Consider the following 72,089-nt stretch of genomic DNA (forward strand, 5'->3'; position numbering starts at 1 on the left):
TATCACCGATAAGGGTTTAATCTCCAACATTTACAGGGAACTCATACAATTTAACAAAAGGAAGATAAACAACCCAATCAAAAAATGGGCAAAGGACCTAAATAGATACTTTTCAAAAGAGGACATAAAGAAGGCCAAAAGACATATGAAAACGTGCTCAAAGTCACTAATCATCCATAAGATACAAATCAAAATGACAATGAGGTACCATCTCACACCTGTCAGAATGGCTATCATCAACAAATCAACAAATGACAAGTGCTGGTGAGGATGCAGAGAAAAAGGAACCCTCTTGCACTGCTAGTGGGAATGCAGACTGGTGCAGCCACTGTGGAAAACAGTATGGAGTTAAAAAAACTAAAAATGGAACTCCCATTTGACCCAGTAATCCCACTTCTAGGAATATATCCCAATAAATTAGAAACACCCATCAAAAAGGATATATGCACCCCTATGTTCATAGCAGCACAATTCACCATAGCTAAGATTTGAAAACAACCTAAATGCCCATCAGTAGATGAGTGGATTAAAAAACTGTAGTACATCTACACAATGGAATACTATGCTGCTGTAAAAAAGGAATTCTTACATTTTGCAGCAGCATGGATGGAACTGGAGAGCATTATGCTAAGTGAAATAAGCCAGTCAGAGAAAGATAAATATCACATGATCTCACTCATTTATGGAATATAATGAACAACATAAACTGATGAATAAAAACAGATTCAGAGACGGAGAAGCATCGATCAGACCATCAAACTTCAGAGGGAAGGTAGGGGAGGGCAGGGGTAAGCGGGAGAGATCAACCAAAGGACTTGTATGCATGCATATAAGCCTAACCAAAGGACACAGACACCAGGGGGGTGAGGGCATGAGTGGGGGAAGGTGGGGGGCAATGGGGAGATAAGGACACATATGTAATACCTTAATCAATAAATAAAAAAGAAAGAAGAAAGAAAGAAAGAAAGAAAGAAAGAAAGAAAGAAAGAAAGAAAGAAAGAAAGAAAGAAAGAAAGAAAGAAAGAAAGAAAGAAAGAAAATAATGTGGGGAAGTTTAAGACCAAGGGCATTGATGAAAACAATTTGATTTTTCAAATAAGAGAAAATGTGTAGCTCCATAATACTTATAACAACAAACTAAAGGGTATATCAGCTAGAAATGTATCAAAGAGAACCAAGGAAAAATACCTCTAAGAAAATTCCTCCTTAAGTTCTATGGTAAATGAGGTATCTGTGGGTTTTCATAAATGACCTTTATCAGATTGAGGAATGTCCCTTCTATTCTTTGTTTGTTGAGTGTTTTTCTTATGAACAAGTATTGAATTTTGTCAGATGCAACTATCAACATGGCCATGTAAGTTTTCTTCTTTTATTCAATTCATATGCCATATTAGATTGATTTTTGCATGTTAAACAAACTTTGAATTCCTGGAATAAATCCCACTTGGTCATGATGTATAAGCTTTTTTATATGTTACTGGATTCAGTTTGCTAGTATTTTGTTGTGGATTTTTTATCTATATTCATAAAGAATATGGTCTGTAATTTTATTTTCTTACATTATCTTACTCTAGTTTTGATATCAAAGTAATATTGCCTTCAACCAATTACTTGGGAGTGTTTTCTCCTCTTCTATTTTTGAAAGAGTTTATAAAGGATAATATTCAAAATATACAGTATTCAAAAAATTACAAGGCAGAAAAAGGAAAAATACTATGGTCCATTCACAAGAGGAAAAAAGAAATTAAAAGAAGGATCCTCGACATGGAACTTTCTAGAAACAGATTTTAAATCAAATGTCTTAAATATGCCACTTCCTTTTTTTTCTGTGTTGTTGTTGTTTTATTTTTTTGTTTGTTTTTTTTTTTTTTTACTTAATCCCTTAACTTTTTTCACGCAACCACAATCACCCTTGCCTCTGACAGCTGTCAGTCTGTTCTCAGTATCTATGGATCTGTTTCTATTTTGTTTTTTAGTTTATTTTGTTCATTAGATTTCACTTTAAGTGAAATCATATGGTATTTGTCTTTCTCTAACATTTGGTTGTTTTAAAATTTCCACTCTTATGTCATGGCGTGTGCTGTGTCTTCCCAGGGATGACATTGGGAGTGGGCCTGCCATGTTGTGGAGCACATGAAATTTGAACATTATGTGGCAGGCTACACATTATGCACAACTTCAATTTTACTCTCCAAAATGTTCAAACCAGCATATCTTCCATCAATGGCATGTTCAATTATCATTTCTTCTCAGCCTTGCCAACATTTGGTGTTATGAATCTCAAATTTTTTCAATCTGATGTATGTGAAATGTTATCTCCTCATTGTTTCACTCTGCATCTTCTTGATTTCTAGCAGGTTTGAGAAGCTTTAATATTCCTAATGATCATTCAGGTTTTCACTTTTTGGACTGGCTTTTTAATATCCTTTTCTCTGAACCAATCAGAGGGCCTCTTTCAGGTGCCATGTCCTTAGGTGGAGTAATACAGTCAACCTGCTTTTAAACCCCTGAGCTCATTCTCTCCATGCCTCCCATTTTCCTGCCTCTATCTCCCTTAGCCAAACACAACTGGGAATCAGAGGGTGTCCATTAACTTGGACTATAGAGGTCAGGGTGCAAGGATATCCATTGGCACACCCATAAAGGTTGTTCATATTTCAAAACATGTTGGGTAGAGCCTGGCAGGTGTGGCTCAGTGGTTGAGCATTGACCTATGAATCAGGAGGCCATGGTTCAATTCCTAGTCAGAGCACGTGCCCCGGTTGACGGCGTGATCCCCAATAAGGAGCATGCAGTAAGCAGCTGATCCATGATTCTCTCTCATCATTAAAATTTCTCTCTCTCTCTCCCTCTCCATTCCTCTCTGAAATCAATAAAAATATATATTTTTAAAAATGTTCAGTACAGACAAAGTGTGTAGAACTGAAGAGACAAGTGGAGAAAATTCAGCCTAGGGGCAAGGGTGGATACAGCAAGATTAATATGAGTCTATTATGAGTGTATTGGAATAGATAAGATGAGAGATGATGGTGGTTAGCATGGTAAAGTTGCTCAGTTCTGGACATCTGTGAAAGGGTTGATCACAGTTTACTGAAGGATTTGCCATGAAGTGTGAGAGGAGGAAAGTCAAGGATGACTTTAAGGTTTGTGGGCAATTCACTCTCTTGGTTTTCTCTTATGCTCTCATTCTGTATATTATCCAAAACGATAACCTGACACATTCAGTTATCGTGCGAGATTCCTCACTGTCTCTGCTTTTGAATGGACTCTTTTTCTGTTTCATAGAGCTCCTAGAAGTTTGAGTTTATCTGTTTTGGTTATTTTTGGAGCTTTAGAAAAGAGTAAGTATGTAGGCACCTTGAAAAATAAATTTTAAATTTTTACATCATTTTAGTTATTGACCTGATTCATTTAATATAGGAAATTTGGAAATTTTCAAAAATATTAAGTAGCTTAAAACTATAAGTATCCTTATGTAAAGTTTACCACTTTCAAAATATTGTTTGCATCCTAGTTTTTGCTATATTTTATTTTATATTTTTATGCAGTTGGGAATCATACTGTATACTGTTCCATAATTTAGAATTTCACTTAACAATAGCTCTAAGGATTTCCAAAACTCTAAAATTATTAGAAAGCAATATATATCAAAACTGTTTGATTTTATTTAATTTTTTCACATATTATTCAGCTAATCCTTGAAAACTGATTAAGTTTTTTTTTAATATTTAGCAATTATGGACAGTGTTTTAGTGAATATTCTTTTTTATTTATATTTGTATGTATATTTGATTATTGTTTACTTATAGGCAAAGTTCCCACAAGTTGAATTACTCATCAATATTTTTCACCCTTAAAGACTGTTAATATACATTGCTAAAATGTATAATTTAAAATGTAAGTATGCCACTTTCAACAATGGATAAAACATTTAGAAGCAAAATCAAAAGGGAAATACCTTTTTTAATTATTTTTATTGATTTCAGAGAGGAAGGGAGAGGGATAGAGAGAGATAGAAACATCAATGATGAGAGAGAATCATTGATCAGCTGCCTCCTGCACGCCCCCTACTGGGGATCGAGCCTGCAACCCAGGCATGTGCCCTTGGCTGGAATCGAACCTGGGACCCTTCAGTCCACAGGCTGACGCTCTATCCACTGAGCCAAACTGGCTAGGGCAGAAAAAAAAGGAAATACCTTTAATAACATTAAAAACCAATTAGACCTAACAGATATCTATAGAACACTACACACATCAAGAACAGAATACACATTCTTCTCAAGTGCACATGGAACATTTTCTAGAATAAACCATATGTTAGTCCACAAAACAAGGCTCAGTAAATTTTTTAAGTTTTAAATGTTATAAAGTATCTCCTCTGATAATATTGAAATGACACTAGAAATAAATAACAGAAGTAAAACTAGAAAATTAACAAATATATGGAAATTAAATAACATACTCTTAATCAATTGCTCAAAGAAGAAATCAAAAGGGAAACTAGAAAATACTTTGAGATAAATGAATATGAAAACACACATACCAAACTATGGTTAATCAGAGGAAAATTCATAGCTTCAAATGACTACATTTTAAAAGAAGGAACAATTTTTAAAAAGGAACCAATGAGTTAACTTTTCACTTTAAGTAATTATAAAAAGTGAAAATTAAACAAAAGTTGGCAGAAGGAATGAAATAATAAATATTAAAGCAGAGATAAATGAAATACTGAATATTTTTTAAAATAGATAACCAACACAACTATCAGTTGGTTCCTCTAAAATATAAAAAAAATGATAAAACTTTAGCTAGACTGTATATTATTTTCTACTGACTAAGAAAAAAGAAAGAAGACTCTAATCCTATATAATAAAAGCTTAATGTGCAAATTGTCCCCTTTGGGCTGTAATGCGAAGAGTTCAACTGCTTGCTATGACATGTGCTGACCATCAGGGGGGCAGCGTGGAACATGGCGAGCATCAGCGACGCGGAATCCGGGTGGGGGGCTGCGACCTCTCGCTGGCTACCTGGGGGCGGGGTTGACAGGGACGGAGGTGCGGTGAGAATGTGGGGTGTCCACAGAGTTCACTCTCACTCCCCCTGCTACCCTCCCCCAGGACGTCAGGGCTCATGCGCCAGGGAAGCCCCAGCGCTCAGGTACTGGGTGCCCCATGAGGAGCCTGCCCTGTACCCATGCAGCCTCTTCTGGGTGAGCCAGGCCACAGCCGCTGGGACTGCAGGGGCCCGTAGGGCTCCCCGTGGGTTTGCATAGGAGCCGATCTGTGAGGCCAACCGGGAGAGAGCATGCTGCCCGCCTGGCTTCCATGTGGTGCCACTGTGTGGCCCAGAGGCCCATGCTGCGCCCTGACACACAGCGTCCAGCTGTGCTCACCGCATCTTCACATGGAGACTCGGGTGCCGTGACTCAGGCAGAGGGGGTCATGTGAGGGCCCGGGGGCCCAGGTGCTGCTCAGGGCCCAGAGGTCAGCTGGGACCTGCCCTTCCATGCTAGACACTCACACTTTGATCGCCAGCCAGGCCTAGGGACCACACCCATGCACGAATTTCATACACTGGGCCTCTAGTAATTATATAATCAGAAATGAAAGTGGGATATTACTAATTACATTACAGAAATGAAATATTATGAGAATATTATGAACAACTATAAACCAACAAATTAGATAACCTAGATTAAATAGAAAGATTTCTACAAATATACAAACTACCAAAAATGAATTAATAAGCATTAGAAATCTGAACAGACTTTTAAAAGGTAAAGAGATTGAGTCAATAATCAAATCTCCCCCACCCCCCAAAAAAGAAAACCCAAGACCAGGTAGTGTCATTGATGAATTCTACTAAACTTGTAAAGAATAATCAATACCAATCCTTATCAAACTTTTTCACAAAACAGAAGAGTAGGGCACACTTCCAAACTTATTATTTGAGGCTAGCATTAGCCTGTTATCAAACCCAAGCAAAGGCATCATGAGAAAATAAAGCTACACACCAATGCCCCTAATGACAAATGCAAAACTCTTCAACAAAATACTAGTAAATCAATTCAGCCTCATATTAAAATGATTATACACCATGCCAAGTGAGATTTATCTGTAATGCAAGGGTGGTTCAACATATGAAAAACAGTCAATGTAATACACATTATTAGAATGAAGGAAGAATAAAACATCACCTCAATTGATGCAGAAAGCTTTTGATAAAATCCATCACTGGTTCATCATAAAACACTCAGCAGATCCTACATCTTAGATTGGAATTCTATCTAATAAAAGAGTAATATGCAAATTGGACATCACTCCAACACACAAGATGGCTGTCTTCATGTGGACACAAGATGGCCACCACAAGATGGCCAGCAGGAGAGGGCAGTTGGGAGGGACCAGGCATACAAGGGAGGGCAGTTGGGGGTGATCAAGCCTGCAGGGGAGGGCAGTTAGGGGTGACCAGGCCAGCAGAGGAGGGCAGTTAGGGGTGACCAGGCCTACAGAGGAGGGCAGTTAGGGGTGACCAGGCCTGCAGGGGAGGGCAGTTAGGGGTGACCAGGCCTGCAGAGGAGGGCAGTTAGGGGCAAACAGGCTGGCAGGGGAGCAGTTAGGCATCAATCAGGCTGGTAGGGGAGTGGTTAGGGGGTGATCAGGCTGGCAGGCAGAAAAGGTTAGGGGCAATCAGGAAGGCAGGCAGGCGAGCAGTTGGGAGCCAGCAGTCCTGGATCAGGCCTAAATGGGCAGTCGGACATCCCTCGAGTGGTCCCAGATTGGAGAGGGTACAGGCTGGGCTGAGGGACACCCCCTCCCCCCATGCATGAATTTCATGCACCGGGCCTCTAGTGTATAAAATAACAAAAGACCATCATGTCCACCTTATGAATGAAAGTGAGCTAAATAATATACAAAAGTATGATGTTTTCCCATATCATCAGAAACTTAAAGTGCTGCAAAGTAACAAAAATGAACTATTTTCCAGAAAATGATCAGCCAATCCTGAGAGACCCATGGTCATTTTATGCATAGAAGAGTGCCATGGATGGGGGTAAGGAAAAAGCTGCTAAGCTTCTTAAAGAAGCAGTAAATATCCCATGTTGACTGGTGTGACATTTTAGATTCCCAAGGAGTCTCACATAATTAATTAATTTGTACCCACCATCCAAAGCCATTAAGTGCATGGGGTACTACACTAAAATCTGGTGACAAGGTAAAAGCTGACAGGGATATCTCACCCTAAATTGTGAGTGCAAAAGAAATGATAGAATCCATTATAAATCAGGTCTTCTATGAGTACAAGGGAGAGGCTGATGAAAGTTAAGTGTGGGTCAGGACTATTGGAATACATTTCTCCAGAATACTCTAAACATTTAACTAGTACAAGATAGCAGCCAAAGTAGTCCTCTAAAGACTAATGGCAGAGCATCAATGTAAAGTGACATATCCTGAAGCACAGAAAAAAAAAAAACAGAAGCAGGACTGGAGAGCTAAGAGAACTAATCAGAGAACCAAAAAGCTGACATCCAAGTTCTGAAGTGGAGAGAAATTTTACATACTTCTTGAAGTGATCAGCAGTCTGTAAAGTACAAAGAAATCTTCACATTCCTATTTGTGCTCAGAACCTAATCTCTGACACAGGGAAAACCTGCACACAAATGTTTATGGCAGCTTTTTTTCATAATTGCCAAAATTTATAAGCAACCAAGATGGCCTTCAATAGGAGAATGGATAAACAAACTGTGTTACATTCATACAGTGGAATGTTAAACCGTGATAAAAAGAAACAAGCTATCAAGTCATGAAAAGACATGAAAACTAAAATGTACATTGCTGAGTGAGAGAAGCCAATCTAAAAATGTTACACACCATATGATTTTAACTGTATGACATTCCAGAAGGCAAAACTATGGAGACAACAAAAAGCCCAGTAATTGACAAGAGTGCCAGGGGAGAGAGGAAGGGATAAATAAGTAGGATATTATAACAGGGGATTATTCTGTATGATACTGTAATGATGGATATATGTAATTAAACGTTTGTCAAAGTACATATAAAGTACAACACAAAAGCAAACCCTCAAAGAAACAATAACTTTATTTAATAATAGTATACCAGTATTGGCTCATCAATTATAAACCATGTACCAGAGTAAGGTGATAGATTAAATACAGGGAAAGTTGTAGAGGATAAAGAATATATGGATTTTCTGTACTTTTCACTCACTTTTTCCTATAAAGTTAAACTGATAAAAAATATAGTGCATCAAGTAAACTAAAACATATAAAATGCAGTGAAAGCAATACTTAAGAGGAAAATTGAGAGCTATAAAGTGCACAGTAAAAAGAAAAAAAGAATAAAAATCTAAAATGAACAACCTACCCTTCCATCTTGTGACACTGGATAAAGATGGGTGAAATAAATCCAAAGCAGATAGAAGGAAGGAATAAATAAGGATTTGAGCATAAATTAATTATAAATAGAGGTGATTACCAGAGCAAATGGGAGGTGAGGTTGCGGGAAGTAGAAGAGGGAAAAGAGGGATAAATGGTGACAGAAGGTGATTTGACTTTGGGTGATGAACACAAAATAAAATACACAGATCTTGTATTCTAGAATTGTACAACTGAAACCTATCTAATTTTATTTACCAATGTCACCCCAATAAATTCAATAAAAAATAAACTACAGTGGGAAATCACCTCACACCTGTAAGAATGCCTATCGTCAACAAATGACAAGTGTTGGCAAGGTTGCAGAGAAAAGGGAACCCTAGTACACGGCTGAGGGGAATGCTGACTGGTGCAGCCAATATGGAAAACAGTATGGAGTTTCCTCAAAAATTTAAAAATGGAACTCCCATTTGACCCAGTGATCCCACTTCTAGGAATATACCCTAAGAAACCTGAAACACCAATCAGAAAGAATCTATCCACCTCTATGTTTGCAGCAGCACAATTTATAATAGCTAAGATCTGGAAACAGCCCAAGTGCTCATCAGCAGATGAGTGGATAAAAAAGCTGTGGTACATTTACACAATGGAATACTATGCAGCAGTAAGAAAGAAAGAACTCTTACCATTTGCAACAGGATGGATGGACCTGGAGAGCATTATGCTAAGCGAAATAAGCCAATCAGATAAACACAAGTATCACATGATTTCATTCATATGTGGAATCTAATGAACCAAATAAATTGATGAACAAAAATAGACCCAGAGATATAGAAGCATGAACAGACTGTTGAACCTCAGAGGGAAGGCAAGGGAGAGTGGGTGGGAAGAGATCAACCAATGAACTTATACACATATATGCATAACCCGTGGACACAGACAATGGGATGGTGAGAGCCTGGGGGTGAGGGAAGCAGGCTGGAAGAGGTTAATGGGGGGAAAAGGAGGACCTATGTAATACTTTCAACAAAGAGATATTTTTAATGATAAAAAATAAAACATGGAGTAAAAACAAAAGAAAATGTTGGGTCTTCATACAGATAAAAGAAAATTAACAAACATTTAGCTAGAATGACCACAAAAAAAGTCGCAAATTACTAATGTAAATATCTACATGCATAACAATCAAATTAGACCCTTATCTCACACCAAAGACAAAAATAAACTAAAAATGGATTGAATACATAAATGTACGAGTTGATACTTGTACCAGAGTAAGGAGTAAATCATTAGGACTTTGCTGTCAACAAATCATTTCTTTAACATGAAACTAAATCACAAGTGACATAAGATAAAACATAAATTAGACTTCATCAAATTTAAGAACTTTTGTACTGTGAAGTATATCATCTGAGAACTGAAAAGACAACTCACAGGATGGGAGAAAATATTTTAAAATTATATTTCTGATAGACTTTTATCCAGCATTTATAAAGAATACTCATATCTCAATAATAAAGAGACAAATAAAATAATATAAAAATAGGCAGACTTTATTTTTTATTGAATTTATTGGGATAACATTGGTTCACAAAACCATACAGGCTTCAAGTGTACAACTCAACAAAAAATCATCTGCACACTGCATGGTGCACTCTTTGCTGAAAGCAGTCTCTTTCCATCCCTATTTATCTTCCTTTTGCTCACCTCCACGTATCCCCAATCCTCATTCCCTCTAGCTGTCACCACACTGTTGTCTGTGCTTAATCCTTTCATATTATTTCATCCAGCCCCCCAGCATTCTTCACCTCTGACAGCTATCAGTATGTTCCATGTTACCATGCTTCTGTTTCTGTTTTTTTTTTCCCACAGTTTCTTTTGTTCATTAGATTCCACATATACATGAGATCATATGGTACTTATCGTTCTCTCACTGGTTTATTTCACTTAGCATAATAATCTCCAAGTCCATCCATGCTGTCACAAAAGGTAAGATTTTCTTCCCTTTTATGGCTGTACTAGAGTCCCGGTGCACAAAATTTATGCACGGGGAGGGGGGTTTCCCTCAGCCCAGCCTGCACCTTCTCAAAATCCAGGACCCCTCAGGGGATGTCCGACTGCTGGTTTAGGCCCGATCCCACAGGGATCCGGATCGGGCCTAAACCAGCAGTCAGACATCCCTCTCACAATCCGAGACGCTGGCCCCTAACTGGTCGCCTGCCTGCCTGATTGCCCCTAACCACTCTGCCTGCCTGCCTGCCTGATCGCCCCTAACAGCCTCTGCCTGCCTGATGGCCCCTAACCATTCTGCATGCCTCCCTGGTCACCCCTAACTGCCTTTGCCTGCCTGATTGCCCCTAACTGCCTCTGCCTGCCTGATCACCCCTAACCACTCTGCATGCCTCCCTGATCACCCCTAACTGCTTGCCTGCCTGCCTGATTGCCCCTAACTGCTCGCTTGGGGGCTGCCAGCTGGGGTGAGGGGCCATGGTCATTCTGGTCTCTGGTGGCTCTGGTCGTTCTGCCATTTCAGTTGCTGGGCTTTTATTATATAGGATAGTATTCTACTGTGTAAATATACTAGAGCTTTTTTTAGCCATTCATGTACTGATGGTCACTTGAGCTGTTTCCAGATCTTAGCTATTATAAATAATGAATATAGAGGTGCATATATTCTTTCAAATCAGTGTTTCATTTTTATTTGGACATATTCCCAGAAGTGGGATCACTGGGTCATAAGGCAGTCTCATTTTTAATTTTTTGAGGAAACTCCATACTGTTTTCCACAGTGGCTGCAACAGTCTGCATTCCCACCACAGTGTATAGGAGTTCCCTTTTCTCCACATACTCACCACTTGTTTGTTGATTTATTGATGATAGCCATTCTGGCAGGTGTGAGGTGTTACCTCATTGTAATTTTAATTTGCATCACCCTGATGATTAGTAACATTGAGCATTTTTTCATATGTCTATTAGTCATTTAGAGAAGTGTCTAATCAGGACTTTTGCCCATTTTTTAATCAAATTGTTTGTCTTCCTGGTGTCAAGTTGGATAAGTTCTTTGTATATTTTGGAGATTAATAGCTAATCATATGTATCATTGGTGTATATCTTCTCTCATACAGTGGGTTCCCTTTTTATTCTGTTGGTGGTTTCTGCTGTGCAGAAGCTTTTTAGTTTGATATAGTCACATTTATTTTTTCTTTGTTTCTCTTGCTTCAAAGATGTATCAGTGAAAATACTGCTGTATGAGTTGTCTCAGATTATATTGCCTGTGTTTTCTCCTAGAATTTTTATTATTAATTAAAGTCACCCAAAAATTAATAAAGATAGATAGATAGATAGATAGATAGATGATAGATAGATAGATAATAGATAGATAGATAGATAGATAGATAGATAGATAGATAGATAGATAGATAGATAGATAGATAGATGATAGACTCACCTAGGATTTTATGGTTTCGTGATATACACTTAAGTATTTTATCCATTTTGAGCTTATTCTTGTTTATAGTATAAGTTGGTCTACTTTCATTTTTTTTTGCATGTACCTGTCCAGTTTTACCAATACCATTTATTGAAGAGACTATCCTTACTCCATTGTTTGCTCTTGCCTCCTCAGTCAAATATTAGTTGACCATATTGGAGTGGGTTGATTTCTGGGGTCCCTGCTATGTTCCATTGACTTATATGCCTGTTGCTGTACCAGTACCAGACTGTTTTGATTACAATGGATTTTTAGTATAGTTTGATATCTGGTATATTGATCCCTCAAACTTTGTTCTTCTTTCTAAAGATCTCTGTGGTTCTTTGGGATCTTTTTTGGTTCCACATAAATTTTTGGAATATTTGTTCTAGATCTGTGAAAGATGGGATTTCTATTTGAATAGGGATTGCATTGAATCTGTAGATTGCTTTGGGTAGTAAGGCCACTTTAATTATGTTAATTCTTCCAATCCATGAGCACAGTATACTGTATGCTTCCAATTGTTTGTATATTCATCTATTTCCTTTTACAATGTCCTACAGTTTTCTGAGTACAGGTCTATTACTTCCTTGGCTAAGTTTATTCCTAGGTATCTTATTTTGTTGTTGTTGTTGCAATGGTAAATTGAATTGTCTTCTTGGTTTAACTTTCTGAGAGTTCATTATTGGTGTATAAAAATGACATTGATTTCTGCATGTTAATTTTGTATCCTGCTACATTGTTGACTTGATTTATTCAATCTAGCAGGTTTTTTAAATATAATTTTTATTGATTTCAGAGAGGAAGGGAGAGGGAGAGAGAGAAACATCAATGATGAGAGGGAATCATTGATTGGCTGCCTCCTGCATGCCCCTTATAGAGGATCAAGCCTGCAACCCAGGCATGAGCCCTTGGCTGGAATCGAACCCAGGACCCTTCAGTCTGAAGGCTGACGCTCTATCCACTGAGCCAAACCGGCTAAGGCTAGCAGTTTTTTTTTTATTGAGTCTTTATGGTTTTCTATGTCATCTGTGAATAATGACAGTTTTATTTCCTCCTTTCCAATTTGGATACCTTTTATTTTTTCTTCTTGTCTGATCACTGTGGCTAGGACTTCCAGTGCTATCCTATATAATAAGAGAGGAATTTGCTAATTATCCATTATGCCGTGAGGCATAACAACCCACCGCATAATGACAGGATCACGGATCTGCAGGAGGGTGGGGCAGCAAACTACAAGCGGGGGGCGGAGAGCTACAGGAGGGAGCAAGGCATCAAGCTATGAGGGGGGAGGGGGAGGGGAAGGGGCGGGGGAGCTACAGGAGGGCGGAGCAGTGGGCAGAGAGCTACAGGAAGGCAGCAGCAAGCTACTGGCGCACGGATTCATGCGCAGGGCTACTAGCGTTGAATAAGAGTGGTGAAAGCAGACATTCCTGTCTTGTGACTGATCTTAAGGGAAATACTTTTAGTTTTTGCCCATTGAATATGATATTGGCTGCAGGTTTGTCATATATATTAGTAGTCTTTATTATGTTGAGTTATGATCCTTTTATTCCCACTATTTTTATCCAAAAAAAAGTTGCAGGATCTTGTTGAATGCTTTTTCTGTCTATTGATATGATAATGTGATTTTCATACTTCATTTTGTTTATGTGAAGTATCACGTTTATGGATTTTCAAATATTTTACCAGCCTTGCATCCCCAGAATAAATTCCACTTAGTCATGGTGAATGATATTTTTAATGTATTACTGAATCCAATGTACTAATATTGTGTTGAGGATTTTAGCATCTATGCTTATCAGGAATACTGGCCTGTAATTTTATTTTTTGTAGTGTCTTTATCTGGTTTTGGAATTAAGATAATGCTGGCTTCCTGAAAATACTCTTGTATTTTTTTAATAGTTTGAGAAGGATAGGTGTAAGTTCTTCCTTGAATGTTTGGCAGAAGTCTCCTATGAAGCAATTCGAACCAGGACTTTTGTTTGCTGGGAATGTTTTGATTACTGCTTCAATTTCATTAGATGTTATCCTCCTATTCAGGTTTTCTGATTATTCCTGATTGAGTTTTGGAAGATGTATGTTTCTAGGAATTTGTCAATTTCTGCTAGGTTGTCCATTTCATTGGCATATAGTTTGTTCATAATATTTTCTTACATTCCTTTGTATTTCCATGATGTCAGGTGTTACTTCGCCTCTTTTATTTCTGATTTTATTTAATGGGTCCTCTGTTTTTTGATAAGTGCTGATAAAGGTTAGTCAATCTGGTTTATCTTTTTAAAGAACAAGCTGTTAGTTTCATTGATCTTTTGTATTTTTTGTCTCTTTGCCATTTATTTCCCCTCTGATTTTTATTATTTTCTTCCTTCTATTTACTGTGGGATTTTCTTGTTGCTCTCTTTCTCTTTTTCTTTTAGTTGCAGGATTTGATTGTTTATTTGAGCATTTTCTTGTTTCCTGAGATAAGCCTGTATGCTATGAAGTTCCCTCTCAGCACTGTTTTCACTGTGTGCCATAGATTTGAGGTTGTTGTGTATTCATTTTCATTTGTTTTTAGGAAGTATTTTTATTTCTCTCTTGATCTCATTGGTAAGCCATTCATTGCTTAATAACATGCTATTTAGCTTTCATGTGTTTTGGTATTTTCCAGTTTTTTTATTGTAGTTGATTTCTACTTTCATGCCATTGTGATCTAAGAAGATGCTTGATATAATTTCAATCTTCTTGAACTTCTAGAGACTTATTTTGTGTCTTAAGATGTGGTCTGTCTTTGAGATTGTTCCATGTGCATTTGAGAAGAATATATATTCTGCCACTTTGGGATGAAATATTCTGTAAATGTTAATTAAATCCATTTGATCTAGTATGTCATTTAAGGGCACTGTTTCCTTGTTGATTTTTTGTCTGGAAGATTTACCCAGTGATGTCAGTGGAGTATTAAAGCCCCCTAATATGACATTATTACTGTCAATCTCTCCATTAAAATAAAAAAGATTTTTTATATACTTATATGCCCTTATATTGGGTGCATATATGTTTACAAGAGTTATATTTTTTGTTAGATCAATCCTATTTGTATTATGCCATGACATTATTTATCTCGTTATGGCCTTTGTTTCAAAGTCAATTTTGTTAGATATGGGTATTGATATCACAGCTTTTTTCTTTTCATTTTCATTTGCTTGGAATATTTTGTTCCATCCTTTCACTTTCAGTCTATGTGAAATTTTGTTCTGAGATGGGTCTCTTGTAGAGATCATATATATGGGTCATGTTTTCTTAGACCTTCAGCTACCCTTCGTCTTTTGATTTGAACTTTTAATCCACTTACATTTAAGGTTATTATTGATAGGTGTTTGTTTATTGACATTCTTTTCTTTTACCTATGTTCCTCTCTCTATCTCTATTTCTTCTCCTTCTGACAGCGTCCCTTTAACATTTCTTGCAATGATGGTTTGGTGGTAATGCAATCCTTTAACCATTTTTATTTCTGGGAACCTCTTTATTTTGCCTTCCATTTATTTTATTTTTTAATTACTTTATTGATTAAGGTATCACATATTTGTCATCAACGCCCCCTTCACACCCCAACCCCCCCACACACACATACGCATGCCTCCATCCCCTGTTGTCCGTGATCACTGGTTAGGCTCATATGCAAGCACACAAGTCCTTTGGTTGATCTATCTCCTTTGTCCCCACCCTCCCCTACCTTCCCTCTGAGGTCTGACAGTCTGATCAATGCTGTTCTTGTTCTTCAGTCTATGTTGTTCTTCTTTTCCCCTAGATGAGTGGGCTCATGTGATACTAGGAATACACTTATAGGAACCGAAAATGAGACAAGCAATAATGGTTATGCTGAGAGGCAAATGAATCAGTCTATAGTGAGTTTCTTTCTGGGCCAACAGTTCTTTTGAGTCCTGATTTCTATTTCCAACAGTTGTTTATGTGTACATAACAGCAATGATATTTCAGTTCTGGATGGTGGACAAATGGTGGTAATGCAGTCACATTTTAGTGCAAAAAAAGTAAAATTTAAAAGCTATCAAGATTACAGCATAAAATTTCCAAAAGCTTCCCAATATTTAAACCAAAAAAGGGGGATAGTAGAAGAATATCATGTAAGGAAAAAATATCCTGTAAATAAATTATATCTAGAAAATTTTTACTTTAGAAAATTAACTTTCATTTGTAATGCTAACAGCAAGACACCCAGGTAAAACATACATGGTGTCAAAACAAGCCAAAGGAAAATCGTTTGGGCAAAAAAATGAAAAAGGATCTCAAGTCAAATTTATAGAAAATATTCCTTTATTAACTTTTGGTCGAGAATATGTTTGTATATTTTCAGAAAACAACTCTGAAACCATGTGGATTCCTGCAACAGAGAGGAATTGACAGGAGTGCTCCAGCCATGAAGTCAGAAGAGAAACAGTCCAGAGATGGAAGACGCTGACCATGCCTTGCCATACTAGCAGTCAGCAGATGTGTATCACTGCAGATTGCCCAGGACCAAACCAGAGAGGGTTGGACCTGCATTACCACCATTTTGCCTTCCATTTAAAATGATAGCCTTGCTGGATAGAGTAGTCTTGGATTTAGGTCTTTGCTTTTCATTACTTTGAATCCTTCATGCCAATCCCTTCTGCACTGAAGTACTTCAGCTGAAAAATCAGCCAACAGTCTAATGGGAACTCCTTTGTAGTTAACTTTCTGTCTCTCTTTTGTTACTTTTAAGATTCTTTCTTTGTCTTTAGTATTTGTCATTTTAATTATGGAGAGTCTTGATTTGGGTCCCTTTGGGTTCATCTTGATTGAGACTCTCTGTGGGACTTTCTCTGCTTCCTGAACCTGTGGGACTTTTTCCTTCACCAGTTTAGGCAGTTTCTTCTTATTATTTCTTTAAACAAGTTATTTATTCTTTGTTTTCTTTCTTCTTCTGGTTCCCGTATGATGTGGATGTTGTTACATTTCATGTTCTCCCAAAATTCCCATAAAATATCCTACTGCTTTTTAATTCTTTTTTCTTTTTGCTCTTGTAATTGGGTGTTTTTTTATACCTTGTCTTCCAAATCACTTATTCAATCCTCTGCTTTGTTCAATGTACTTTCAGTTTTCTCCAGTGTATTCTTGATGTCAGATATGCTATTCTTAATTTCCAACTTGTTCTTATTCATGGTTTTTATTTATTTTTCATGCCATTTTAGTTCCCACTAAGTTCCTTGTAATTGTCACTAAGTTCCTAGAGCATCCTTATAAGCATTACATTAATAAAATGAAAGATAGAAATCATATGATCTTGACTATTGTATAGGGTGAATATATCATTTTGCATCAGTATTTTTTATTTCTCAGGATAAATAACCAGAAGTGGAATTGCTTAGTTGTATGATGGTTCTATTTTTAATTTTTTGAGAAATCTTGATATCATTTTCTAAGTAGCTGTACCAATTTATAATCCTACTAACATTCCTGCCAACATGTTGTTGACTTTCATCTTTTCATGTCTATTAGCTATTGGTATGTCTTCTTTGGAAAAATGTCTATTCAGGTCTTCTGCTCATATTTTTTAATCTTCACCCAAGAATGAGAGAGAGAGAGAGAGAGAGAGAGAGAGAGAGAGAGAGAGAGAGAGAAAGAGAGAGAGAGGTGTTGATATGAGATGTGAGAGAGAACTATTGATTGGTTGTCTTCAGTATGTGCCTCAACCGGGAATCAAATCTGCAACCCAGATATGTGCCCTGGCTTGGAATCAAACTGGCAACCCTTTGGTGTACAGGATGATGTTCAACCAACTGAGCCGCTCTGGCCAGTTATCTCGGCTAATTTTTTAATAGACTTTTTTATGTTAAGTTGTATGAGTACCTATATGGTTTGAAAATTAACCTCTTATCAGATATATTATTTGGAAATATTTTCTTCTATTTGGTAGGTTGCCTTTTCATTTTGCTAATTATTTCTGTTGTTGTATAGAAGCATTTTAGTTTGATATAATCCCACATGTTTACTTTTGCTGTCATATCCAAAAAAAGTTGTTGTCAAAACCAATGTTGAGGACCTTTTTCCCTATGTCTTCTTCTAGTAGTTTCATGGAATATGACTCAGCCATTTAAAAAGGATGAAATTGGGAAAACCAAGATGGCAGCATAGGTAAACACCTAAACTGCTGCCTCACACAAAAATTTCAAAACTACAACTAAAAGACAAAATGTCTATCACCCAGAACCATGGGAAAGCTGGCTGAGTGGAAGTTCTACGACTAGAAGGAAAGAGAAAAGAGCATTGAGACGTGCACAAGTGCTGAATAGCTGAGGTACGGAGGCGCGCGAATCGGGCTGGTGGCGGGCGACTTGGTACGCTGCTTTTTTCAACCTGAAAGGAGACAAGCTCCCAATTACTCTGAACTCCAGTTTCTGGGGATACACTGGGGACCCAAACTTCTACAGGGAGAAGCTAGACTGTCTGCCATCAAGTCGGAAAGTGAGGGTGACTTTCTTGTAGAGGTGTGTACAGCAATCATTGTTTACTGCGCTGGGGCGCGGGATACGGGAACTTGGAAACAAGGAGACACAGAGACAGCTGACTGGCAGCCATCGCTGTTTGCCACGCCCTAGCCTAGTGACTCTCTGAGACTCCGCCCTGCACAATCTACAAACTCACCAAAGCTCCACGCAGCAGCTTTTGCATATAAATGGTCTGCCCTATCACAGCTTAACCTAACAAACTGCAGCTCTGGTCAGACAGCTCCAAAACCTCCAAACCCCAAGCAAAGAGGAGAAAACTGTAGTTCTCACTGTAGCTCCTGCTGGGTGGCCTCAGACAGTAGCTGACCTGCACCCCATTGGAGATCCAGAAGCTAGTGTATCTAGTGGTCAGTGTGAGATGACACCAGATTTCAACTACTCACATCCATAAGTGACACATTCAAGAGGCAGACTCAGTGAGCACCAAAGCCCTACTGAAACAAGTCCTGCCCCATAAGCGTGTCTCCAGCACAGCAGTTCTTCCATTATAGACACAGTGGGTCCTCATAAACAATTGGCCTGGAGGTCAATTCCTCCCAGTGACACCAAAAACAATCAAGACTTAACTACAACAAGGCTGTACACACAGTCCACAAAGGGGTGAACCAAGAGTGTCCACTTCAGGTAACTGGGAGGCCGACCCACTGGGCCATATAGACATCTAGCACAAAAAGCCACCCTACCAACTTAGGGAAGCAGCGAAAATGTGGAGACAAAGAAACAGATCACAAACGAAAGAAATGGAGGAAAACAAATGACTAGATATAGAGTTCAAAACCATGGTTATAAGGTTTTTCAAGAATTTCCTAGAAAAGGCCAATAAATTTAATGAGACCCTCGAGGATATGAAAAAGGACCGACTAGAAATTAAATATACACTGACTGAAATAAAAAATATTATACAGAGACCCAACAGCAGACTAGAGGAACACAAGAATCAAGTCAAAGATTTGAAATACAAAGAAGCAAAAAACACTCAACTGGGAAAGCAAAAAGCAAAAAGAATCCAAAAATTTGAAGATAGTGTAAGAAGCCTCTGGGATAACTTCAAGCATACCAACATCAGAATTATGGGGGTGCCAGAAGAAGAGAGAGAGCAAGATACTGAAAATCTATTTGAGGAAATAATGACTGAAAACTTCCCCCACCTGGTGAAAGAAATAGACTTACAAGTTCAGGAAGCACACAGAACCCCAAACAAAAGGAATCCAAAGAGGACCACACCAAGACACATCATAATTACAATGCCAAGGGCAAAAGACAAAGAGAGAATATTAAAAGCAGCAAGAGAAAAACAGTTAATTACCTACAAGGGAGCACCCATACAATTGTCAGCTGATTTCTCAACAGAAACTATGCAGGCCAGATGGGAGTGGCAAGAAATATTCAAAGTGATGAACAGCAAGAACCTACAACCAAGATTACTCTACCCAGCAAAGTTATTATTCAGAATTGAAGGTCAGATAAAGAGAAAGAAAAAGCTAAAGGAGTTCATCAACACCAAACCAGTATTATATGAAATGCTGAAAGGTATTCTTTAAGAAGAGGAAGAAGAAGAAAAAAGTAAAGATAAAAATTATGAACAACAAATACATATCTATCAACAAGTGAATCTAAAAATCAAGTGAGTTAAAAATATGAGGAACAGAATAAACTGGTGAATATAATAGAATCAGGGGCATAGAAAGGGAGTGGATTGATAATTCTCAGGGGGAAAAGGGTGTGGGGGATGCGGGAAGAGACTGGTCAAAAATTGTACACCTATGGATGAGGACAGTTGGGGGGAGGTAAGGGCAGAGGGTGGGGTGGGAACAGGGTGGAGGGGAGCTATGGGGGGGGAAAAGGAGAAACAATTGTAATAATCTGAACAATAAAGATTTATTAAATTTAAAAAAACAAAAGGATGAAATCATGCTCTTGCAATGACATGGATGAACCGAGATAGTATTTTGCTCAGTGAAATAAGTCAGACAAATAAACATAAATGCCAGATGATTTCATTTATATGTGGAATCCCCCCAAAATAATAAACAAACAAGCATAACAGAAACAGACTCACAGATACATATAACATTTTGATGGTTGCCAAATGGTAGGGAGTTGGGGAATGGTGAAAAAGGTGAAGTGATTAAGAAGTACATAGTGGTAGTTGAAGTATGGTCATGGGGATATAAAGTACAGCATAGGGAATATAGCTAATAATCCTCTCTAATAAAATGGTAATATGCAAATTAACCATCACTCCGCTACATAAGCCACACCCACCAGCCAAGCCACGCCCACCAGCCAATCAGGGCAAGTATGCAAATTAACCCCAATCCAAGATGGCTACAGCCACAGTGAACAAGGTTTCCCAGGTAACAGAGCAAGCCAAGCTTTCCATAGCCGTTGCGGGCCTAAGCCTCCACTCAAGCTACAAAGTTTCAATTATAGAAGGTAAACAAATTCAAACAAAGGGCGGCAGAATGGAGCTTGAGAGAGCAGGCCAGGGTTGCCGGCAGCAACAGGGAAAGCAAAGCTTTCCGCACACCCTGGCTGGGCTCACCCGCTTAAGGCTACAAAGTTTCAATTGTAGAAGGTGAATTAACTGCCACAGAGATGGCTGCCGCCCCGGAGGGAGCAGCAGGCTTGGCTCCGCTCCAGGCTACAAAGTTTCAATTGTAGAAGGAAAATAAATTCCAGATACCAGGGCCTCCCGTTGGGTTGCCAGGGGGCATGGCCGGCCTACAAACCACCACAGGGCCCTCGCTCAGGCCGCTCCACGCCCCAAGGGAACCCCACCCTGATCCGGGACACCCTTCAGGGAAAACCAGCTGACCCCCACCCGTGCACCAGGCCTCTATCCTATCTAATAAAAGAGTAATATACAGATTGGTCATCACTGCAACACACAATATAGCTGCCCCCATGTGGTCAAAGATCCTGCCCCCATGTGGACACAAGATGGCCACTACAAGATGGCCAGCAGGAGAGGGCAGTTGGGAGGCACCCGGCCTGCAAGGGAGGGCAGTTGAGAGGGACCAGGCTTGCAAGGGAGGGCAGTTGGAGGTGATCAACCCTGCAGGAGAGGGCAGTTAGGGGTGACCAGGCTGGCAGAGGAGGGAAGTTGGGGGCAAACAGGCTGGCAGAGGGGCAGTTAGGCATCAATCAGGCTGGCAGCGGAGTGGTTAGGGGTGATCAGGCTGGCAGGCAGAAGCGGTTAGGGGCAATCAAGAAGGCAGGCAGGCAAGCAGTTGGGAGCCAGCAGTCCTGGATTGTGAGAGGGATGTCTGACTGCCTGTTTAGGCCCGATCCCGGTGTCGGGCCTAAACGGGCAGTCAGACATCCCTCCAGGAGTCCCAGATTGGAGAGGGTATAGGCTGGGCTGAGGGACAACCCCCCGCCGTGCACGAATTTCGTGCACCGGGCTTCTAGTATTGTAATAAAATCCATAGACTTTGTGACAGATATTTCCCTTTATGGAATAGAGTTCTCTCTTACAATTTGTAATTCTTGGAACTCTTCAGTAAGTCTTCTTACTGGAAAAATATATTGATATTTTATTACATAATAAAAATGTAGAGTTTCCAAAAAAAACATATAATTGTCAAATAAAGACAATTTTATTTCTTCTTTTCCTATCTCGGTGCCTTTTACTTCTTGATATTGTCTGATTACTCTAGCTAAGACTTCATCATTAGGTTGAATAAGAGTAGTGAGGGTGGGTATCCTAGTATTATTCCTGATCTTAGAGGAAAAGTTTTCAATCTTTCACTATTCAATATAATACTAGATGTAGGTTTTCCATATATGGCCTTTATTATGTTGAGGTATGTTCTTTCTATACCCATTGGTTGAGGGTTTTTATATAGAAGGGATGTTGAATTTTATCAAATGTTTTCTGCATTTATTCAGATGATCATATGAACTTTTCATTCTTTTTTTTCAAGTGTAGGTGGCATACAATATTATATTAGTTGCAGGTGTACAACATAGTGATTTGACATTTATATACCTTACAATATTATCACCACAATAAGTCTAGTGACCATCTGTCACTGTGCAAAGTTATTACAATAGGATTGACGTATTCCCTGTGCTGTACACTACATGCCCATGTCTTATTTATTTTATAACTGGAAGTTTTAACCTCTTATTCCCCTTCACATTTTCAACCATCCCTCTACCCCCATCCCCTCTGGAAATGATCAACTTGTTCTTTGTATCTATAAGTCTGTTTTTGTTTTGTTTGTTCATTTGTATTTTTTTAGATTCCACACATAAGTGAAATAATATTGTATTTGTCTTTTTCTTCTGACTTATTTCACTTAGTATAATGCCCTCAAGATCCATCCATCTTGACACAAATGGCAAAATTTCATTCTTTTTAATTGCTGAATAATATTCTATTGTATGCACTTATACCACAACTTGTTTGTCCATTCCTTTATCGATGGACACCTAGGGGGCTTCCATACCTACTGAATGGGAGAAAATATTTGCCCATTCAAGTGAAAGGAACTATTATTTGAGGAGAATTATGTAGAAATGAAATACAAATGGGAGGAGAATTAGAGAAGGAGATGAGTTGGGGCATGTGAAATGATTGCTGATTGGTCTGAGAGCCCAACTGAGGTTGGAAATTAGATGCACCATTATCTGCAGTGCTACTACTTTCTTTCACATTGGCTATTATAAGATTGAAGAAATCAGACATTTGGAGGAACCCAAAACTGAGATGAAATAAAGCAGATGTATTTGGAGATCACATGGATAAAGATGCAGTAAGTTCTAAATCAATTTGCCCTGAGATCCTGCCTGGATAAGGAACGGAGTGAAGAGAAAAAGGATGACTTGGAGGCACTGAACACCCCAATGAATTAAAAAAAATGACATGGGACCCAGCCATTGTTAGGAGATTTAGAGTTGGTATATTAGACAATGGGATATTAGAGTTGTCTTTTAGAAGTGAATTCAGCTCAGTGATGCCAGGTGACTGAGGGTGGTCAGAGTGTTAAGAAGTTAAAGGGCAGGAAAGTGAGGCCAGCATGCATGGGATGGGTTTTTCATGTGTATATTGTTGAAGGCACCTAAGATAAGAACAGGACTTGGAGTCTCATGCCTTTTGAGCTGGTCCTTAGAGTATGGATAACAGTGAAGATAATGCTCACATCTATTCATCACTCTCAATCCCAACCCCTTGGTTAGTAGTCAGCACTGGGAAGAATATAGGAGAATCAATAGGATCAGGAGGAAAGCTGGTTTCAGGTAAGGCCAGGAAGTCAAGGGAATATTTTTAAATGATCTAATTTTCTGTTTGTCATCTGGTTTATTTGTTGGCTTTTAAGCTGAGTGGGAAAAGCACAAAGACATATTTTACTATTTTGGCCCCATATAGTGCTGGAATGGGGATAAAAAGGCCTGCCTGGATCTTAATCCAGATCTCTGAACTTAGGTAAGATATTATTGGCACTAGCATGGCAATTCATATAACAAGAAAGTTGGAATGGATGAGTTCTACATTTTTCATTGGCTTTAGTATGTAGTGGTTATATATACAACTGCTAGGGTATGCCAGATATATAATATTCTCTTACAATTGGTCCTATCTAGAAAGAAAGGACCTACTAGTATTAGGAAGAAACCTATAGCTTACTTTGTAAAAGTTCAAATTCTATCCAAAAAATATTGATTGCAGATATCACAGTGCATCTTTGTGTCAATGAAGAATCCTAAAATTGGTGGGCTAGTATAATCTAGTGGTTAAAGTCTCCAGCTTTGGATATTAGCTGTTTTCCATTAACCACATTTGAAATTTAGTCAGGTTATTTGGCCTCTCTGCATCTACTTTTCCTCAAGAAAAAAAAATAATAAAGATGACAGTAGCATGTATTTGGTAGAATTGTAAATATTAAATAAAATTATGCATGTAAAGCTTTCAGCAGTGTCAGACACTTTTTAAACACTCAATATGTTAATTACCATTGTAATTATTACAGGAGAGACCAAATATTGTATTTTTGCTGTCTAAAGATCTATCCATAAGAAATATCCTAAAGAAAAGTTTGTAAAAATAAATAATACACATCATTCCCTTTTCTGGAGCCCTATCCCTAATGGGAAATTTCCAAGCATGTCATGATATCTCAAGCTTTCAAGAAAGGTTGGAGCTCCCATCAATCAAATAGCAGCATACTCTTCTCTTATCCTTGGAAATCATGTCTCCATATGTTTAGATTTTTATTTTTCACCAACCCAAGAGGATTTTCTCAATTGAGGATACCTAGTAATCTCTCCATCCCCCCTCCTTTCTCTTTAGAGGTCTTCTTCTTTATCTTTATTGTTTAAAGTATTAAAGATGTCCCCTTTCTTTCCCATTAACCCCTTCCACCCCACATCCACCCCTCCGAGGCCTTCACAAAACTATTTGTCTGTGTCCATGGGCCATGCATATATGCATAAAAATCCTGGGTTAATCTCACCCTAACCCTAACTTCTAAAGGCCTTCTTCTTAAGCTTTATTCCTTTTCCCTACTTCTCTTTCACCCTTCTTTAACCATTTATTCTACTTTAACCCTTCCATTTTCTTTATTCAACTACAGATTTTTGCCTTTCTTCCATTTTACCCTTTTATTCCACATCACCCCTCCTTTAAATTCCCCATCACCTCTCCCCTTTATTCTAAATCACCCCCTCCTCTTTAGTCCACATCACCTCCCTTTATTCAATATTTCTCCATCCCCTTGTTCAACATCACCCTCTCCTCTTTTTTTCCCAGGAAACATTAAGATCATATTTCTTTTAATATTTTGTAGATGAAAGGGGCCACATGCTGACCTGACAAGCTCAGGGAAGGCCTACATGGTGGCCTTGCAAACTCAGAGACCAAAAATAACCGCAAAGGATTGTCTGAAATTAAAACTTTTTAAACTAAAAGCAGTTTATAGTGGGTAGTCGTGTCCTAAGCTGGAATATCTGGGTAACTCCCCTTTTCCCAGACCCCACAGGGCACAACAGGGGACCAGGGCAGAGACCATAAACCCTCTCATGGTTTTATCATGTTAACTATTGGCCGTTAACCATCCTGTACCCATCTATGGAAAGGATGTGTCTGTCATTATACTTTTCATTCAGTCCCACAGGTTTCCCCGCTTTGCTTTCTCCCGCCTCCTAATCTATCACCAGTGGAGTTCATGTAACCCACTTATGTCTCCTCTCTTTAGTGAATGTGTAAAACAAGGTGCAAAACTGCCCTTCTCTGGAGTGTTATCTCAATCCATTGAGATTTTGCTTCCTGACAACTGTGGACACCCTCTCCTCTTTATTCCACTCACTCCATCCCTTAATACCATGTAACTTTTCTCCCTTATTCCACATCACCTTCTTCTCCTTTATTCCTCTTCCCCACCTCTCCTTCCACTTCAGCTCCAGCCAGAGCTTCCCAACAATGTTTTAAACTTTTTAAAAAAAAACACACAGTAAGCCATGAATATGCTGCTGTCACAATACAGATGTTTATTAATGATTAAATGCCAGAGAAGTTTTAACAATCACAAATCATCGAGTTCTGCAGTTGTTACCCAATATGTGATCAATTTCTATCCCTCAATACAATACATTCTTCATTCTATGAACCTTAGCAGTTGTTATCCCTCAATATCAGGTGTAATTTTGGATGTCATACGTAACCCATACCTGTGTGTTACCAAAGCATGTCCCCCAAATTTGTACTGTCCTGCTTAAAGGAACTACAGAGACGATAGATAAGAATATTTGTAATCAGGTGACTTTAACTAGTTGGAACTATGTGTCCATATCTAACCATTTTGCTGACAACAGGGTGTGAATGCCAGCTGTCTGTAAAACAAATCAAGGTAAAATCAAATTTTTCCTCTAACTTTTGACCAAAGAAAAGCTAGCTAGACTTATACTTGAGATTGCCCTGAGCAAAACCGCACATAATTTTGGGAGTGGCTGTTTGACGAGCCATTGGTCTAAATAATTTGGGGAAAAGAAATATCCTGAGGTGGTGGAGTTGCTGCGGGGACACGGCTATGAGTTGGTGTGACATGATTTAGCATTAATTGTCAGCTGTCAGTAGGCTGACCTAACGTCCTAGCATGCCTCTTGAGGGCCTTTCCAATTAAGCTCTTGGGAGTAGGGTAGGAAAGTCAGGAAAAACATGCAATCTCCTTTGGGAAAGGGAAAGCACCTCGAGATTTGTGAGCTTCTCTGAAACAGGTGTTTACCACAAATGTCACATCAATTAAAGAAAAAGCTGTAATGTGGGAAAGCCAGGATCAGGGGTAAAAGAGAAAGGCAAGGTAGCACCAGGGAGCCTGGGCATGACACAGAAACATCTCTGCTTTTACCAGTTGAAGGGACCAAGCATCCCCAGTGAAAGGGCTGGCAGTGTGTTTGGACTTCTCAACCTGACCCGAGCATCAGGTGGAACTCCTCACCCTCAGATCTTTACCTTCAAGACACACTCTTTAAGTGTTTCCTATGACATCTCCCACCCTTTTCCCCTGTCCGGCACCTTATTGAAGGAAAAACATCTAAGGAAAGAAATAGCCGATGCCAGTTTTGGCCTCCTCCCGGGGCACACGGAGCAATGGGCGGTCTTGCTCCAGAATGGGGGGGTTACCCGCTCCTTCCTCATCGTCATGGGAACGGGCAGTGCCGGGAGGCACAGCTGGCTCCTCAGAGGAACCTGGAAAATAGTAACAATGTTAACTTCTTACTTTCAACAGCACCCAAGGGACTAAGACCTAATTTAGAGCTTCAAATACAATATGAGGCAAGAAGTTAGGGCAGAAATGGTTATTCCCATTAGAATTGTAAGAAAACTGCAGCTTAAGAGCAGAATATAGATCTCTAAAACTATGCCCACTGTGGAAGCTGGGGGTGGGGGGAAAGAGCTTGGTTAGAGAACAGAAAGAGTTAGACAGATACCCCATGCTTAGAGCAAATAGACATTACCTCCTGGGAGGTGGGGAAGAATGCGGCCTCCAAACAACCACCACCACCACCACCCTACAAGCAGCCTAACTAATTTAACTAAGCAAATGAGTAATAAAGCTGGAGCCAGAAGCTTACAGCACTTCATGGAGGGGAGAAAGCAGGAGTCGATCTTCAATGACTCTGGGAAGGGCTTGTAGTTCATTACTTGACCAGTCTGAGACTTGTTTTTAAGCAGGGTGGTATCTACAGGAAATGTAACATTGGCATCTTCTTTATAGAACTGGATTGCTTTTGGATTCTGAACTTTAGAGTCAAAATAATTAGGCATTGGTACTGCTTCCATATTCATGATTTCTTCAAGATTGACAGCAGGGTCTGGCTGAGGGTCTGGAATTGTATTGAAAATGGAGACATCTTCAGCCTCTGGAATCACATTGGTAACTTCATCTTCTTCAAAAGTATTGTCTGGGTATTTTTGAGAATCTGAAATTTCATTGTGAATTTGAGCATCCCTGGGCTCTGGAACCACACCAAGAACTGAGTCTTCTTCAAAAATTGAATTTTCTTCTGAGTCTTGGATTCCACTGACATCAGAGGCTTCTTCATGTCCTGGGATTTCTTTAGCATCTGAAGCTTCTTCATTGTTTAGGACTCCACTCATATTTGAGGATTCTTCCTCATCTTGAGTATCATCAAAATCAGAGACATCTTCAGGGCTGGTTACCACATGGAGAGCTGGAACCTCTTCAGGGTTGGATTCTTCTTCAGAACCTGCAATCCCATTGACCTCTGGAGTTTCTTCGTGACCTGGAATTTCTTCAGTACCTGAGGTTTCTTCATCATTTGGGACTCCATCAAGAGCTGGAACTTCTTCAAGATTGGAATCTTCTTCAGAGTCTGAGAGTCCATTAACTTCTGGAGATTCTTCATGATTTGGAATTTCATGACCATTAGGGGCTTCTTCAGGGCTTGGGACCACATGAAGAGCTGGGACTTCTTCAAAATCAAGGTCTTCATAAGAGTCTGAAATCCCATTGACTTCTAAGGCTTCTTCATGGTCTGAAATATCTTCAGCATTTGAGGCTTCATCGTTTGGGATTTCATCAAGAGCTGGAATCTCTTCAAGATTGGGGTCTTCTTCTGAATCTGGGTTTTCATCATTATCTGAGGCATCTGCATGATCTGGGATTTCATCAGTATCTGAGGCTTCTTCATAATTTGGGATTACATGAAGATAGGGAACTTCTCCAAGGACAAGATTTTGGTAGTCTTCAAAATTTGGTCCTTCTTCAAGGTCATGGTTTGGGATTTCTCCAGGGTTTGGGATTTCTTGCACATCTGGGACTCCTTCAGGGTCTGGGACCATATCAAAATATGGTATTTCTTCAAAGTCTGGGATTTCAATGAGTTCTGGAATTTCATCATCAAGATCTAGAATATCCTCAAGAGGAGGAAGATCATCAAAATTCACAGTATCATCATCATCATCATCATCATCCTCATTGTCATAATCATCTTCTTCATCAAGCTCCGGTATGTCTTCAAGAATTGGACCTTGAATCTCAAAGTCATTTGGGATCTCAAGACCTTGGACTTCTCCAAAGACTACTCCTTGATTGAGATATTCAAATACTAGTTCTTCATTAACTGTCACATCTTCCTGCAAGGATTCATTTTCCTCAAGGGGCTCATCTTCAGCAAGTACCTGGCCTTCAGGAAGGGCCTGACCTTCACCAAGGGACTGACCTTCAGCAAGGGCCTGACCTTCAGCAAGGGTCTGATCTCCAGCAGGGAACTGACCTTCATCAAAGGGCTTGCTCTGAGCAAGGACAGCAGCCCGGGCTTCAGCAGAGTTTTCCACTGGATCAGAAAGTAAAGCATCCTCTTCCATCTTTATACGTGCACTCCTGAATGAGATTGAATTTGAAAAAGCAAATCAGTTTGTGTACTCGGATGGATTAACAAAAAGGTGATCTGGGAATGCAAACCCCCACAAAAGTTTCTCTTTTGGGTAAGCAAAAACAAACCAAGAAAACACTCACTGGATCCTCCTCAAATTCCTGCGTCGAATAAAATCAAGGGCTTCAGGACTGGATTTCCACACACGCTTCGCAACCTGCCTCTGAATATGTGGCGGCACCTGGGGATAAAATTAACAAATTAGTCTCATTATGCATCTTTTAAAATTTTATACTCATTTCTATCAGTTGCCCAGGATTGAAGGCACCACCTAATGTGGGAAGAACTTCATGAATGTGCATGGAGATTTTGAGGTACCTTTGGTCACCCTCAGGAACAAATGTACAACTTATCCCTGCCTTGTGAACAGGAGAGAGAGCTGTGAAATAAGTGTGTCCAAAATTTACAAATACCTGGAAGAGGACATCCCAGTTATCAATCATAGCACGGACCACATTGACAGAAGCAACATAGTGGTCAATCCCCAGACTTGTTTTCCTGGATTCCCTCTTGCCAAATCTCCCTTTCTTCAGGAGAGCAGATCCAAACACCAAGGCCAAATTGGTGGAAGTCATACGGTTGCCAAAAACCTAGGTAAAACAAAGCAGAAAGTGGTTGATTCTAAGGTAGTAATGAAAGTCATACAAATGAAAACATCTTTTTATTTTTGTTTCCCTCTCCCTCTGTTTCTCTGGCTCTGTCTTTCTCATATACTCCCATACATGTCCCCAACCACAGCCCTCATTACCCTTTCCCAGAGCTTTTTACCAACTGTCCATCAATGCCAATGGAGTCCTCGCAGTTCTCAGTGATTTTATGCAGGGCCTTCAGCAGACGCTCCAGGGTGTCACTGTGGCAGGGTGGCATCAGGTAAACCAGCAATTGCAGGGCAGAAAGCTGATCTTGTGGCTTCAGAGCTAGAGGAAGGAAAATAAGGGCTGGTTCAGGGGACTAGACTTGGCAGCAGCCTAAAACCAAGAGAAATGTGATTCTGCTTAAAAATCACTGAAGGCTGTGGAGAAAGTCCAGGAGGCATCTTTTCTTTGCTCACTGCCATAGATTTGATCCCAGAAGCCCCCAAAACAAGAAAGGTTCTCATCAAAATCAAATGCCTTCTGCAGAAAGTAGGTTCTTCTTCATCCTTAGAGGACAGACACAGCTTTAAGAAACTCTGGAGAAATTTCCAAAGGCAGGCTTATAATAGACTATTAAGATATACAAGGAAAGTAATCTGAAGAGGTGTTTTCATCTTTAGATATTTATTCTGTCTTAGTTCCTAGGGTCTTGCAGCCTGAGCTCTGTCCCTACACCCCCACACTTGTGTACTATTTCCTTTCCTTGCCAAACAAGGAAGAAGGGAGAGCAGAAGACTCACTTGCTGTCAGGAGGAAGGACATGTATAGATCATCTGGCAGCAGAGAGTCCTTCATGTCACGGAAAAACTCCTTGAGAAGTGCAGCAACATCATGCACATTCTGAGTGTCATCAAACACTACATCCAGACCTTGATCAAATTCTTCACGGAGCTATAAAAGGGAAGAGAATACCATGGACTGCCTGCCCTGCCCACCACAGGCTTCCTCCTGGTCATTTCTTCAATAAGTTTCAGGCTTCAGTGGAGGAAGTTGGCAATATTCTGTGCCTGCTACATGAAACTCCCCTCCAGGAATTTGGGGAGCCCCCACATCACCTGCTTTTTCTTACTCAAAAAACAATAGTGTAAACAAACCCAATTTACCTCACGAACTCTCTCCTCTGAGTATTCCAGGGTGAAAATCCCCACTGTGTTTAAGCCTGAAAGAAAAGAGCAGGTATGCTAAGAATCTCTGATCCCCTTCCCCAGGGCATTTCCCTTCTCCCAGCTGCATCCCGAACCCAACTGGTGGCAGGGGAATGTTCCAAGCCCTTCATCCTGCAATCTCTTTTCTCTTCCAATTTCTAGAACATCATTCTTGATCTTTAATTGCTTTCTACTTTAATTTAACCATCATTTTTTGCCCCTCTTACCATGTTTCTCAATGAAGCTGCAGCATGCCTCAACAACGTGGGGGATTTGCTTAGCAATCGGATTGAGGCTCATTTTCCTTTTGGATCCCAGAAGCCGACGGCCAATTGGAAAGGAAATTTTGGAAAGTTGCAGGGTCTGCAGCAGCAGGGCCCCATCCTCCAGTTCAGCCAGGCTATCCACAGATACTGCACCCTGTGAAGAACCCAGAGTATCTTAAAATGGGGAAGCAGGGAGGAGGCTTCAAACCTTCCTGAGTATTGCATCACATTCATAATAGGAGACATTCTTTCTTTGGCAAGCCAAGTACATCCCTACAGCATGTTTTGTTCAGCTCCTCCTCCCTCAGAGAACACAGGCCTTGACCCTCCTGCCGCACAACCCTGAACATCTCAGGAAGGGCCCCTGCCTGAAACCTGGAAGGTTTAACTCACTCTGCGTCCACGGCGAGTGAACTCTCGGGGCAAGGAGGGCTCCTCCCGTCTTCGGTTGAAAAAGCGCCTGATGCGGCCAAACATCCTTTGCACCACGTTTCCCCGACGACGGCGACGGCCTGCAGCCTGACTGGTAGATTCTTCAATCTGCATCGTGGCTCTTAATTCAAGTTGCTTGCTGCGGGTAAACTCATTCACCAGCACCTCTTCCAGACGAATGCCAAAAGTCTTGAGTGATACAGCTGAGGAGCCTAGGAGAGAAATGTAAATGCTCAGCAGCGCTTAAATCAGGAGGGACTGCAGGGGCTGTAACACTCCTCTAAGCAACCTTTCAAAGTCAAACCCCACGCCTCCAGACTCATAGCGTTCCCCCTCCCCTTTCTCCCCTCCCGCTTCCACCCCCGTGAGTGAGCCAAAAAGAGCCTGCAGTGGTTTGGCTTCACTCAACTACCCCATGGAGCTCAAGATCCCTGCCTTAAGTCCTGCCAGGGGATGACTACCTTGAAGCAATGAGGAAAATATCTTCAGGAAGATCAGCCTAGGGTGGATCTTAAGACGATAGGCTTAGGCAGATCTGATGGGACCGCCCCTCGCGCCCCTGCAGTTAGTGCTCCATTTCCTGAAATCTTCCCTTACCCGATTTCTGGGGGGATTGGGGGGAAGTGTCCCCAGGGGCAGTAAGCACCGCACAGTCTACAGTAGCCAGGGGCACAATACAGAAAGGATGCAGCATCCCATTTCTTTCCTAAGGAAAGTACAAGAGCTCCTCACCCCTCTGTTGTCCTCTTAGAATCAGAAACCTGTTCTCCAAGGCGTTTGGACTGTCAACGGGGAGAGCTATGGGAAGAAAAAAGAAAACACACACACACACACACACACACACACACACACACACACACACAAATGGGATCTTGTGACTAAAGCACCGCAATGCATTGATCCACAGGAATGGGGAGGGGGTGGTAAACAGCGCTATCCAGCCCGCGAAAAGTATTTTGCTTTCTCCCAGCCTTAGTTTCCCCATTTAACAGTGGTTTATTCCTATGTACCGCGTGGGAGACTCCAAGAATTTAACCAAACCAGACAATTTTAGGCGCCGTGTGATACGGCGCATGTTGTTATGCACCACTAGTACCTCAACACAACGCTTAAAACATAAATTCCAGGGCTCTGAGCATTGGGACAGTGCAACAGGCGAAGGGTAAGGGCTCTGCCTGTGGCGCCTCCGCTGTAGGAGTTGCCAAGTTACTGCGGACACTCTCACGCCTGTGATGCCTGGATGCCTTAGGCTCCAGGAGCTGCAGCGGGAGAAGCAGCAACGCAGCAACCCACGCTCCAACTCCCCCCCCCCCCCGCCCCCGCTCCACCAGCCACGGCTGCTTGCGGGGTCTCCTCGCCCTTTGCTTCGCTCCTTTCAGGCTGCGTCCCCTGTGCGCGCCTGCTGTCCCTACACTTTATATCACTACAGGAGCGCCTCTCGCCCGTGCGACCCCCTCCACCTCCCTTCAATCTGAGCCCCTACCTCCTGAGAGCCCAGGCACACTCGAACCCCGTCCACTGCTGGGTCGCACTCGCTCCTCGCCAGCTGAACTGGGCTGCTCTCTTAGCGCACCTCCCGCCTTTGCTCTCCGCAGAGATTGGTGCGTGTCTTTCTCTCACTGTCTCGCTGTCTCCTTACTCTCCGTCTCTCAACCGCGCGGTCTCAGTCTGTCCCAGTCCTCTCGCGGAGTGTTTCTCTGCGCCTCGCTCCCACTCTGACTCCTAGCACCGCATCTGGTGTGTCTGTCTCTTCACCTGTGCTCTATCAACTTGTCTGTCCCTGACATCTGCCAGTCTGACTTGCTGCCCCTCAAACTCCCAGCCTTTGACCCAACTCAATTAATCTTATCTCTTCTGCAATTCAACAAACACCTTTCAACTCCCTCTTCCTCAGTTCTCCGGGCGGGCACCAGGAGAACCGACCAGATCTGAGACCAGAATTGTGCCCCTCCTATCCTTCTAGACCCCCAACTCGCCCCGTCCTGCCCCGGGGGTCCACTCGCGGAAGAGCGAGGACGCCACACTCCGGGTACTGCTTACCTCGGTCAGGTTTGAATTCTGAGAGGAAATGTCTGGCCACAAGTTCCTGGTAAGCAGTCTCTTGCAGCTTCAGACGCTCCAGCTCTGAGAGATTGTGTATTGATATCATCTTCGTCCTGCGGTCCGGGTTGTGTCCTGGGGCTCCTCCCAGGACATTCACTAAAAAAATGAAGGCGGACATCAACAGCAAAGGGGGCATGATTCTGGGGCACCGTGTCCTGGCTGCCTTCAGAAAAGGAGTGCAGCCACCCATTCTGGAATCGGATGATTATCAAAGCTGCATCATCCAATTGTCACTGGACCTGGTGGAGGGAACTGTGGGGGAGAGGTTGGTAGAGGGGGAGGAAAAACTGGGAGGCGGCTTCACCCTGGAGCAGAGCTGCCTCTGGTTGCTTTTTCAAAAAAAAAAAAAAATCCAACTAAAAAAAATCAGCCCTGAACCAACAGTCCAGAAAAGAGAAAACCTAATTTGGAAAGAGAGAGAGGGAGGGAGAGAGAGAGAGACCTTACTCACAATTTTAAAATGCACATTGACACAAGAATAATGTAATATTTTTCCATTAATTCAAATGCTGATTCAATTTATTTTTTATTTTTTAATGGTAATACTCGAGGTTGTCCAGGTTGGGTAAAAAGGGCACTTTCATCTAGGTTAAGAAACCCTGTATGTTTGTACAGTTCTTCCAGAAAGCAAACTGGATACATGAGTCTTGAGCCAAAATATTATCCCCAGGCCCTTTGACCAGTAATTCCCCTTCTAGGAATCTATCCTAATGAAATCTTCCTACAGACAAGAAAAACCATATTTACATGAGCCATAAGAGTAAAAAAAAAAATAAGGGAAAAAAGTTCACCCAGCAATGAGAATAATTATATATATTAGGGAATGGTCACAGTATGGGAAATTATGCAATCATTAAAATTATGTTTTGTTTGTTTTTTATTGAATTTATTGGGGTGACATTAGTTAATAAAATTATATGTTTCAAGCTACAATTCTATAATACATCATCTGTATATTGTATTATGTGTTCACCACCCCAAGTCAAGTCTCCTTCCATCCTCATTTATCCCCTCTATACCCTCTTCTATTTCCCCTTCCTCCCTCTTTCCCTCTGTTAATCACCAGAAATGTTTACAAAGAGCTCTTAAACCACAAATACAAAATATAGAGTTGTATTAATTATGATTACAACTATATGAAGAAAAACACACATGAAAATAAGACCAAAAGAAATGTACTCAAATATTAACATACAGTATCTATATTCAGTGGTGGGAATTTGTTTGCCTTTTGCCTATTTACCAAAAATTGTGCAACTTGATTATATTATTTTTTATGAAAAAACATCCATTTGTACCAAAACAAACAAACATCATTTCCAGGAAAAGTCTAGTAAGGCTATCTATTCAGGATTTGTGATCAGAGTGAACTTTGTCTTAGTGTACTAGAAAACCTGTCCCTTTTTCATGGTGCCCACTCTCTTACACTGCACCCAGGCTGCTCAGGATCCCCCAGTGGGATCTGCCTGGACCCCACACAGCATCCTTTCTTGCACATCTTCACCTTTATAACTCCTTTTCTATTTTATTTATCCATAAAAATAAACCTGTATTAAATGCCCACTTTGTACCAGACACTGAAGATTCAAATATGAGCAAGATAATACTACTCTTTTCATAAAGGGTTTAACTGCAGTGAAAGAGATACACAAGTTAGCAACAATTTACAAAACCTTGTGATAAGTAATTGGCCAAGATATAAACAAAGTATTGTGAGAGCAGAAAGGAGGAAACATCTAAGTCTGCCTGGAGACACGGTGGGGGGGGGGCGGAGAGGCGGGGGGGGGGGGGGGACCCAGAAAGAGAGAACAGCGTGTGCAAAGGCAAGGAGATGGGAAAGAGGTTGTTACATTCTTAAAGCTGTATAAAGGAGATAAATCTAGATAGGCAGGGGTGAGCTCATGAATGACCCTGTTAGCCATGCGAAGGAGCTGGACTTCTCCTGAAGGTAATAGGGGACTACTGCAGGGTTTTAAGTGGGGAGTGACAGAGTCCGAGTTGCAGCGTGGAAAAATCACATACAGTAGTGAAAATCCTGGTTTGGGTAGAGAGCCTGAAGTAGGTACATCAGCCAAGAGGCAAGAGATGCTGACACAAGTCAAGTGTCACTAAAGCTGGAGCAGAGGATGGATTTTATGGGTAGAATTGACAGGACTTAGGGGAATTTTTTATTGTAATGAAAAGGAAAGGATTTAAGACAGCTCTGAAGTTTATGATTTGGGTGAGTGTGTGCATGCTGGTTCCTGACAGAAAAGATAATTTGGAACATGAGGAACTTTTTGACAAGAAGGAAAGTTGTCACATGCCATTTTTCTGAGATTATCTTTCCCATGGACTTTTATGATAATATTCTATATATTATTGGGGATGGGGCTTAGAGTCCAAAGACTAGGTAATGTTGCTTTGCCAGAGAAAAGGTAGGTAGGAGTTTATCATTCAACAATCTATATAAATGATCTCTACCCAAAAAAAAAAATTCCACCCTACTTTTGTTTCCAAAATTCTATTTGCCCATTTTTCTTAATGATCAAAGCCACACATGTTAGAAATATATGCTGGCTGGATAACTAAAGTGCAGTATGAGAAAGGATGAGAAGTCTTTCTATGGATTTTTAATTCTTACCCTAGGTTTTTTGAAAGGCCCTTCAACTTCAAAACATCATCCCCTCAACCCAAAGAGAATGCCTAAGCCCAATCAACAAACTGCATCCACAAAATGACCATTTTAACCCAAAGTACATGCACATAACCTAACCACAGACCCAGAGTAAGCCTCTAGCAATCCCCCATTCACAATAGCAGATGCAGAACCTGTTAGCCAAGGGTCTTATCCAGACACACACAACCCAGCCCTGGCTTCATTTTTCTAACATAGCCTCCCTCTCCCCTTGCCCCAATTCAGATATTGTTGTACCTGTTCTGTAGTTGCAGCTATTTCTTTTTTTTTTAATTTCTTTATTGATTAAGGTGTCACATATTTGTCCTCATCCCCCCATTCCCATCCCACACCCCTCCCCACGGATGCCCCAACCCCCTGTTGAACTTAACCATTGGTTAGGCTCATATGCATGCACACAAGACCTTTGGTTGATCTCTCCCCCCTCCCCCCACCCTCCCCTATCCTCCCTCTGAGGCCCGATAGTCCGATCGATGCCTCCTTGCTTCTGGTTCTGTTCTTGTTCATCAGTCTATGTTGTTCATCATTTCCCCTAGATGTGCGAGGTCATGTGTCACTAGAGATATGCTTATATGAACTGAATGTGAGATGAGCAATAATAGTTATGCTGACAGGCAAATGAATCAGTCTGTAGTGAGTTTCTTTCTGGACCAACAGTTCTTTTGAGACCCAAAATCAATGTCCACCAGTTCCTTATGTGTACATGTCGGCACTGACCCCTCAGCTCTGGATGGTGGACAAATGGTGGTAATGCAGGTTCGATTCCCTCTGGTTGGGTCTCGGCCGGACCCAGGGGCACGGCTTCATCCGGACCCATGGGCGCGTGGCCTCACCCGGATCCAGGGGCACATGGCCTCACCCGGACCCAGCTATTTCTTCTTGCCGAGGCTTGCCACATCTGGTATTCCAAAGAGTATAGCTGGTTCTTTCACCCGAAAAATCAAGATGAAAATCAATCCCTCTCCCCAACTCAAATAAGGTAAGAAAAAATAAGAAAACCCCAAAACAACACCAACCAAAAAGAGAGAGAGAAAAACCTTTGAGAGATGAGTCAGCCTAGATGCTTATAATTCTGATGGAAATCAAAGGCCTTGAATAAACCATTTGTCATTGCCTCCTGCTCAAAGATACAGAGCTAAACTTAAGAGCAATCATATGCTGCAGTTCTGCCAGCAAAATTGACACTGTCTTGCTTACCTTCAACTCTCTGAAGGCACTAGAAGAATACACACACGACAGAAGCAGAGTTAGGAAGGCCAATGTGCCCAAAAAAGAAGCAGATGGGTAGGGTTGGGAGGGAGATGAGTAAACAGACTTAACACTATGAGAGATTTGCTTAACAGGTTCTTGAGATCTGAATACTTGCCCTCAGGCCTGACTTGCTAACCTGAACACAAAAGGAGGTTCCTCACAGGGAATTAACTGCCAAGAGACCTCTCTTGCTCCAAAGTGTCTTCCCCTTCCCCCTATAACATGGTGCTGGCCTAAAGTGACCAGGACATCAAAAAGATACTCAAGAAGAGAGACCAAAGCAAGCCCTGTCTTACAAAAACAATATCCTTAGACAAATATCTGTAGTGACCACTGGAGTTGGAGCTAAATGGAACTGAGTTCAAAGCCAAGCTTTATGACTTCTTAGCTGTGTGACCTTAAGAAAGTTAGTTGAATTCTCTGAGTCTCAGTAGCTTCCTCTATAACATGAGGAAATAATGCAGTACCCATTTTAGCAGTTGTGTGAGAATTAAATGAATAATGTATGTATGATATTTAGCATGGGTTTTTAATAAACATGTTGATAATGAAGGGTTTTTTGCAGAGGGCATGACTTTATCAGAAAATATCAAGTTTCAAAAGTAAACATATAAAATTAGAATTTGTATAAATACATCCAAGGACTTACTCTCATCTATCTTTACTAAATCTGAGTTATATGAAAACAGGTAAAGGATCCTGAGAGATTGTTGGGAATAGATCTTTCTTCATCAATCTCCATTGGCATTAGGGTCAAGTATAAAAAAATAATCTTAAAACATTTAGAAAAAAATGGATAAGTCAGTTTTCAAACGCTATTATTCAGATTAGTAAAATGTTTATATGTCTCAAAATGTATTTCTTTCAAACCATCCAATTTTACATTGCCACTAAAAAAAGAATGTATAATTTCATTTGGATCGATAAAGGGACTAGGATATAAACAGATACAAGAGAGAGAATTTGAACAAAGAGCAGAGGCACAACCAGATCAAGTCTCCAGTAATTCAAAAAGGGGAAACACGTCCTCCCAAAATGCATGTCACAGATGGAGGAACAAATTAACGTCAGAAAGGTCACCTGCTTTGACACTGCCAGGACAGAAATGCTCTCAGCTAGGCATAAATCCACAGCCTTAACAATTTGGAGGACTAATTAACTCCATTGCCCCAATTCAATAGTTAGGGATGGCGCAGTGCTTACTAGTAAATCCCTGCGAGAATAAAAGGGGGGACTGTATTGATGCCATTGTTTGAATCTTTATAAATTAGTCATTTTATGCCATCATCAGAATTTTGCTCCAAGCCTGAGAGCTGCTCAGAGTTTGAGATATTGATAGTGGACAGGGCTGGGTGCCCAGAAGGCATTGTATCTATGTTATTCAAATGTCTATAGGCTGTGACAATAGATAAAGACATTCCCCATTAAATTATCACAATTTGAGAAAAAGATACAGGTTTCTAGATGAAAACATTTGGGCACCAATTTTTTCTGCTGTCACATCATCTCATTCATCCCTGAGCATTAATGAGTTAACCTTTAAGTTGTTATCCTATAACCTCCATTTCAGCAAGACAGCAGAATGAACGAAATGGCTCATTTTATCGTATGCAGTGATGATGCTACAAGATAATTAAATTTGGGGACAGTGTTCTTAAGTATGTGGAGTCAGTCCATCATGCCATAGCAGAAGCTCACTAACTAGAGGTATATTGTTGAAATATATTGAGAAAAACTCTGGCTTTAAAGAAAAGAATGTTTCATGAACTGCTTAGAATATTAGAATGGATTAGAGATAAAAGGGACCTTGACTATCACCTAGTCCAAAGCTTCCATTCTACAATTCAGAAACCTGAAGCTCAGACAGGAACAGGGGTTTGCACAAGGTCACATGGCAGTTTGACAACAGATTGTAGACAATAACCCAGATCTTCTCAATTCTGAGGCTATTTCCTCTGTCCTGTCCACCTTTGATCTTAATATCTGCAAAATATTGCATAGCTAGATAATTAAAATAAAAAGGGACACATAATCAAAACTTGATTCCATAAGCAGACAGCCACCACAAATTACAACTTGTTTGTAAAATAAGTACAGTATTCATTCTATAGAATGTGGGATGCCCTTTTAAAATTTTATTTACTAAAGAAACAGCTCAAATTCAGGATAGTGAAAGTCAGTCTTTATGTTATAAATATCCCAAAGGATAGTATAAACAAGGTGAATGTGACATCAACTACAAGATTTAGATATTCTCACTAATATCTGCAGTATGTGTCAGAGTACATGATAGTGCTGACATCATAAGCTGTGACACTATTTAATCTTTTTTTTTTCCTTTTGGCTGCTGCTTCTATTATGTTGTGGCAGAAAAAGGAAAAAGTAAGATGTTCCACCAATAAGAGGTAAAAAATTTTAAATGCCCTGTGCTTTTCATGTTCTCAAAAGCTTTCCATATGTCCATGATCTCTATACCCTAACACATAGTAGGTGTTCAACAAGATTTTGTTGGGTGAATCACATGATTATAAACTCTGAGGGTTTTGAGAGAATATAACCGTCTTATATTTAAAACAGCTATTCATGATTCATGAATAAATGAATCATGCCACTTTATTCTCACACCAACTCCTGAAAAGGACGTAGGTTGGGTGTTATGTTTCCCCATTTTACACATAATAACAAACTAGGGCTCTGGAAAGGCTATGACTTACCTTAAGTTGCACAAAAATGCCATGGAGGTATATGATCAAGGAACCAGCTGTCCCTACATATACTCAGGCTTGGCCTTGCCCCTCCCACCAAACTATTATTTCTTGGTATGCATCACCAACATCTGCTGTCTGGAACTGGGACAGTCTGAATCAAGATTACCTTCTTTCCCAAGAAAGTGACTGGATTTTTGAGGTCTTGTTTATACATACTATTCTTGGGAAATAGAAATAAAGGAGGATGATTGATAAATTAGATAAAATGATAAGGTATATAAATTAGATAGGTAATGATGATTATGTTAGAGAGGTAGATATACTGACACATAAATATAAAGATACAGATATATGGTTTTGAAAAAGACTATTATGAAAGATATAGGAGAGGAATAGATAGAGGAGAAAGGTACCAAAGTCCTATATATTCCTCCCACAGCATCTCTCACTCCAAGCTGACAGACAGCATGACATCCTGTTAAAGATCCTGAGGTATGGACTAGAACTTGGGTTCAAATCCCAGCTTCACCACATGTAAGTTCACACTCACCAACCAAGTGACTTAGAGAAATTAATTATCTCACTTTTCTGAGTCTCATTTCCACTACCTTACAAAATAAGAATCATGATACCTATTAGGTATGGCTGTGATAAAGACTAAATAAAAGATAGAGTTGAATTAAAGAATCCTCCAAAGTGTAGCAAGGTGAGGAATTGCTCTCCAAAATACCTGAGAGTCAAATTTGAGAGGAAGACTGAGGAAAAGTGCTATTATCTCGAATGAGGCAGATAGTGCCTCCATTGAAAAACGCCCTTGCACCATCTTTCGAATGCAAGAATGGGTACTTATATCCTATCATCAGGATGACTTGAACTGTTTCATAATCAGATATGCAAGTCACCTAACTGTGGGGGTAGGGGAATTAGTATAGACTGTGGAATTTAGAAAAAAGTTAACAGGCTCACAAAAGAGATTTAGTCCCTACCTTTGGCTTCCTCAGCACAGTGTGCAAGCCATCCATGCAAGCATGGTGGAGGAAAGGGGGAGCCATCTGGAGTGGAAAGCCCCAGTTCCTGCCCTTGGGATTTTACAACCTACTTGAAGGTCTCATAAATATCAATAGTCTGAAAGACTGTCGAGAATGGCCCATGGGCATAACATCATCATTCCTTGAACTAATTTAAATACATTTTCTCTCCTTTGTTCCTTTAAGGAATATTAAGAATTGACTATTTCCTCAGGTCCACCAGTTCTGAGCAGACCCTTACTCAGTTGTAGGTTTTCAGTATAAACTCAGTAAACTCTCATTCATTTTCCCCATTCTCTCAACTCCTTTGGTCCTGTAAGCCCCCTTCTTTAAGTCACACTCCCTTTCAGACACACATATTCCGTCTGATAGATATCTATGCACACATGCATCCTCATGCTCCCTCACATATGCATTTTTACAGAGAGAGAGAGAAAGAGAGAGAATAGATCTCTCTAATGTAATCACTATAGCAGAGAGAAAAAAAGGGAAATGAGACTCTGGATTAAAGGGAGGATTATCAAGCATTTGTGCCACCACCACCGCCCTCTCCCCATCCCCCCCCCACCCCACCCCCGTCCCAAGACCACAGCTTGGGTTTCTACTAAGTGGGAATGAGAGAGAAAAGATCAATGGGAACACTCCCATAAACCATCTGGACAGATGCCTGTCAAGGAAACCTTCAGAATAAAGTTGTTCTCAGAATCTGTGCTGAGTGTTACTCCTCCTCCATCTTCGTTTCCGCACCCCCACCTGCTTCTCTCTTCTCTGACGAATTGTATCTTCCCCAACAAGCATTCAATTTTCTGCCCATTTTGTGTGTTTTTTTCCAAAATCCTATCTGAGTGATTGTCAGAGGGAATCGGGACTGCAGGAAATGGTTTCCCAGTAGTTTTCATTATAGGAACGGTATTTTAAAACTACATTAAAATAACCATATTTTTAAAAACATGAAAACCTGTCTGTCTACCTACCAATCCCTCTTAAAAATTAGACCACTGTCTTGGCTATGATGCAGTGAAAAAAGCCCTAGACCAGGAGTCAGACTAGTAGCCTGCCTAGTTACTAAGCAGCTGAGTGGCCTTGGGCAAGTCTGAGACCATCTCCAAGCTCTGAACACAACCAGGGTAATTTATTATTATCCTGCTTATCTAAGAACAAGGTAGAAACATAGCCCTCACATCTGCAGAGACCTTGATTCTTCTACAGGATTTAGCCCACTCTAGGACACAGAGCCATGCTGACTCTGTCCACAGCTGGAAAGAAAGCACTACCTCTACTCCACAGACTTCAAGGCTCCAGAGGGGGGAGATCTTAAGCAAGTCTCCCTCTCCCTCTTATTAGAGCCCCAGCCCAGCCCCACAGCCCTGCAGGGGTGGGCTCCCTGACTAGTGGCAGTGGGAAGAGATTGGGGAGGGGGAGAGGGGCAGGAACCCACTGGCAGATGACTTTGAGCCCTCAGTCTGGGAGGGTAGTCATGGGCCCCTGACTGCCTCTGGGCTGCCGAGGTGGCCCTGGCCCGGCTCAGCCATGCATGTCCTGCCCCTAAGTGGCTTGAGAAAGCATAGAACCTGAAGGTAAGTAAAGCCCCATGGCTACCAAAGACCACTCTTCGAGCCTATCCCCGGGGAGAATTTTAAAAATTAAAGCATTTGCCTGCCCAAAAACCGGGGCAACTTGTTCAGCACTTTCAAGCTTCCTCTCTCCCCCACCTCCTTCCTCAAGTCCAATTGGAGTGCCCTCACCTCCCACTCTAGCCCCTCAATAGGCTATACTCAGGCACCTAGAGCCCTGTCCCTACACTATCTCTTGGCGACTCTCCTAATCCTGCCAGGGAATAGTGGTGGCATTAACTGCTGGTCAGTCCTGCGGTGCAGCCACAGTCTGTCCTGTGACTAGCTGCTGGTGTTGCTAGCGCTGATAATGCTTAGCTCTGCTGCTCAGATTTCCCCAGTTCTCTGTAAAGCTTTCCTTGGAGGGGCAGGGGCTGATTCATTGCAATTTACCACATGGCAGCCAACTCATTGCCTTTCGCATACCTGTTTGCTAAATTCCCTTGGATACTCCCACTGTTTGTCATTGTACCCCCACAAGCTTCTCTCTCTTTATTCAGAGCTGATCTTTCCTTCAATATTCAGCCCAAGAATCTCTTCCTCTCAGTGCTCTGACTTTCCTCTCCCCTGGCCATGACATACAGTCTTACATTACAGGTAAAGGAAAGGCAGACCTGGAGGTGCAGATGACTAAGAAACTTACAAAAGGACACAGATCTAATTAGTAGCAGAGCCAAAAAGAAGGCCAGTCATTTCTGGATCCCAGCTGAACACACTTTTTGCTACCCTTCATTTCTTCCCTTGTTCCCTGACTTGTATGGCATTTGAGGGCAGGGAACATCCCTTTTGGCCCTTTGCACACAAGGAACAACCCCTTTACCCCTTGCCCTACTCTTCCTGCTCCTTGATTCCCATCTTATCCAGGTACTCAGCTCTTCCAAACTCAGAGAGAAAAGTATCATTTTGTTCAAAGTTCAATGAGCAGCAAGAGCAAACAGAAACTAATCACAAAGTGCTCTATACATCTGGATGAGAATGGTCTCAGTAATCTCTCCCTTCCCCCCCCCCCTCGTCCCCACATACACATAACACACACACAAACCTATCGTCTTCATAGTTCTTTTCCTATCTTATTGGCATCTGGAGAAGTCAGAAAACCACCCACACCTGCCCCAACCATCTTACTTTCTAATACCTCTTCCAAAAATGCCTTCTAATCTGCAGCCCAATAATCATATAAACAGATTACTATTCAGCCAAACAAAAAATATTATTCATAAGCACTAAATATTCTCATCTGACACAACAAAGGCAATACTGGGTTAAAAATGCAAGATCTCAAGAGGGAAAATTTTCAAATACACAACTATACCCCTTCCCAATTGAATTTTCTCCCCTCCTATGTGAAGTAAATGGTGGAAAAAGGGAGAGTGCTATTGACACAGAAGGACAGGAATGGAAAAGATAGTTAAGAATGTCAGAGATTATGCATGAGCCTGGCAGAGGGAAGGAGAGGGAAGCAGAGCCTAGACAAAAAAAGAGAGGAAGGACGGGAAGAGAAAAGGTTAGAGACATACTGAGCTGCTGACTCCAGGCATACATAGGTATTGGGGCAGCCCAAAAAGACATGAACTTATTCACTAAAGGCTCAGAAATGCAGCTTTCAGGGACCTAGATTGGAAGTAAGATCCAGAGCTCAATGGCAAGTCTCTCTTATCCCCTAGCAAAGGGAAAGAACTTCTGGCTCTGGCAGCAGCATTGGTGGCACTCTTTAAGTACCTACCACCATCACTACCAGGAAAATGCTTGCTTTCCTTCCTCCTTTTTTCTACCCCCACCCACAGTAATTAGATAAGTCTTACCTAGCACAGGAATGTAATTTGAATGGTCGGGTGGGTTTCCCTCCCATTGAAGGAGAGTATCTCTCCCTCTCCTCCTACTGAAAATGGGCTGGTGCTGCCCCTTCACATACTTTAGAGCACCAAATGATAGAAAGGGGGAAAAGGGAGAAAGTGGCAGTTTGAAGCCAGTCCAATTTGTCCCTGGCATTCATTCTCTCCCCCTCTCCCACTGGGTTTTTCTGAAACTCCTCCTTCTGGTCCTGGCAGCTCTGCTCCCCTTCCTCACTACAGCATCCTGCAGCCAGTTCTCTCACCCTTGTGATAAGGCATTAATATTGGGGTGCATCTTTCTGGTGATGCTTGTTTTCTAATGTGGGATTTTAGACTGATATACCAGGGAAAGATTTGAGTTGGGGTTGGGTGGGCATCATGGAAGATGAAAACAGAAACCCAACCAGGTAGCCAGCTACCTTGCTGGAAAAGCAACATGAGTTGGCTTTGGGGGCAGTTGGGAGACATGATGTAAACCTGAGTGCATAGGGAGCCAATAGGCAGAGGACTGGCAGGTTGTTGGCTTGGGTTACAGTGATTGCCTTGGTAAAATAAATGCAAAACGACTGCATGATATATTAGAGAAAAGGTGGATGACTGAATATCACTCAACCTGTTTCCTCAGCTTCGAAATAGGGAGATACATGCTCATCCCATAGCAGTGTGAGGAAGAGTGTGTGGAATAGCATTGGTAAAGTATTTATTTTTAAAAAATATTTATTTTTGAAAGCATGGCAAAATAGTTAGCACAAGGCCTGGCACAGAGCCCCTTTCTCCCTTATCTTCCCTTTATTGTTGTATACAGGAAGGAAAATGACTTGCCAAGGTCACACAGCAAGTAGCAGAATCAGCATTGGAACCCAGGTCTTCCAAACATCCCCCCAGGAAGGGTGCTTTCCACTCTACTTCCTCTGCTAAGAAGGCTGTCAGGGCTATCTTTCTAGACTTCGTGGGGGTGGAAGTGGGGAGGAGTGTTAGCTGACTCTATGCAGATTTATATAGACACTCTATCACAGTCCCAGTCTCAAGGGCTCAGGCTTCTGCCTCATCCCCTTTCTCATCATCACTCAGGTAATCTCCCCATGCCATCTTGGACTGATTCATTGCCACTTTAGTGCAATCTCTGCTGCCCAGCTATGAGACAGTGACTCACCCTCTAGCTGGCCAGGGTCTCTGCCCTCCAGGAAAGCGGCTTTCTTCTTAATTGACTGCAGAAGCCTCAGCTGCAGTGAGACAACGCCCTTCCAGGCAGGCTTAGAGCTTGAGAGTTTTGAGAAGCAATGGAACAGTTCCCTATCCAAAAACCACTACCCTCCAGTCTCATAGTACCTAGGGGAGACCTCTTTATAGATTCCGTATAATAATAACTCTTCTGTGCCCTCAGGTCTCAGTGTTTCCAAGGGATTTCACCCAGGGCATTGCTTTGCCTCATGTACACAGCCTGTGCTGTGTTGGGCACTATGTTAGACATTAGGGAGACATAAGTAAGAGGAGATATCCCTGACACCCAATGTGTATTCACTACAAATATTTAAAAAATAACATGGGAAACTTGGAAAGGGAGAGAAGAATTCAGGGGGAGAGAGTTAGAAAGTCCCTGAGTGGGGTAGAAGTGATGGGAAGAATGTCCTCACTGCAATCCCAAGGACTAGGTTGTGACCTGGAATTTCTTGTGGCTAATGAATGCCATCGCTAAAATCACTGGTGCAGGCACTTCCCTTAAATACAGCAGGATATTGAATGCTAAATGAACCCCTGTCCATCTGCTGCCTTTCTGGGCTGAGGGGCATCTCCATCTTAGCCTCTGATCCCTCCTTCTCCAAGATGCGATCATTATCTTTGGTAAAGGTGATGGAGAGGAAAGGGGAATAAAAATCTTTGGGATCTTAACTGAGACGCACTTTACATGCTTCCTCCTTTAAAGTTCACAACCACTTCACGATCTAAGCCAGTGACTTGCTAAGGTAGTCAGCCTTGAGGTGGCATAGATGGGATTTGAACCTAAAACATCTCCGAAGCCTGTGCCCTTTGCACTGCAAGGCGACGAAGCGGGCGGGGGTTCTCTTCCTCCACCTCTCCTTCACCCGCTGTGCATCTCAACAGAAAAGAGGCCAGAAAAGAAAAGGAACCAGATGGTCATCTGGCTGCGGAGAATTCTGGAGTGACCCTCTAGCCCGCTGCAGTGGGCGGGTACCTCAGAGTTTCCCTGAGGGTGCTACACCGCCAAAAGTGCAAAACACCTTTGGTGACTTTACCGCCCCCTACTGCCGGTGGCTCCCTGACCAAGATCTCTGTCCTGAGGGCTTGTGTGTTAGGCAAAAAAAGCTCACCCACTATTCAAAAGCTGTCTGGGGCTGGTTCTGGGCTGCAGAAAACCCTGACAGAATTGGTGACATAAGCTGGAGGGAGGAACGTTTATAACTCCCTACTATGTGTCCAGCACGGTGTCAGTGATTTCTCACAGCCATTGCCTTTTATGTAGAAAATTAATTGCTTTGCAAGATAGTGAGCTCTCCATTAAGAATCTTCAAGCTAGATTAGAACAGTTTTCGGAAAAGAAAAAAAAAAAAAGCTTGTCTGCAGATCTAAACTCCTTGTTGAAACCAGTCATCCACCCATAACAATTGCTCAATCTCTCGGGTGGGGGGGGGGAGAAGCAACCCCCACCTCCCCACCCCCGAGGGTGGGAGCAGAGGTCGCGGCAGTAAAGGGTTTGGGGAGGGTGCATGGAGGAGGAGCCTCTGGCGGGGTCTACTGTACGCTCAATCAGGGTCCCTGCGGAGCTTTCGCGCCAGTCGCCCACCGGCTGATTCCCAGTGCTTCCCAGTTTTCCTGGGTTCCCACTGAACCCTGCTTGGACCCAACTCACCCCACTGGCTTGGGAATGGGGAACAGGCAAACCCCAGGTCAAAGGGAAAAGAGCATCTCTGCCAGCACTTCCTCGCCCGCCCATCCCCCTACCTTCCTTCCCCTCCTCCCCTCCTCGCCCCCTTCTCTTCCGCCAGAAGGGAAGGAGGGGGCGGGCTGTGTGTATGTATGTATGCATGTTAGCGTGTTTGCGCGCGCGCGCGAGTGCGGTACTTCTGTATGTTCATTCGGTGTGTGGCTGGGTGTGGGGGGTGTGTGCGGTGCATGTTTTAATCCGAGCACTTGATTTGGAGTGTATTTGGTTTATGCTTGGACATGGAGCATGTGCTAGTGTGGTGTTTGTGTGTGCATGCTTGCAGGTTTTGTTTTTGTCCGATTATAGTGTGATTATGTGGGTGTGGTCTGGATGTGGGTGTGTTTAAGGTATGTTTCTGCAAGGGGTGGTGGTCGTACTGTGGTGTGTGTGCTTACTCTTAGATGTGTTGTGTCAATGTAGATTTATGGGTGGTGTTTGCTGTGGTGTGTAGTGTGTGTGTGTGTGTGTATGTGTGTGTGTGTTCATGAGTAAGGTGCTTTTATATGTCAGCCTACTTAAGGTGTGTGTGTTCAAAGGTTTATGTATTTGATGGTGCAATATGTATGTATCTTTGGGTGTGATGTGTTCATGTGTATGGTGGGGATGCATGTGGGCAGTGTATATGCTTCACTGGAGAGCTGGGAACTGTGTGTCTTGTGGGGGAGAGTTGCCGCGTGAGTGTGCGAGTGGTGTGTGAAAGCACTAGGGTCATCTAAAGAACCCAGGTGACCATGTGCCTGGTGGATTTTTGGTGTGTTTTTTGTTTGTTTTTAATTTGGGTTGGGGGCGTTGCGCCGGGATTGGCAGGAGGAAGGAAGTAGGGGCCCGCGACCAGGGCAGGGTCGCCTGCAGTCTGGATCTGCCCGCTAGATCTACCGGGTCTGAGCATGCCCCCAGACCCCGCCCACCCCATCGCTGAGTGCGGCCCGCTGGGACAAGGTGTGTGCTTACCTGGCTGCTTGGAAGAAAGAAGAGGAGGGTGCTGCAAGTGATTGGCCAGGTAGGAAGACTAGGGCGGGGGGCAGGGGCTGGTGGGAGTAAACTGGAAAGATTCTTTGTCACTTCCCCCACCCCAGGAGATCTCAGGTTGTGCTCAACTATTTTCTCTTGGGCCTTACTGTTTCACACCTCCTTGGTTTGGTGTGGGCAGATCCAATTGCCTGGAATCCCTCCCCCCAACCCCTGGGCCTCCCGACCTAACTCAAGACTCACAAAACTTTCTCTACTTTACTATACCTCCCCCTCCCAATTGAGGACTCTCTCCTTTGAGCCAACATAGTTTACACTCTTCATATTTCTCATAATATGATCATACATAACTGCAATTATTTGTCTCTCCTTTTAAACTCTGAGGTCCTGTAGAGAATGCCTGGTATACAGTAAGAAAAGTAATAGTGATCCTAATAATAATGTTGCCATTGATTAAGCACTTACTGTGTACCAGGCACTGTGCTAAGTTGCTCTTATATACATAATCACCTTGAGACCTCACAATGACCCTATGAGGTAGATAGAGCAGTGATTATCTCTATTTTACACATCACATATCAAACTCAGAGTAGTTAAGAAACTTCCTCAAGGTCACACAGCCAGTATGAGGCAGAGCTAGTATTTGGACCCAGGTCTGCCATGCTCTCTAAAACTTTCTTCTGTACCAGGCAGCCTCACCAAGAGTCCCCTGATTCCTTCTAGGCATTGAATTCCCTATGAAACAGTATCACTTCCCAACAAATATTTATTTTAAGTTTACTGACAGCTCCAAGAGTGCTCAGCATAATTTCTTTCTTTGTCTCTCAGACAGCTGATACCTTTGTCACCTAATCACTTGCTTTGTTGACACCTCAAAATCTGTAATTACCCTAGGCTCATAAGCACCTCACCAGCTCCAGTTCTGGGAGCTCTTCTTAGGCTGGTGCTGAAAGAAAACAGAGAATGAGCATTTTCTAGCCACAGGGTCAAGAGAACTGGGTATGGAGGGTAATGGGGGTGACAGAGTTAGGATAGAGTAAGGGAATGATTTCACAGCTCCCCCAGACCTTTCTTTATAGTATTACCACTAGAAATTGGTAAATTTCAAGCAGATCAGTCATCTCCAATTCAAATGTCACACAGGAAAATCAAGCAGAGACCTCTTAAGAAAAGAATACTGAATGGGCCCCATTGTTTATTATTCATGATTGAGGGGAGCACTGTGCTTGTCTAATGGGGATCATGCTGCTCTGATGCCTTCTAAGCAGCCTCATCTGAGAAATCCAAATTAAAATAATACATAGCATTTTGGGGACCACATTTATTTGGGGGTTCAGACTCAGTCACAGCTATAGGGCCGCTGGAAACTCTGACTTCCAGCTCAGCTCCCAGGGAACAAGCCTAGACTCCAGTGAAGAGGTCAGGAGGTGGATCAAGAGAGACCATTCAACAGCGGTGAGTCACCTCACCACTTTTCATGGGGGAAGTGAGAAGCACGATTTAAATTGCTACTGTTATTATTGTGCCCTTTCAACTGGCACAAATGAGCCTGGTGTGCGGAGTAGAAGCAGCTGGAACATCCATAAAGCTTTCCCCCTAGCTGGGCCTAGGTCAGCATCTCATCCTGGGTGGGAAGGAAAAACACTTTCTAAACTACTATGTAGCCAGCAAGTCTCCTTTTGAAAAAGAAAAGAAAAAGGCTAGAGAAGCCAGTCTAAAGCCACCCAGGGCACAGACTAGCTGAAGCCCCTTGGTAAATTCCTGCAAAGAATTCATGCAAACTTTGGTGTCTCCAAGGATTTGGTCTCAGGAACTTGGCTTCCTTGCTGGAGGGTGCTGCACGTGACTCACTGACACCTTCTCACTCTCTTCTAAATATACTAGCTTCACTTCCACTCCCTCACAGTCTCTGTGAGACCTCCTCTCCCACTTTGAAGGTTCTCTCTCTGCCTCCCACTCCTCACCCCCACACCACTGGACCACCATCTAAATCCTGTTGTTTAGTCCCACCCATAAGTCCCACCTGGATTTATGATGATTCTGATTTACTCCAGCTCAGTGCTCCTACCTGTAAAATGGGGAACAAACTTCAACTTTGAAGAAGCCAAAAGCTCAAGGGCTGTGGCTCCAAAAATGCAGTCCTGAACCAGAGGCTCTAGATTAGTATAATGGAAGGTTATCCTTACTCCTCCCTCAAAACCCATATAAATGGTGGGATAGGAGAGGGCTACCAGGACCCCTGTCAACACTTACACACACACACATTTTTCTTTGGAGTTTAAAATCTCCACTATAGGTGTCTCTCTTTAAAGCCCATAACATGAGGATTATATGGAGAATTTTAAAGTGGAAAAAATGCTTTAATAACCCACATTACTGCCAAATGTAAAAAAAGATTTTCACCCTAAAAACAAAGACCTATAGGAACAGGGCACCAAAGTGTGAATTTTATTAAAGGAGATCTTGGTTTCCCCAAGAGAGTAAAACCCTTTAAAGGTCAGGACCTTCATCTTTTGCATGGGAGCAGAGGAGCTTTAGAGTGAGACAGCTTTGAATTTTTATCCCAGCTCCATTACTTACTTGCTAGGTGATCTTGGGAAGGTTACATCATCTCTCTGAACCTCAGCTTTCTCATCTGTAAATTGGAGATGCTAACATCTGCCTTAGAAATGCTCAGATGACTGAAGGAGGTAAAATATGGAAAGCAGAAGCCTAATGGTTAATATGTATAGCAAATGCTCACGAAAAGGTTAGCTAATTCCCTCCCTCACTTTACTCTCCCTCCCCCACCCCTTCTCATATAGCCTAGAGTTTCTCAACCAAGGTGTTCAGGGGTTAAAACCAACAGATTGAGTTGCTGATTTTCCTCATTACTGGTTTGTCTGACACTCTTGAAATAGCCCCTCTTCTTTTAGGATGATGTTTTGATCAGCCTAATGCAGCCCCGGAAGAATTGGACCCTAAGTCCAGTTCTCACTCTGCAGTTTCTCCTGGCAGTGTTAATGAGAGCCAGGTTTCAGGTGTAATACTCCAGACAGGAAAGTTTCAAACTACCTTCTAGACTTCCCCCCACCCCAATTCCCAATCCTCGCTGCAAACCCAGCCCCAACCCTATCTCTTCAATATCTACCATTGTGTTCAAGAGAATAATGCATGAATATATCCTGGCTGAACTGCCCCACAACTCGTTTTGTTTTTCTCACCTCTACTCTAGAAATTAAGAAGTGCTCCCAAGGCAACCCTTTTTCTAGCAGTCACCAAGTTTGGTGGGTAGATGGGACAATGAGGGAAAAGATGATGTTTCTCTGAGATATACTTTGCAGCACCTTACATACAGCTCCAATTAGTTGTTATTCATCTGTTTTCAGTTAGAGGAAAATAAAACCTACCCTTTACAAAAATGGTAAAGTGAGAGAAGACCCTAATCTGTGCCCTTTCTTCCCTAATGCTGTTGCCTCCCTCTGGAGAGAAAAACAGGTCACTACAGCTAAAGCTAAAGCTGCATTTAAGAAGGGAGTGGGGGTGGAGTTTAAGAAGTTGAGGGTAGGGGTGGATATAATTCTAAGGAGGGATAAAAATGTTACAGACATGCTCTCCAGTTTCATCAAGCATTATGCTAAGCGAAATAAGCCAGTCGGAGAAAGATAAATATCACATGATTTCACTCATGTGGGATATAATGATCAACATAATTTGATGAATAAGAATAGATCCAGACAAATGGCAGGGGAGAGGGTGGGTTAGAGAGCAACCAAAGGACTTGTATGCATGAATATTAGCATACCCAATGGACACAGACACTGGGGCGGTTGAGGCTTGCCCAGGTGGGAATGGGGGGGAAAGGGGAAGCAGGGGGAAAGGGAGACATATGTAAAACTTTAGACAATAAATAAAGAAAAAAAGAAAGAAAAAGAAAAGTTTGCAGACTAGAGAAGTATTGAGCTTCGTGGCAGAAAAAGCTTTGAGAGGATGGGCTTCAGGTGTTTCAAGAATATGGAAGATGCTTTCAACTCCTCCTTCTCCTTCACCCCTCTTTTTCATCCTGCATACTACCCCTCACTGACCATTGACTCCACCATGCAAGTTAATCTATTCTCGAGTCCTTCTGAGGATGTAGGAATTTAGAAAAACTTCTCCAGCTCCTACCCATATCTGCTTCTGAGGAAGTCCTGTAGCCTCCACTTTGAGGAGGGAAGAAGGAGGAGTAGCAATTAAGGGTCAGCTATAACACACAAGTAATAGTAGGAGTAGGGGTTAAGGATAGGCCCCGGCCATTTAAGAAGCTTCCCTGAGCACAAGAACCTACTGGTTGCTGGGTGTTGGGTTCCCATCTTGAGGAAGCTGTATGGATTTCAAGAGGTGTATCTGAGATGTGACAGTAGCTGCCAAGGCTCATTAAACATGCCATCTACCTACTTCTGCTGATACATGTGAGAACAAATGATACTGCCAGAAGGAAACAGAAATCACTTCCTAGTGACTCAGAGCCTCAGTGATGAGGACATGTGTGGTATCTGCATTGTATCTTCCAGTTTAAATGTGCACCTTTTCATAGAAAGGAATCTATAAGTAATCAAATAGTGCTAAAAACCAAAATTGGATTCTGGGCAAGGGAACACCATCAACATCAGATTGACCACCTACTAAATTTTTACTGCATATCAGCATAGTGTTAGGAGCTTTGGAAGTGTTATCTATTTTAATCTCACTCAAGCTTTGAAATCAGAGCAAAGAAGTTGTAATCCTTGCTCAGTCACTGTGTGGCAGTGAGAAAGTTACTAAACCTCTCAGCTTTGTCTATAAAATAAAGATAATAATACCAGAGAGTTGTTACAAAAGGTAAGGTAAATGAGGTTTTTTATGTAAAGTGACTGATTCATAGTAAATACTTGGAGAAGGAATAAGATGCATCTTTTGATACCTGAGCTATTGAATGCACTTAATATAATGTTATCACTAATAATAATAATGTTTATAGTCTGGAAATGTCAGCATTATTAAATCATTTGAAGAGAAGTTGAATAACTTGTTCATAGCAACACTATAAATTAAGGCCTGTGATTCAAACCCATCTTCTTCTTCCTGCCTAGTGTTAGGGAACACTTTATGATCATTGGGAAGATCACACATGGCTGACCTAATCTAGCCAATGCATTTAATCTACAATTTGAAGAAAAAATCCTGTATATTAAATTGTACACAGTGGGATTCTAGATTATTGCATGGACTGTTTGCATATCATAGGCCTTCAAACAGATTTTTTTAAAGCTTGTATAATTATTAGAGTGATTTAAGAACAAACCTGATAGAGAATTTAAGAAACGGGGAAAAAAATCACTATTGTTCCACCAACTTAACAGAATCTCTTACTCTATTTACCTTGTTGCTGAAATTTCTTCATGTTTCAGAAAAGCATATTTGACAGTTATAATCATACCATTTTCCATGTTGCTACCTAATTCTCATAAACATAATCTTATAGTTGTAGATATGTCATATAGTTTATTTATCTATTCCATTATTGTTGGACATTGAGGTTGTCTTAGTAGATAAGTGTGAAAAAAGGAATGATGTTGCCATAAACACCTTCCAGGACCTGGTGTCCTGCTCTGTCAATGCCCAATATGCTTTCCATCATTTGATATTTAGTGTGATGAATATCAGCTCTTAATAGTACATTTGAAAGAGTACTATTTTTTGCCAGTTTTCATCACACAGATTCTGTATTTTATCCTCATGGTGGGTAAAGTGTGAGCTAACCTATAAACTTAAACTTTACAGTGTCACTTTTTCCCCCCTATGACAAAATGTTTTGTTGAGGTGCAAAGAAGTGATTTACAAAAGAACTTTGGGAAGTCCTGCCATTGGTGAATGGGGCTGCTTATCTGATACCATAACAAGTGAGTGGAGTGTCTCATTGGCAAACTCGCTTCAGCTCTGGAAAATAATCCTGTTGCAGCTCAACCAGACCTGGCCTCAGCAAATCGATTAGATCCCATCTCCAAGAAAAGATCAAATTTGTATGTAAAGTGGGCTCATGGGTCTCTTCAGCTTTAGAGTTTTGGCTGCTTTACAGAAGTCCAGTTGTCTGAGGCCAAATCCAATGCCAAGAGTGAATTGGGGAGAGAATTTTCAAGTGGGTCCATTGTGCTGTCCCTTTCCCTAAGAAAGAAGACCGTTTTGGGCCTCCATTCTTCCCAGGGTTCAATGATGCCTCTACCAAATGTTTTCATATGTTCATCCATTGCCCATTGTCACCCTCAAAAGATTGCTCTGACATATGAACCATCTCCAAGGAAGGGGGGTGGGTCAGTAATAGAAGATTTAGAATACCTCTTCCACTCTTTCCAGTTAGCAGCCAGCTACTTCTCCCCACCTCTGACTTCTGAGGATTTCTAGAAGGCATTCGAAGAGAGGTACCAATGGCAATTATAACCCTAAAGAATATCAATAATTGCTCATAAAGTTATTATTTCATGTTGCACAGTATTTATCAGGGGGAGTACAATGAATGTGTTCTTACCTGGTTAAAAAAAAAAACTGTGCCAAAAGACTAATTATTTCAAAATGATGTTGTGTGACTTGAGATCATACATGGGAAGGAATGATCCTAAGGCCTAGAATCATATATTAGCTGCTATTGTATGAGTAAAAGAGCTAGTATCGGCAGTGGTGTGCCACTGATATATGTGGGGGGATAGGTCTCATCAGACTGGAAATGAAATAGAAATATAAGGTCTTGTGTTTGGGTCCAAACGCCAACTAAATACAGAATGACAACTGAAGAGAACTTGGGTTTACTTAAAAAATAAAAGAAAGGAGTAGCTTCAGTTGAAAATACTTCCAATATAATTAAACTGTGTGAACTGTGTGGCATGTACATGGGATTTGGGTGCGGTGTATGCATGTGCCAAATGGGTAAATTGTGTCGTGTGCTAAAAGTATGTGATACATATCAAGTGTGTGTGTGCATGTGCTCATTTGTGCCTTTGCATATAGGCATGTGTGGGAATGTGTATATATGTGTGTATTAATGGCTCTGTATCTGTGTAACATGAGTGTGACGTGGGCTTCCAAAAGAGGGAAAGTCAGCCATCCAGGACTATATTTACAGAGGCACAGCTGGAACTCCTCTTTTGGCCAGGTCACTGGGTAGTTTCAACTTGGAGCACGTTCAAAGAAGAGCAGTCAGATACGGATAGGAGCCTTGCAGCCATGTCACATGTTAAACACAATAAGGAACTGGGGAGATTTGGCCTGAATAAGAACAGGGGAGAAGGAGGATTCTGGGGGAATGGGGAGGGCTGGCACTGTTCCCTTGGGAAGATAATGAAGGTCAGCTCCAGGACAAGGACATAGATTTGGGTTCAGTTTAAGGAAAAGTCTTCTAATTCTAATACACATGGCTGTGTTTTGATGGGGAAGGACTTCCTAGTGTGATACTGAACCTCTCCTGGTGGGGTTATTCATAAAGAATGCTTCATATCCTTGATCTCATTGGAGTTACTTGACAGCCTACTAGGCCAAGCAGGCGTGTAATGGTTCCCCCTACTCCCTTTTTGAGGGTTGCATGTTTGAGCCATAATGTCTTAAAAGGTATCCTATAACCCCCTCCCCTTTTTTTCCACTCACCAGGATCACATTTAAAAAAAGGATACAGAACAAAACTTAAACTGTGTGTATGTGGATCTTTTTCCTTCTCAGAGACCTTGGGGCCTGTCAGCAACTGTACTTGCTAAGCATGCTGCAGTCCCTTAGTAGTAGGTCAGGCTCCTGGGATGGTTCTCAGTAGGGTACTAGGGCTGAATTAAGTTGCTGAAGTCCCTCTTCTCCCTGCCTCCCCTCCCTGCCTGTAATGGGGCTGAGGAAAGAGGAGACAACCCCAGGTTTGGTTTATGGCTGGTGACCAATGACGCACTATCACCAATATAGATTTTGGAGGTGGAGACTATGGAAAAACAGGTGGCAGTGGGGGCAGGTGGCAGCCTGGAGGGGGTGGGGCCTAGAATGGGGAGTGAAGGACAGTGTGTGGGGGGGGTCCTGAGAAATCTCAAAAGGAAAATATCAGTCTCCTGAAACTGTAAGGAGGAAAAATAATCGGTTTCCAAAATATACTTTATAGAAGTAGTGCCAGGAAATGGGTGAAATGCCACCCACATATTGTACTAGTGCTGTGATCTTTGCACATCTATATACTCAACTCCGCAGGGATAAGGGAACCAAGAATTAATCTCAAATACTCAAGGAAGGACCAGACTAAAGACCCTATGCCTGCATCATTGGGCATTTTGGAGCAGTGGGCAGCTGGCAGAACTTCAGTAGACCTGATTTGCTGACAACTCCTTGTATGACCTTGAGCGGGCCTTTCCAATCTCTGGGCTTCAATGTCACCATCTCTTGAAGGCATTGAATTCCATGACTCTAAGTGGCCCATGTTGATATTCTGTAGTTGAGAATGGGACAAGGGGGACAAGCTTCAAGGCAAAAGCCCTCCTCCTCATCTTACGGTCCCCTGGGTCCTGTGTGCCCTGCCAGGGACGTTCATCCTTGGGCCTTTAGGGCCCTTGGGTTGCGGAAGGCGCTCCTGCAGGTCTGGCCTCAAAGATCTCTCCCTCTGTCCCAGAGGAAGGCTGAGCCAAAGGCTCCGCCCCCATGCTCGCCCCCTGTCCCGCCGAGCCATTAGCGCGATTGCTGGGTATTCCGGGCAAAGCTGGTGATTTATGCCCGGCCTCGACGGGGCAGTCCCTTGAGCCAGGAACAATTAGCTAAAAGCCAGGGGGAAGGGAGGCAAGGGGGCGGCCAGCCAATCCCCAGGGCTCCCAGCTGGGGCTGCAGCCCCAAGCCGCGCCCGGCCAAGCACTCCAGCCCTCCCTACTCGGTGGTCCCAACTCACCACGGCGGGGGCGGGGCTCAAAGGCCGAAGCAAACAGGCAGTCCAGAATCCACGCCATGACCCTCGCTGAGTGCCTGGCAGCCTGGAAACTAGCTTCCGCGCCGTCCCCCCGCACTGGCCGCCCTAAGTAGCCCCCGCTGACCACGCCCTGAGCCGCACCCTGCACCCTGCTAAGAGTGTCTTGGTCACCGGACACCTCGGGCATGTCACGAAGTGGGCAGGGCCTCAGGGAACCCACCCCCACCCCCGCCGGAGGGGAAGCCGCTGGTCCCACAGCCCCTTCCCCCATGCGGAGAGAGGCCATGACACAGCTCCTGTCCGGGGAAGCTCTGACTGAAGGCAGGACCCTTCCCCTATCCCAGAGGTCCCAGAGTCTGAGGGGAGACGCCGTCTCAGTCCTGGTGAGCCCCGAATCTGAGAGGGAGGGGAGGTCCCTGCCCCCAGGAACCCTTAATAGGGCGCTTAAGAGCGGGCCTGTCCCCAGAAGCTGGAATTTGAGGGCGAGATGGCGCACCTGTCCCAGGGAGCCTCAGATCTGAGGGCGAGGCTGTATCCCAGACCTAAGAAACCCTACGCTTTAGCGGAGACATCATCTCAGCCCTCAGGAGGTCCATTCCAAGCTGGAAACGGAGTCTACTTTGGGAGCCCTGAACTGGAAGGGGAGGCACCTCCTAGCCTTTGGGAACTCCCTGTCCTGGGGGAGGCATCACCTCAGCCCTAGCCTAGTGGCTCCAGGTGTGATTTTACAAACCTGCTCTGTTCTAGAAAAACGAAGAATGTGAGTAGGAGAAAAGAGTTTTGTCCTCCAAGGGGCCCCAAAGCTTAGAGTAATTTTACTGTCCAGGTCCTGTTAATCCCTCAGGAAGCAGGAGATGCTTTCTTGTCTGAGAACTTTTGTTTTGAGGGAATTTATTCCCAAATAAAAGAACTCAGTGTAAAGTATGTATAAATATGGGGTACACATCAGTATCTGCTGATGTATGGACTCCACCATCTATGCTAGGGCACTGGCATAGGAGGGGCACCAAAATTTATTTTGGGGAATAATTTGATATTTCAATGGGGAGTGGTACTGTGTTGGATTTCATTACACTTGTTTTCTTGGCTTTGTATTTTTAAATTTTAAGTACACATTGGAGCACATACCATAATGGGTTCTGTGTTTGGGGCGTTTGATGGTGTTAAATCAGGCATACCCCCAAATCATGGGGTACAAGCAGCTACCAGAGTTGGAACATATTGGGCAAGAAGGGCTTGTAAACAAAAATTCCTTTTCTGTTTAAGTTCAGGGGCCCAAATTAATTTCTCCCTTCAATTCTCCATTGGCAGTTGTACAGGCATGACTCTGCCTTGTTTTGTTCCACTGAGAAAATGGAATTCTGTCTATCAAAATGCTAGTGAGGATGTAGAAATCTGAAAATCCCTCTTCCAGGCCTGAAGAGTGGAGGCTGCAATCACAGGTCCTTCAGGGAGAGCAGTTATTATATTTATTTTGCTAACCACTGATATTTGCATTTATGTGGCAAAAGGGGTGCATAAAATGGAAAAATCGCCTGCATTTTGCCATGCAATTCTTAGCAAAGTAGAGCTATAGTCATAGTTTAAAGGGCTTTGACGCGTTTTTCTTCCTATCTGAGAAACATGCTACTTCTCTGCCTTTGCATCAATTTCTAAATCATTTCCAATTTTCTCTGTTTTCTAAAAGCAATCAAAGACAACAAACATTCACCAGGCCTTCTCTTTTACCAATTTTTGCTGTACAAATATCTAGTCTTCCAAGCCAGACAAGGCTGACATCTAGAAATGTCCAATTTCAGGCTCTGGATATTTAAATCTCGGCCTTGATCTTACCTCTTCCCATGAGCTTACCCATCACCATTTTTCATAATGGCCTCAGTGCCCCTCCCCCCCCCCAGCTGAATGTGTTGTTGTTGCTGTTGTTTTGGTTCCTGAAAGCATAAAGACTATCTGCCCATTCCAATCCAATCTGTCCTCTCTGTGCAAGATATTGAGCTATGTATATAATGCCCATTCTCTCAATGAATTATTGCACAATTATTTTATATGTATAATTAAATAAAAAATAATCAGCCCTGGCCAGGTTGCTCAGTTGCCTCTCGGTAACTGAAGTTTCTCTGATTCCAGAGTAGTTCTACCAGGGTACAAACTCATGACAGCTATCCTTTTTCATTGGCCTTTTCTGCAAAGAGTGTGATGTAGCAAAGGAACAAAGCTAAGGATGCTCACAGACCTGGATTGGAAGCTCAATTCTGCTATGTACTAGCTATGTAATTTTAGGAAGATTATTTAACCTCTCTGAGGCTTGGTTTTCCTCAACTGTAAAATGGGAATATTAACAGTATGAATGAGCTCCAGGAAAGCGAAAGTATATTCTTTTGGGGAAAAAAAGAAGGGGAAATAGAGTACAGAATTCTCAAAAAAATTATTTAGCAGTCAAGTTAGCAGTTCCTCCTCCTCCCTTTTCTTTGGCCCACCTCTTCTACCACTTAATTAATAGTGTTAAGTTTCCTTTGAAAATATTGCCCTTAAACAAATGTCACATAGTAAGGGAATGCATTCATTCATCAATCCATCCATTCATTCTTTTTTTTTAATCTCTTTATTGATTAAGGTATTACATATGTGTCCTCATCCATCCATTCATTCAACAAATATTTGTTCAATGTCCTCTCTGTGCAAGATATTGAGCTATGTATATAATGTCCATTCTCTCAATGAATTATTGCACATTTTTAAATGCATAATTTAAAAAAATCAGCCCTGGCCAAGTTGCTCAGTTGGTTGGAGTGTCCTCCTGTACACTGAAAGTTTGCAGGTTTGATTCCCGGTCAGGGCACATACCTAGGTTTTGAGTTTGATCTTCCGTCGGAGCTCATATGGGAGGCAACCAATCTCTCTCTCTCTCTCTCTCTCTCTCTCTCTCTCTCTCTCTCTCTCTCATATCAATTTAAAAAAACACATCCTCAGGTGAAGATTAAAGGCTTAAAAATAATAATCAAAATGCAAAATGTATACATACTATTATATAAACAGTGGAAATAAATCATAAGCCTATGCATAGAAAGAAAAGCTAACAGGAAACACACCAGAATCTTAATAGTGATTGTATTTGAGCATTGCAATTATGGACAATCTTTAACTTTGATTATTTGCATATTTCAGTAATTTTCAAATTTTCTTTACTAAACATTTTCTGGACTTAAAAAATACTACCTATAGAAAAATTATAACCTTGCCTCTTCTGAACAAATGACTAGGGTTTTTAAGCTGGAGTTGTGCTACTGTTACAGGGCACTAGGGCTGGCTTTCATGACCAAGAAAAAGCTAAAAGTTGGTCTGTGGGTATGGTGCAGGACTCCTTTCTTGTGCAGGAACACATAATCAGTTATGGCACCTCCTCTACAAGAATACAGAGGTCCCTAGCACTCCAACTGAGGAGCCAGGAGCCTGCTAGCCTGGACCTGCAACCCCTCACCCCAAGGTCAGTGTTCACAAAGGGCATATTGGTTATATCTGCCCTCACCCTGACAGCTCAAGGCTTAGAGCTCAACAGCTTGCTGCCTCTTAAGGGTATCTCATTGCAAACCAATTAATAGCTAAACACCCTGCTCCTTACTTGAGTCATTGTTTGCAATGAGGTCTTTAGCAGGAAGTAAACGTGTTCTCACTTGGAAGAAGGCACAATAATGAAGACAAGCTGGAGGCTTGTTGACTGTGAGAAGGAAGGCTTCAAACCTGCCTACCTTTTATCCTAAAACTCAAAAGTACTTAGTTAATAATATTATATAGGTTTCAAGTTTGTTTGTTTTTTAAAGATTTTGGCCCCCAGGCAAACAGTTTCTAATTACAGGGCATTCCAATAACCAAAGGCCCATAAATTTGTTAAGGATCAGAATTTTCTAAGGTATGATCATTGGGCCAAATACATCAGAATCACTTGGGATGGTGCTGTAACAATGCTCCCACTCCAGACTTAACTGAACAACAATTTTGGGGCATAAGGACCAGAAAACAGCATTTTAGCAAGCTCCCTATGGATGCTCTAATATAAAATAAAGTTAAAGAAATTCTAACATAGAGAAAAGACATCTTTCCCTGAAAACCCTCCACCATTGTCTCTTCCCATTGTACTACAGCTACAAGGAATACTGGAGAAGACATCAGGAAAATTTGATTTCTTTAACCCCACTGTACTTATTTTGGGTATGTGGGTAAATACATAGCATGAGAACTTGAGCAAACCTGGAAACTTGATTTCTAATAAGGGCTAATAGTATTAAAAATAAGCATATTCCATTTGGATTTTTAAAGAATTCTTGTGTATGTCTATATAGCATTTCTCAGTCAGATTATCTTGTTTGAACTTCCTACCTGTTGGGTTCCATGCATCAGGCAAGAAACAGCTAAAGCACAGTGGAAAGACCGGGATATTTAAAGTTAAAATAGAAGAAGTGAGTATGGGCATGCTGACTGACCAGCTGGATGAATGCAAGTATGTTTGCTTTCCAACCTGAGCCCCAGGCTCCTCTTCTATGAAATGGGGATCCCCGTCCCCATGTCCACCTCCCTCAACAGGTTGTTATGAAGCTCTCCATAAATTCAGAAGTAAGATAACAAAGAAATCTATTCCCAGGCCTATGAGAAAAAGTTGGCAGATTAGCAACCATGCCTCCTAACCCCCTCTTGAGGAGTCCTATCAAAAGGTACACGTGATATGTACAGGGATTATATGTGCTCTCTAAAAGGGTCTATAAGCCTTAGGACCTCAAGACTTCCTCCATGCTTTTCTGTTTGGGAAAAATTTATCTGGTTTCATGGTGAACATATAGTAAAATTATGGACGATCTCTCTGAGCTTCAGAAGGTCCTCAGTTTCATCACTTCTCAAATGGAGTTATACAAGGAACACTTGAAGTTTCTTTCCAGCTACTTAGCACTCCTGGGATACATTCCCCACCCTGTGGTCGTAGCTCTATTACTTCCAAAGATTTCATATCACAGAAGCCTGACAAGGTCCTGGCACCATCTTTGTGAGGTAAAAATGGGAAGTAATTATTCCAATTTTTTAAGTTATGAAAAGCTGAGGTAAAAGACAGTAAGTGACTAGCCCAAAGTCACCCAAGGGAGGACAGAGGAACTGACACCAGCTTCCAGATCTCTCAAATCACACCCCTCCCCAGCCTGTTCTTTTCCAGTACCCCTCACTAGATCCCAGGAGTTGTCTGTCAATGTGTTAATACCACTCAGGAAATGCAAGTTTCATTCTGACACAAGGAAGACAGAACTACGATTATGCTTTAGTCCCCAAGGAGGCAGAAAAACTGCTTTTAGTTGACAAGTGCATCACCCACACACATACCCCTCTGGTTGAATGAAATGTTAAAATCCCAAATGCTCACTTAACTTTGTAAGCAGTTTGCTCTTTGAGCTAGGGGTAGGCAGCATTAATTTTCCAACTCTAGAAGTTTCAACCAGGTTGGGGGGTGGGTAATAGTAGAGATTAAGGGGGAACACAAAAAAATGTCAGAAAGAAGAAAAACTAACTAATTCTGAAAGTCATCTCTGCAAATTATTTGTTCTTATATGTTTAAGTGTGGCAGCTACCAATGTGCTCTCATATCTTTCCACATCTGAACCCCATACAGTTTTGGGAGGTTGGTAGGACAGAGATTAGCATAGCACCCATTTTATAGATGAAGAAACTAAAGCTTGGGGAAGTGAAGTGACTTGCCCGAAATCATTATTCTTTTTCCTTCTCCTCCTCCTCCTCCTCCTTCTCCTCCTCCTCCTTGTCCTTCTTTTGATTTGGAACCTATGCTTTAACCAGGGTCTGTGCCTCTTTCTTTCTAATTGGTTCCTTCTCACACTACCCATATCCAAGCTGAATTTGGTCTTCAGACCTTATATACTTCCTGACCCACTTTGGACTGGAGACTTTACCCTAGCTGAGAATTCCAGAGCCCTTACAAAGCTTCCCCAAACTCCTATTCTTAGATATATATGCTGAAGTAATTCAGAGTGAAGTATCATGATGTCAGCAAAATACTTTCAAAGTGAGAGAGGGCATTTATAGCAGAAGGAGAGTGTGCCAGTATGGCAACTTGTTAAAGAGAGTATGTACAAGCATTTATTGTGCCATTTTTTCAAATTTACTGTATGTTAAAAGTTTGAAAATACAAACTTGGAGGAAATTTTCCTACCTAGGTAGCCACCCCACCTGCCTATACTAAAATCTAGGTGTCAACAGTACATCCCCTTCCACAGGGTTCCAACTCAGGACTCCATCAGAATGTCACAGTCCCAAGCACAGAGCTACCTCTTCTCTTAGCTATACCTCTCAGGTCTCATCTCTGACTTCTGCCTGTTCAATAACCCTTTCATCTGCTTATTCTTCTTTTCTTTCCCTATGGGCTTATTCTTTCCCATAGCCTACAAAAATGTTCAAACACTCCTATATAAAGACATTCCTTCTCTGACCCTTGTAGGTATCATCCAATCTTCTTTTTCTCAGTCTCCTTAATAGGAACTCCTTAATACTTTCACAGAGTTGTGTAGACTTGCTCTCCTCACTTCTTTTCATACACTCATTTACCAGTCCACATCAAGATGGTGCCTTCTTCCTTCCACACACACATGCACACACACTCCACTGAGGTTCTTTTACTGCAGCTACCAGTGTTCTTTTGGAGCCATAATCCAAAGGGACACATCTATATCTTAATTTCATTTGCCATCTCTGCAAAATGCTACATTATGAATTGCTTCCCACTTACTGAAACTCTCCCCTTGGCTCTGAAGATGAAATGCTATGCTAGTGTTGTCATCAGTGTTCTCCTTCTGGGTTTGCATTCTCCTCTGGTATCCTACATGGGAGCAACCTTCAAGGTCCTGTCCTTAATACTGTTTTTGCGTGAAGGGGATTATCCACTCTAATGTTCCTGATCTCTCTGGATCACTCACAGCACCTTAAACAGTGTACTTCATATAGGAGACAATTAATAAATGTTTATGTAATTGATTAACATTTTTTAATTGCACAACAAATGTTCTGTAAAGGTTGTTATTGGGGTTTACAAACATTTCCTGTATATTTACTTGACTTCATCCTGGTAATACCCCAGTGAGGTTGATTATTATTCCCATTTTTACAGAAGAGAGAAGGGGAATGATGCTATTCTGTGCTAAGTGTTTAATACACATTTTAATTTAATTTTCACAACAGCCCTGCAAAGTAGGTGTTCTTGGCCACATTCTAAGAAAACTGAAGCTCAGAGAGGTACCCAAGATCACAAGGAGTATATAATTTACCTCCCCTGCTATTTCATTGTTCTGTAAACTTGATCATACCAAAATTAGTGAGTAATACTGAAGAGAAATATAAAACATATCACAGAGTGATATTATAATTATTATTTACATATAAGTATTTTTTGAGTTTTCATTGCTCTGAAATGTAATGTCAAGCATATAAAGAGCTAAAGAAAAATTGAAACCCTTCTATTTCTAAGCATCCCCTACTTTTCCCTCTCCCTGCATATTATAATAATAGGAACTGTTTATTGAGTACTTACTGTATGCCAGGCATTATGCTTAGTGCTTTACAAGTGTGCTTTCATTTAATCCTTACTACCATCCTATGTGGTAGGGGCTACTATTCTACCCCAATTTATATATAAGATAATTCTGCATCATAATAGTTAAGTAACTTGTTCAAGGACCCTTAGTTAGTTTGTGAGGTGATTGAAATTTTAAGTTGGTCCGACTCTAAACCTAATGCTCTCTCAATGCCACTAGGCTGCTTTTCCTAAAGGATAGGGAAACCAAGGCTCAGAGAGATTGTGACATCAATTCTCCTGACTCTGTATCTTATATTTTTTCCACTTTACTCTAGCTGCTTGCATTTCTTTGTTGAAGGAACTGCTTTATATTGTCAATAATCTTTATGTCTGTGGTCTGTCTCCTCAACCACATTGTCAGCTCAGCCAAACCTCTTTAGGTCCCCCACAGAGGGTTCTCACTAAATACTTATCAATTGATAAGCACGGTGCTCTCTTCAGTTGAGATAATTATTAATAAACCATTAGGCTTTGACAAAGCCCTTCTCATTTCCAAAGGAATCAAGCCCTTGGTGCTTGGAAGACGTATCAATTTCTCCCCTTCCCGCAGCTTGAAGTCAGTAGCGCATACTACCCGCCTCCGCACGGCATCCAATCTCTAGGGAGCCTGAATAACGTCAGAATCATTTCACTGAAGGCTGAATTATGTGCGTGATTCTGGGAGAAGCAGTCCCAGAAAAGGGGGAGAAGAATGTGGGCTGTGATTCCGCATGCAGGTGGACCTTGGGAATGTGTCTTGCCATCTGAGATGATGTGTCAAACTCTAACAGCCACACTCCATAGAACAAGCTCTAAAGATTGATTGCTACTGTTATTATTGAGGATATTAATAATCATTCTTACATGTGTACAGCGAACTTCCATTTACACAAAAGGCTCCTGCACAAGATTTCATTAGTTTTATTTTTTGCTGGCCTTCTGTAAATCCTTTTAGCTTCAAGATTCCCCAAAGGTGTGTGTGGCGGCAGCGGGGGAGGGGGGAGGAAAGGGTCCTCTGTCCAGCTTTTATGGAAGAGAACTGACACAGGGAAGCTGACAACTGAAACCCTGAGAAGGAGAACATTAGGCAGCTGGAATTGACAACTGACAATTGATCCTGCTGAGAAACATCCTGTTGAGACATGTTTAGGACCTGATCACAGATCCCCAACCTCTTCCCTTCTCTATGCCTGTTTCCAGAACCCCAGAAGCCACCCAGTCCTCCTAGCCACAGGAGAATCCTTAGCTCCTCCCATCATTAGAATTCACCCTTCCAGGTCCCTTCTCCCATAGAAGCCTCAGGGACACCTCTGTGGAAGCTGGCTCATCAATTATCTCTTCACCTCCCCCAGACCAATTTTCTCATGCATTTGTATGAGTTAGCTCAACACCCTTCAAAGAGACAGGCAGTAGTAATAATCTCAGCTAGCACTCATGGAGCTTTTACTATGAGCCAGTCACTATATTAAGCACTTTACATGCATAATCTTTATTCATCCTCATAACAGTCCTATGAGGAAGTTTTATTAGGATCCCTGTTTTATAGAGGAGGAAAGTGAGGTTCAGAGTGAGTAACTAGCTAGCCCCAAACCACACAGCTAGCTAAATCACAGCTAGGATTCAAACCCAGGTCTGTCTGACAATGAGCCTCTACATTTTACTGTCTCTCAGGCTTCCATTTCACAGATAGAACAGTGAGACGCAGAGATCAGAAGTCCACCTAGCATTCAGAGAGTCTCAGGAAGCCATAAAAATAGAGTTTTCCTCCCATTTTAGCCAGTAAAAGATTAAATTACTTCGTGAGTCACTTAAAAGCCCCTGCTTCTGAATTTGCAAATAGGGTCCACAGTGTGTGAGATTCTAAAGTGATGAGCCAAGGAAGGTTAATTTCCTCTAAATTTATAAAGTTTAAAAGCACCATACAAATGCAAAGTGTTTCTTATCATAATCTTTAATATTACTATTCCAGCCTATTCATCTACCAATAAAACTGGGATAGAGTCCTGGCTCTGCCCCTGGATTCTGGTGCCATTTAAATGCCAAGAAAAATGGTCTCAGGGAGTCAGAGTGATCCATTATTCAGATATGGATTATTTATCAGGAGTAAATTGTTAGCCCTGTCGGGTGGCTGATGAATTCTCCCACCTCACCTGGGGGCTCATTGCTCTGCACGGGACGTGCAGGGAATGCTAGCAGCACTCTGGAGTTGCAGTGTGACTTTGCAGACAGGGTCCTGGGGGCAGGGAGTGAGGATGTTTGGGTTAGGTTCCAAGGAACAGCAACAACCCTACCCACCATTAAATGAGATGACAATGAACCCCACTCACCCACAGCACAACTCAGGTTAGAAAAGGAAAACTCTTAATGCTTAAAACATCTTTGCGGAAGACAAAGTACAAAAAGAGGCTGACAGAGAGATGAAAAGAATAGGCCACAGGAAGAGAAACAGGAAAAAAAAGAAAAAGAAAAAGAAATGGAGAGGGATAAAAAAGGGACAGGGAAAGATGGAGAGGAAAATGAATAATGAACCACAAAAAAGATACACATGGAGTAAGAGGAAAAGAGGAAAAATAAATCCAAAATGAGGAACTAAGAGGAAAGGGAGAAATAAAAACAGATTAAGAGAGAAGCAAAAAAGAAAAATAAAAGATAAAGGGGAAAAAACAAAAGTTTTTTTAAAGGAAAATATATGGTGAAAGATAAATGTAGAGAGAAAACAAATGAAAACAGATGAAGAGAAAGGGGGAGAAATAAAATAGAAAAAATAATAAAAAGATATAAAAATAGAAAAATCAGAGATAAAGAGACAGAGTGAAAACAAAAGGGATGGGAAAGGGAGGTTGGGTGGGAAAAAACAGATGAAGAAATTAGAGAAACATAGAAGAGACTTGCAAATATCATCTCCCATTTGGTTGGTTGCTTTTTTTGTTGTTGTTGGCAGTTTCTTTTGCTGTGCAGAAGCTTTTTAGTTTGATATAGTCCCATTCATTTACTTTTGACTTTCAGAGTACCAGAAATGGCTTATTGTTTGTTTTTGTTCTTCTTATTTTGTTTTTTCTCTTTGGCTGTGAAACACATATGATTTCAATGGGTTGCTGTAGGCCTGGTCTTAAGCCTGGTCAGAATCACTAGGTTTCCCTCCCAGTTAAGAAAGTTCCCCTCCTCCCACTCACACCATTAGACATTCTTGTGGGGTAAAGCATTGAAAACAGAAACAGAAAGGCAGAGACAACCACCTACTGAAATAAAAGCCACAGAGTGCTGAACACATAGAACACATGCACACACACACACGCATGTACAAAATCAGGCAGACACAGACACATTCTGCAGCAAAGAGGCACACAGGTGCTGAAAGATTTGAGACATAGGCAGGGACAGATTCACATCAGACAGGTATCAGCATAGCCAACCTGAACACAAAGATGAGAATGCACAGAAACTGACAAGGAACTAGATACATTGCTGTGGAAAATGACACAGAGGCACAGAAAAAGACAGATGCACAATCTGAGAGGCACAGAGGTGGATACAGCTAAGATGAGTTTCGCCTTATCTCTGTTTTTCTTCTCTTTATTTGCCTCCACACTGTATGCTAAAAAGGGCATTTATGCCCTGGCCAGTGTGGCTCAATAGGTTAGACTCTAACCGTTACAGTATTGTCCCATACACCAAAAGATTGCTGTGGGCTTGATTCCTGGTCAGGGTACATACCCAAATTGGGGGTTTGATCCCAGTCAGGTGCATGCAGAAAGCAACCCGTCCTTGTTTCCCTCTCACATAGATATTTCTCTCTCTCTCTCCCTCCCTCCCTCCCTCCCTCCTTCCTTCCTTCCTCTCTCTCTTCTTTCCTTTGAGTTGATTTTTTTTTTAAAGAGCATTTACTTCCCTCTGTCTCCTGCCCTCAGGCTTTTCCTCTGGACTTCTTGACAGTTGGTAGCAATGTGGTTTTTCTTAAATCTTTGTTGTTGAAAGTATTACAGATGCCCCCCCACACACATACACACACACACTTTTTTCCCCATTGACCACTCCTCCCCACTCCTGCCCTCTCCCCAGGCCTTCACCAAACTGTTGTCTGTGTCCATGGGTTATGCATATATAAATATAAATTCTATAGTTAATCTCTTCTCACCCCCACCCCCACCTTCCTTGTGAGATTCTTCAGTCTGTAGCATGCTTCCATGTCTCTGGATCTACTTTGTTTGTCAGTTTAGGTAGCAATGAGTTTTATTTAAATAAACTCACTCCTGCTAATGAGTCTGCTAGTTATTGTCATCCTTCCCAGGAAACAGATGTCCGTAACAAGTTTAAATGACCATAGCTAAAAGGCCCCTTCAGGCATGAGTTTAAATGGTGGAATATCAGATCCTGTGGCTGAGGCAGATTTGGAGTCTGTCTTGACTCCTACTCGAAGACAATGACTCTAGACTCCGCTTCTTCCATCCCAGTATTCTATGATCCTTTTAACTTTTTATTATTATTTTAAAATATGTTTTTATTGGTTTTTTTTAGAGAGAGGGAGAGATAGAAACATTGATGAGAGATAAATATCAACATCTGTCAGCTGCCTCCTGCACGCCCCCCTACTGGGGATCAAGTCTGCAACCCAAGCAGGTTCTCTGACCAGGAATTGAACCAGTGACCTCTTGGTGGATGGTCCAGCGCTCAACCATTGAGCCATACAGGCTGGGCATCCATGATCCTTTTTAACTTCATTGGACTTTTCTTGTTCTCCTCTACAGTTGGATGCAGATGACAGGAGGAGGCCAAGCAGCAAGATCTAATACCTGCACCACCACATGAATTAGAGGAGCACCATAAGATCTCACCAGATTAATAAAGTGCTTCTTGCAAAAGAAAAGTTTGAAAACCTCAGGGTTACACAGGGTCAGATGCGTTCTAAGGGTCCTTCCAGTGCTGGCATTCTAGGATTCTATAACTAAGAGCTAATTCGTTCAAATCTAAACCCAAAGTAATTGGACAAACCTTGATTGAATTTTCCAAGCCATCATGGCATCATTGTCTGCCCCAATAAATATTTAGCCATGGCCCCAGTTTATTGATTTTCTGCAATATCTATACTTCTTGGCACAGTTTCTGACACTGATTGGTAGACCCATGATGATTTGAAACATGTAAGCACAATATGGCCTCCCAGGAAAGCCACAGATGGTTGTTGATGTGTTCATCTGGCTTAGGCCAGATTTCACACAGACTGCAACAACCCTTCTGGCTTGTGCTGGGCACATGGAAGGGTAAGACAACTGCCTTTGAATGGGGCATAGTACTTGAATGGATGGATCAAGTTAGTTTATAAGTTCAGGGATAGTGTAGCCAACTGATCACAAACCTCTACTTTTCTTGCCTTTATTTTTTAAATTAAATTTATTGGGGTGACATTGTTTAATAAGATCACATAGGTTTCAAGTGTACAATTCTATGATACATGATCTGTATATTGCATTGTGTGCCCACCACCAAAACCAAATCATCTTCTGTCACCATATGTTTGACCCCCTTTACCTTTACTACCCCCAACCCCCTTCCCTCTGGTAGCACCATGCTGTTGTCTGAATCTGAGTTTCAGTTTTGCATTCCACATATGAATGAAGTCATATGGTTCTTAGCTTTTTCTGATTGACTTTTTTTCACTTAGCATAATATTCTCAAGGCCCATCCATATTGTTGCAAATGGCAGTATGTCATCTTATGGCTGAGTAGTATTCTATTGTATATACCAGGTATGTACCAGATTTTCTTTATCCAATCCTCTATCAAAGGACACTCTGGTTGTCTTCATGCCTTGGCCACTGTGAATGAAGTTGCAATGAACATAGGGGTGCATATATTTTTGTGAATACATGTTTTTGAGTTTTTTGGGTAGATACCCAGAAGTGGGATTGCTGATTCCTGTGGTAACTCTATTCTTAATTCTTTGAGGAACTACCAGACTGTTTTCCATAGTGGCTATACCAGTTTACATTCTGACCAGCAGTAAATGAGGGCTCTTTTTCCCCACAATCTCTCCAACACTTGTTATTACCTGTCTTGTTGATAATAGCCATTCTAACAAATGTGAGGTGGTATCTCATTGTACTTTTGATTAGCATTTCCCTAATAGTGAAGTTGAGCATCTTTTCGTATATCTGTTGGCCATTTGTATGTCTTCTTAGAAGATGTGTCTGTTCAGGTCCTCTTCCCATTTTTAATTGGATTGTTTGTCTGTTTGTTTGTTTGTTTGTTTGGTGTTAAGTTCTATGAGTTCTTTATATATATTTTTTATATTAACCCCTTGTTGGAGCTGTTGTTTGCAAATGTCATCTCCCATTTGGTTGGTTGCTTTTTTGTTTTGTTGGCAGTTTCTTTTGCTATGTAGAAGCTTTTTAGTTTGATATAGTCCCATCATTTATTTTTGCCTTTATTTCCCTTGCTTTTGGTGTCAAACTCATAAAATCTTCTCTAAGACTAAGGTCTATAAGTTTAGTACCTATATCTTCTTCTATGTAATTTATTGTTTCAGGTTTTATAATTAGGTCTTTAATCCATTTTGAATTAATTTTTGTTCATGGGGACAAATTATAGTTGTATTCTTTTGCATGTGGCTTTCCAATTTGCCCACAGCATTTATGGAAGAGCCTCTCTTTTCTCCTCTGTGTGTTTTTGGCCCTTTTGTAAAAAATTGGCC

General features: G+C 41.6%; 1 protein-coding gene across 4 annotated transcripts; it reads right to left on the bottom strand.

Moving 5' to 3' along the window:
• Positions 1–26,388: 26,388 nt before the first annotated feature.
• ARHGAP36 (Rho GTPase activating protein 36) lies at positions 26,389–57,844 on the bottom strand (the record flags this gene model as incomplete). 4 transcript variants are annotated; one of them, XM_079765786.1, is made up of 12 exons in its annotated part: positions 26,389–27,080; positions 29,132–29,238; positions 29,374–29,471; positions 29,704–29,880; positions 30,059–30,207; positions 30,666–30,816; positions 31,029–31,084; positions 31,298–31,490; positions 31,730–31,971; positions 32,501–32,566; positions 33,809–33,967; positions 57,787–57,844. In XM_079765786.1, 12 exons carry the CDS (start codon positions 57,842–57,844, stop codon positions 26,926–26,928), a joined length of 1,611 nt encoding a protein of 536 aa, XP_079621912.1. In that variant the 3' UTR covers positions 26,389–26,925. The 4 variants fall into 4 exon arrangements, with proteins under 4 accessions (XP_079621912.1, XP_079621911.1, XP_079621910.1 ...); XM_079765785.1 differs by lacking the exon at positions 57,787–57,844 and having other exon boundaries at positions 33,809–34,061; XM_079765784.1 differs by lacking the exon at positions 57,787–57,844 and having other exon boundaries at positions 31,730–31,980; positions 33,809–34,061.
• Positions 57,845–72,089: the final 14,245 nt, after the last annotated feature.

Source organism: Cnephaeus nilssonii, assembly GCF_951640355.1.
Source record: "Cnephaeus nilssonii genome assembly, chromosome: X".
NCBI classification, from domain to species: domain Eukaryota; kingdom Metazoa; phylum Chordata; class Mammalia; order Chiroptera; family Vespertilionidae; genus Cnephaeus; species Cnephaeus nilssonii.